Below are 72,089 nucleotides of genomic sequence, written 5' to 3' on the forward strand. Positions count from 1 at the left end.
TTATGCCCAGATATTTAATGCCTTCCTCCGCTGTTTTTAGGCTCGATAGTCCTGCCACCCTGTCTAATGTCTCTCTACTCCCAGCTAAATTTAGGATTTCTGATTTATTCTTGTTAATTTTTAGACCCGAGATGGCCCCAAATGATTCTAGCAGCATTATGGCAGAGGGCAGGGTGTGTGTAGGCTCCTCAAGTGCTAGGAGCATATCGTCAACGTATGCTATCACCTTATGTTGTCGGCCCACCATCTCAATCCCCCTAATTTGGATCGATTCCCTAATCTTGATTAGCAGCGGTTCCAGGAATAGTGCATAAAGGAGTGGAGAAAGCGGGCAGCCCTGTTTCGTTCCCCTATGGATCTCTACCCTTTCCGTGAGCTCCCCGTTTACTGCTATCCTGATCGAAGGGGAGGTATAGTTGGCCTTGACCATGTCCATATATTGTTTCCCAAATCCCATGTATTCCAAGGTTTTAAAGAGAATGGACCATTCTACCCGGTCAAAAGCCTTTTCGGCATCCAGTGATAAAAGCACTGCTGGGGTGTGGGAGAAGTTTATTTTTTCTATCAGGTGTATTAGCCTCCTTAGGTTATCATGGTTCTGCCTCCCCGGGATAAATCCTGATTGATCCGTGCTAATTAGGGAGGGAAGGAGCGGGGAGAGTCTGGCTGCCAAGATTCTTGTATATATCTCTGAATCCAAATGTATCAGGGCAATGGGTCTATATGAGCCTGGGAGGGATGGGTCTTTCCCTTGTTTATGGAATACTAATACCTTTGCCTTGTTCATGGATGGGGTTACATTCCCACTGTCTTTGAAGGAGTTTAGCAATCTGGTAATGATTGGGGTTAGGATGTCTTCATATTTTTTATAGAATGAGGCTGTGAAGCCATCCGGGCCAGGTGTTTTGTTGAGCGGGAGGTCTTTTATAGCCTTCTTTACTTCGTGCTCTGCTATCTGGGCATCTAGTGCTGTTTTGGCTTCTTTTGATATTTTTGGAATGGTGATTGAGTCCAGGAAACTTTTCTGTTCTGCCTCATCCGGATGCTCTGTTGCATAAAGTTTCTGGTAGAATGCTCTAAATGTCTAACCAATATCTTTGGTATGCGTTAACGTATCCCCTTGTGTGTTCTTAATGTTCCGGATGGTCATAGTCTTTTGCTTCGCAGAGAGTTGTCTAGCCAAATATCGATCTGCCTTGTTGGCTTTGATGTAGTATCTCTGCTTAAGATATAGAAGGGATCTCTCTGCCTTTTTATTACAAAGGAGATCTAGTTGCCATTGCGTGTGCTTCAGTGCCCTTTTTAAGTTTCTGGTAGGGGTAGTCACAAGTTCATTACGAAGTTCCGATAATTTCTTTTCCAGCTCCCGTTCCCATTGAAGCCTTTGTTTGTCCCTTGTTGCTTTCAGGGCGATGATGTGACCCATGATTACTGCCTTGAACGCTTCCCACAAAGTGCCCAAAGGGACATCCGCTGAATCATTGTGCTCAAAGAATTCTGTAATCTTATCCCTTAGGGCCTCTCCCATCACTGGGTCTGATATTAGATCCTGCGGCAGTCTCCATCGCCAAAGGCCTCCCTCCGTCCCTGGAGTCGTTAGCTCCAGCCATAGTGGTGCGTGATCTGACAGTGATATGGGACCAAGCTCCATCCCTTGTATCTTACCCAGGATCCCAGCAGACACCCAAAAGTAGTCAATCCTCGACATCGTATTGTGTACGTGCGAGTAGTATGTATATCCCTTGTTTTGTCCTTCATGCTCCCTCCATGCATCACAAGTGCCATACCTTCCATCATTTTTTGAGGCGTTCGGAAGGGGCGCCCTGATGGTGGGTTCCCCCCGCACTCCTGTCTATCAGAGGGCACCATGCCATATTAACCCCCCCCCTATTAGTAGCTCACCTTTTGCATACCCCTCCAACTTTCCCATTGTATCCCGTAGTAATCCATCTTGGCCTGTGTATTTTGATATTGGCAAATGCGTATCTTCCCCCCTTGTCCTTTTGCCTGTCAATCAGAATTGCTTCTATTCCCCCCTTTGTTGCTATCATCACCCCTGCTCGTTTCTCATTTGCGTTTGATTGCGCTAGTACATTGTACCCTCTAAGGCGGATCTTCCCCCTATCCTGCGCTCTGATATGAGTTTCCTGGAGCAGGAGCACATCAGCCTTGTCCTTCCTGAGCATATTCTCCACCTTTTTCCTTTTCACTGGGGAGTTCGGGCCCCTAACATTCAGAGCCAGGATTCGTATTTCCCCCATTTCAGCCGGTCCCTGTGGGCTGCCTAATAGTCTGGGAACTTTGGTCCCTGCACTCTTCCGGATAATCCCCCCCCTTCCCTCCGAACTCCCCAACTCTCCCCAACCATAAACCGTATAACATTACACCCGAGGAGGGCCTGGGTACCTATGGTAGCTCTGGCGTTACGCCTATCGTTCCCTTCCCTCTGTGCACTTGAGGCTAACCTTGCGGGGGGTCCTAAACCCTGCACCTTCCTCAGGCCTTGATGCGAGTCGTTCTTGGTCCTCGCCGGGTCTAATTGATCCAAATATCACGATCCCCTCACTGGGTACCGTTCCACGTTCCATGGATAAAGACCGTACCCCCTCCATACGTTACATTGTTGGGCCCCTTATTCTTTTGCGGTTGGCTTATGACTCCCTCTCCCATTCATTGTCTTTTTCTGGTGGACCATTTCCCACCCCCTTGGCCTCTTTTGTTGTTCCCTTTTTGACCTTTCGGCTCCGGTCAGTGCCTCCTCTGCCTGGAAGTCCATAATGTGTAGCCCCTCCTCCCAGGTGGTCACCCTCCTTTGCTTTCCTTCCCAGTCGAACAACAGCCCGAATGGGAAGGTCCACTTGTATTTTATTTCTTTCGCAACCAGTTCCCTTAGCAGTGGGGCCATTTCTCTCCTCTTTAGGAGTGTTACTGCTGACAGGTCTTGATAGAGCTGGATATCTACCCCGTTCATCCTAATTTGATCCAGCTGCCTAGCTCTCCGAAGGATGAGTTCTTTTTGCGAATACGAGGATATAGCTGCAAGCACATCTTTGGGTCTTTCTCCCGGTGCCACTGTGCGTTTAGGGCCCACTCTGTGAATATGGTCTATCCCTATGTCTTCCGGTTCTTGAGCTTCTATGATATCCCTGAAGACTTCCTGCACCGATCTTTTCAGATCCTTTTCCAAGACCGATTCAGGCATATTTTTAATGCAAATGTTTGATCAGCGGGACCTGTTTTCCAGGTCCTCACATTGGATTTCCAGATTGTGGGTCAAACGCACTAGGTGCTCTTGTGTTTCGCTATTTTGTAGAGCCTTGTCTTCTACATTCTGGACAATTTTTTCAAGGGTGTCTGTCCTTTCTCCGAGGTTGGCTATATCATGCTTCACTTCCTGGATTGCCTGTTTCATGTCGTTTTGATGGCAGCGAATTGATCCTGTACCGTCGACATGAGCTTGTCCTGTAGTTCTACGAACCAGGCATCCATATCATCTTTTGACGGGGGTTGGGTGCCAGAGGAGGCATGGCTCTGGTGTGTTGTATGTGCAGTAGAGTCTTCCTGCGACCTACCTCTGGTTGTCACTGCGGTGTCTGATGCCCACATCTGTAGCAAACTGGGGTCTTGTTTGGCAGACTGCTGTGGGTTCTGCTGGCTCCCCCCTTTCCCTTTCGCTTTAGACATTGGCTCCTCTATGTTGCTCTGCACCCTTTTTCATTTCCCCCGGGGTCTTACTGGTTCTTTCAGGGTGGCTGTGCTGCGCTGTGCTGCGCCCTGCAAGGGAGCGCCCCCGGGAGTCTCCTTCTGGTTGAAGCGGTGTCCCCACTTTATAATCCTCCATGTAGGATTTGCAGGGGAGGCAATGGGCCCAGGCACTCTCCCGTTGCTATCCCCCTAGGTAGGGTCCTTGGCGTAGATGCCTCTCTGCTATTAATGGGTGATGGGGGGCAAAGTCTGTTCCCTCCTTTCCGATTTTGTTGCCCCTTTCCTGGCCGTGAGTCAGTGCAGAGAACGTTGATGGGGGAGGGGACTTCCTGCAATGGGTCTGATAGTGCCCTGCGCTCTTTATTGCCCAGCTTTGCTGTTATATGGGGCTTGTAGATGTCCCCCCCAGCTTGTGATCGCTGGGTCCTTTCACAGTCCCAGTGGTGCCACGGGGGATGGGGGAGCGGGGAGGCCTCTCACCTGTCTACCCGCTGGACGGCGGTTGCCGCAGCTGTCCCGTGCCTCGTTGTCCCGGCGCTTGGTGGAGCCCCGCGGTGACGCTCTGCTTTCTTCCTGCGTCCTCCGCAGTGTCTGTAGGGTCCGGGGGCTGCGCAGACTGTCCTCTGGAGTCAGTTTCTCCCAGCAGGGTTCTGCAGCACCGGGATCCCGGCCTAGATCTCCCTCCGCCTCTGCGCTCGCCCCCCAGAGCGGGCTCTGTCAAGCTCCGCCAGGGGAGGCACGGGGGGCAGTGATGTCTGCGGTGCCGGTGCACTGTCCCGGCTCCTCTCCCATTTGTGCTGGCCCTCGCGGGCCACGAAGCGCTGCAGCCCTGGCCACTGTGCTGTGCAGGAGGCGCCAAGGCTGCGGTGGGGGAGGGGGGCTCCGCTCCCGCTGCGCCGATGGAGAGCTGGTCTCGGGAATTTGCTTCCCTAGTCGGTCCGGTGTCTCTGGGGACTGATGGGTGCTTGATGGAGGAGCGGGAACCCTCCGGTCCGTAGCTTAGTGTGGTGCTGCTAATAGGCCCGGCAGGAGCGAGACTCACATACATCTCCCTGCACCGGCGGCCATCTTGGAAGTGCTGTCATGGCATTTTTAATAGCAAAGTACTATATTAATTAATGCATTAAGGTTCCTGTGCACTGTTGGTGACTTGCACGTATTCGTATTGGACTTCTGGATTGATGTTACCCTACAAAGCAATTGCAAACTCTCTGGCATTTTAGCCAATTGTTCTCAGAAAAAGTGCTGTATAATGCTCTAAAACAGATATTTACATTGTTCTCCTACTGAAGTGTGCAGCGTAGCCCTGCAGCAGCACATTCCCACATATTGCGCAAGTGTGGTAAACTAGGCCATTCTAGAGTGTGGCATGACCCGGGATTTGCTGCTGAGTTAGGGGGGGAGCAAGCATGGCTCGCAGTGGGGCCATGACGTTTGTGTTACACCACTGGGTACTAGGTGCACCAGTGCCCACTGCGGCAGCAGTATAAAGTATGCCAGCAGTGGGGGGGAATCAAGGAGTGGTGCTGTCTGTCCCATTGTTGAAGGGCCCAGAGTGAAAAGGTGCACAGAGAGTGAGGAGACAGGACCTGCATAAGTACATAGCGAAGTTCACTGATGAGATCAAATCATTTCCAATACTTAAAAGAAATGATTTGTGCCAGAGAAAATATGTTTTTAAGTCTTTCATACATTTCAGAAAAATAAGCTTGGCACACACTACTAGCAGTACATTTTTAACGCAATTGCTTCACTGATAGCCTGCAAGTCCAATGTCTAGATGTCCTCTTTCTGCTGAGCTCCTTTTCCTGAGAGCCTTAACACTGTAAAAACAAAATAGAGAGACAGGTTGTGTTTTCCTATTTCATGGCCTCCAATTTTCCGACCTGCTGGATCTGTGCATCTTAATTAGGAAAATAGCCTATTTACACCGATACATAAATTGAAATGTCCCCATATCCCACTGTCTTTGATTGGGGAGTTAGTCTGGTAAAATGGCAAAGAGACAAGTCACTACACTCTGTTTCAAAGATACATTTGCTCACCCCGACAAACTCAAACACCTCTTCTTTTAAATAGACACCCTCTAATACCTGAATATTCAAAAAGTCAAAACTGGTATGCAAAGGATGTAAAAGAAACGTTTGCAACAGAGGCTGGCAACATCTACTCTGGTGGCCCTGGGACACACCTGTCCTGCCCTTGCAACACACCATTGATCACTAATCGCAACACTTTGGAGTCGCACACCAGGAATTCGTGCCATGCATGTGGTTTGCTCTATTTTCTCTGCCCCGAGGCTGAAGGGATTTAGATTCGAGGAAGTTGTTAGAACTATTGCAATGAGTTGTTTCCGCTGTTGCTTTATAAGGTCCATTGTTATTATGACGAGCAGTGAAACACTGCTGTTGACATTGTATCGCTTGGCCCAGAGCAACCACTCATTATCTCATAAAAGGTATGCAAGGACAACACCCATTGTTATTATTAGAAACAGAAAGTTTCCGATGACTTTGTAATACGTCTCCGACTGCAACCGCGCATTGTCTAGCAAATGGCGTGCGCCGTATGATGGCGATGCAGCAAGTGCATAATGCACGACCATATGCTGCAAGGTCGCCTTCATAATTGCGCCTTTAATAAAATGAAAACAGAAAGCAGTGTGCATGAACCCCATCCCTGTTGCCACGATTAAATGACAATGCAACATACCAATTGTATCTACTTATTTTCGCAATTAAAGAAGACATTAATGGATGTGTGTACACATAAAGCATTCAAAGCGTTTAGCCTAAAGTCGTTGCTGTATGAACTGTTCTTGTTGGTACGTGCACTCCATGGCTGTGCAACAGCGCAGTGTCTGATCGTCACAGGAAGGTCATCTGATCTTTGTCTTGTGAGCCCATTATTTATGCAGGGTGCATGCGCAAAAACAGATGTGTCATTCAGAATCAAGGTTTTCCATGTCAGCCCACAATTATAGGACCACAAACCATGTGCCTCATTCAGTAGTTTTATCCCACTTTGCAGTCATCACACTCACTGCATAGGAGATGGGCTATTTTGTTGATATGATAGGCTGCACATTGGGGATGAGCCCACCCCAAAATGATTTATTTTTCCTATTGTCAATCCCCCAGAATCCTTTGCAAACTACTAAACAGAGAGCAGAACTAGATGGAGAACTAGGAGAACACACCTCCTGGGTAAACTGCTGTTATGCTGATATGATAGGCCGTGCATTGTTATATGTGTTAGACGATCCTCTGCACACCAGAACACTGCTAACATCTCCACAACACCTTCCTCGGGTTACCACACGATTCCCTCCAGGGTTCGAGACTCATGTGATTTGGTTTACCCAAAGGACCGAAAGTTCCGTACCAGGTACAATTTACGGGCTCGGTTACAGCCCTTCCTGCATTGGCAGTTGCCATGGAGAACATACAGCAGAAGGGGCGGTGGAACACCTCCGCGTAGATCGTTCATTTGCTCACGTGATTCAAAGCGGCGTTTCCCAAGTGACCTTGGTGGACGTCACATGACCCCGAAGCGCACAGTATATAAAGCCTGATGCACGGAGCACTCATCGCTTCTCAGCTGTCTTCAGACCTGTTTGGCGCTACGTTTGATAACTCTACTGGTTTACCTTGATCTTGGAACTCTCATTTGGACTCCCTCGGATTATCCTTTTGTAACTTTGCTTGGAACTGCTTACCTATTGCTGAATCTCGACACGACCCTCACCTGCCTTCGGATCATCCCTTGGTACTTTGCTGGAACTTCTACGCATTGCCCTTTTTGGAATTCAAGTTACGCCTTCAGCTCTACAGGTGGCTCATCCTGTATCCACGCTTGTCTGCGTTCCCTCTTGTTCTGGGGACCGCCTCTCATCTGAATCTCGAACCTCCCTTCTAGGTTTCCCGGGTTTTCCAAACACCGGATAGGTAAGACTATTCAGATCCTTTGGTTCTTGTAATATATATTGTATTTGCCTGGTACTTAACCTCGTTCTTTTTGCAGCAGCATCGGTGTTCCAGAGGTTCCGTGGATCCGGGAAGTAACATCTCCCACCTGTGGCCTCAAAGGTCGCACAGCGGGTTTCTTTTGGTTCCCTTGTGCGTCACTTGGGGACGGAGGTCTCAACAGTCTACACGACACTCAAGTCAGAACAGACTGAGAAGCCATATAGTCGTGTTAGATAATAAAGGGGTCCACGGAAGAACCCATAGCTGCTTTAGTTCAGGCAATTACAGTATTAAGGGCAGATATGGCCGCCGCTAACACGGTGATTCACCAAAGGCTAGATTCCATACAGAGCATCCAGCATTCCCTTCCTGCAGACTCTGAATTCGGAGATGCTGCCACTTCAACCACACCTCCTCCGTTGGCAAGTACCCCAGCTCCAACTCCAGTGGTCCTCCCAACCCCTTCTCCTTTGGCCGCTCCTGAACGTTATCAAGGCGACCCCAAGAAGTTCAGGACCTTCATCAATCAGTGCAAGTTACACTTCCTGTGTAGATCTCTGGCCTTTCCTAATTCCACTGCTAAAGCGGCCTTTGCCCTTTCCCACCTGGCCGGAACAGCTGCCGCTTGGGCTAATCCTTTACTGGAGAACAATAGTCCGGTTCTCTATGATTTTGATTTGTTAGTTTTAGAGATGTCTCGAGTCTTCGACACCCGACACAAGGCACAGTCTAGGCATCTGGAGTTGTTAGAGCTAACCCAGGGTAGAGGGACCTTGATAGATTACATCACCCGTTTCAACCAATTCGTCGCCGAGACATCATGGCCAGAAAGCAAGCGGACGGTCATATTCTATAGGGGGTTGAATAACTCAATGAAAGATGCCTTAGCAGTGATTCCTTCCGTGCCCACTCAGTATCAGGAACTAGTGGATTTTGCCCTGCAGGTAGATGCACGTCGATCAGAGCGCAGAGCTGAGTTGGGTCTTTCTCATCCTACAGTGGTCAGTACCCCTGCTTCCAGCATTGAGGAACCTATGCAAGTGGGAGGTTTACGTAGTCCTATCACGACATCCGAGAGAGAACGTAGGAGGGTGGATAATGCATGCTTTTATTGTGGCACCACAGGACATTATGTTAAGGAATGCCCTCGAAGTCCCAAGAAGTCCCAGGTTTTTCGGACAGCTCGACCTTAGATCCGGAGACCAGGTCGAGTTTCCAATCCTCATCTCCAGGTACCACTCTTGCTTTTGCTCGTGTCCAGCCCATCTTTGTACAGGCCACTCTATGTCCCTCTACGGGTATCTCTCACGCAGTCACGATCATCATTGACTCTGGTGCCACCGGGAACTACATAGACATTGCTTTAGCCCATTCTCTCAATCTACCTTTAGTGGTAAAACCCCGACCTGAACCGGTTCAGGCCGTAGATGGCACCGCACTAGTCTCTGGTCCCGTTAGACACCAAACTGCTCCTCTGTTATTGACCATACAAGACATTCACACAGAGACGCTAAGTTTTGACTTGATCACCACACCTCAATTCGGTATCATATTAGGAATACCATGGTTGCGTGAACACAATCCTCTGATTAATTGGCAAACAGGCACGGTGCTCTTTGAATTGGATATCTGTCAGAACTATTGTCTCCCAACCCATCAAGAAACAGATACTCCTTCAGGGGCCTTGGGAGCTCTTGCTCAACTCACATTGAATGATGAGGGATCAGAGGTTGTGAATTCCCACACCGTCGGAGGGGTAGTTACCGGGATTCCTTCTTAGTACAAAGCATTCAAGTCAGTTTTCGATCGCGGTTCTTCCGAGGTGCTTCCTCCACACAGACCATATGATTGCCCGATTGAATTAATCCCGTATTGTACCATTCCTTCGGGCAGGATTTATTCTCTGTCTCCCGCGGAAGAACAAGCTTTGAAACAGTATGTACAGAATGCCCTACGACTAGGACACATCCGCCCCTCTACCTCACCTGCTGCAAGTCCCATATTCTTTGTACCTAAGAAAGAGGGGGACTTACGTCCTTGTGTGGATTACCGACATCTTAACGCCATCACGAAAAAGGATAGGTATCCAATACCTTTGATCACCCCCCTTCTGGACCACTTATCCCATGCCTCAGTTTTCACCAAGCTAGACCTTCGCGGCGCATACAATCTAGTGCGCGTGCGCGAGGGCGATGAGTGGAAAACTGCATTTTGCACCCGTTACGGCTTGTATGAATATCTAGTCATGCCCTTCGGTCTATGCAACGCCCCGGCAACATTCCAGCGTTTTATGAATGACATATTCAGGGACATTCTGGATGTATACATGGTTGTTTATTTGGACGACATCTTGATCTTTTCATGGAATATTGATGACCATGTAAAGCATGTTCGGGAGGTCTTATCCCGTCTGAGGGAACATTCCCTATTTGCCAAACCCGAGAAATGTCAATTCCATAAAACGTCTGTTGAGTTTCTGGGCTTTCACATTACCCCTGGGGCTCTATCCATGAACAAATCCAAGGTTAAGGCAGTCCTAGATTGGCCAGTTCCTCAGACACTCAAGGCCTTCGCCAATTTTTATAGGCGCTTTATCTCGTCCTTTTCCACAATTGTGGCCCCACTTACGGCTCTGACCAGCCCTCAAGTACCCTATCGGTGGCAAAAGGAACATCAGGAATCTTTTGAAGCTTTGAAAACCGCTTTCACCACCGCACCGATTCTCCAGCACCCCAATCCTGATCTTCCATTCATAGTCGAGGCGGATGCCTCTTCTTTTGCCCTCGGTGCGGTGTTGTCTCAGACATGTCCTACGACAGGCAAGTTGCACCCGGTGGCATACCACTCCCGCAAGTTTTCCAATACTGAGACCCATTATGCTGTAACGGAGAAGGAACTTCTGGCTGTCATGGACGCCTTTCGTGTCTGGCGCCATCACCTCCTGGGGGCTAAGCATCCAATCACTGTCTACTCCGATCATCGGAATCTACAGGATCTGGCCTCCTTAAAGTGCATCAATAGCAGACAGGTCCGGTGGCATCTTTTCTTTTCCGCCTTTGATTTTCACATTACTCATCATCCTGGAATCACTCATGGAAAAGCGGACGCCTTGTCACGTTCTCCGGGTGGAAATGAGTTGCCAACCTTCCCCGATACTGTTCTTGGTAAGAGTCATGTGATTTGTCTCTGCACTCCCTCTCTGTCACTGTTGGATTCTGTGCGAGCATGGACGAGCAATCATTCTGACCAACTGCGGGATTGGGATCCCGTATATTGTGAGGGTTTGCCTTTCGTGCATGATCGCCTGTTCCTTCCCACGCCTGACACCCGTAACCTGGCCCTTGAATGGTCTCATGATGCCCCCTTTAATGCCCATCCCGGCCAGGAGCGTACTATGGATCTCCTAAAGCGCTGGTGCTGGTGGCCCTCTATGAAGTGCGACGTGGAATGCTATGTCAACTCTTGCTCTGTTTGCACTCAGGCCAAACATCGAAGAGGTCGTCCAATTGGCCTGCTGCTTCCGCTTCCGGTACCCCCAGGACCTTGGCATACACTGACGATGGATTTCGTGACCGATCTCCCCAAGGTACGGGGTTTTGACACCATCTGGGTGGTGGTGGACACATTCACAAAAATGGCTCGCTTTGTTCCTTGTAAGGGGATCCCTTTGGCACCGGTCCTGGCTGAGTTGTTTTTTGAATCTGTGTTCATGTTGTTTGGGCTTCCTTCTGTCATTGTTTCCGATCGTGGGTCGCAGTTCACCTCTCGTTTTTGGAGATCCCTGACTAAACTGCTTGGCATCGATACCAGGTATTCTTCGGCCTATCACCCTGAGACTGATGGGCATACTGAAAGGACGAATCAATCTATGGAGCAGTATCTTCGGTGTCTTATCCTGCAGCAGCAGCCCTCATGGTTGAGTGCTTTACGGCTTGCCGAGTTCGCATACAATAACGCGGCTCACTCTCCTACAGGTTTTTCTCCTTTCTACGCCCTCTATGGCCAACACCCCAAGGTCTTGCCTGTCCCTGACGCCTCTGTCTCTTTGAATCCTGCGGCCACGGCCTGTTTTAGGGATCTGTCTGCTGTTCATGCTAGTACTTTGGTCCATCTTACTGAAGCAAAGGCCTCTATGAAGTCCCGTGTTGACAGCAAACGCTTGGCTGCTCCTCCCCTTGCGGTGGGTTCCAGGGTGTGGTTGTCCTCCCGTCACCTTCGCCTGGTGGGTTGTTGGAAACTTCTGCCTCGCTTCGTTGGCCCGTATGTGATCTCTCAGGTTGTGAATCCAGTGGCTTTTCGTCTGGTTCTCCCGAGTTCTTGGCGAATCCATCCTGTTTTTCATGTCTCTCTCCTCAAGCCATGTCCTGATTCTTCCCGCCTTCAGGCCCCGGCAGCCCCTGTTTCCCTGGCCTCCCCTGATTTTTTTGAAGTGTCAGCTATTTTGGGTTCCCGTTGGTTTAGGGGTAGGCTCCAGTATTTAGTGGATTGGAAGGGTTATGGACCGGAGGAGCGTTCTTGGGTTTCCGCCTTGGATCTTAACGCTCCTCGGTTGGTAGCCCGGTTCCATAGGGATCACCCGTCCTGCCCACGAGGCCGTGGGCCGTTGGGGGGGGGCTACGTTAGACGATCCTCTGCACACCAGAACACTGCTAACATCTCCACAACACCTTCCTCGGGTTCCCACACGATTCCCTCCAGGGTTCGAGACTCATGTGATTTGGTTTACCCAAAGGACCGAAAGTTCCATACCAGGTACAATTTACGGGCTCGGTGACAGCCCTTCCTGCATTGGCAGTTGCCATGGAGAACATACAGCAGAAGGGGCGGTGCAACACCTCCGCGTAGATCGTTCATTTGCTCACGTGATTCAGAGCGGCGTTTCCCACGTGACCTTAGTGGACGTCACATGACCCCGAAGCGCACAGTATATAAAGCCTGATGCACGGAGCACTCATCGCTTCTCAGCTGTCTTCAGACCCTGTTTGGCGCTACGATTGATAACTCTACTGGTTTACCTTGATCTTGGAACTCTCATTTGGACTCCCTCGGATTATCCTTTTGTACCTTTGCTTGGAACTGCTTACCTATTGCTGAATCTCGACACGACCCTCACCTGCCTTCGGATCATCCCTTGGTACTTTGCTGGAACTTCTACGCCATTGCCCTTTTTGGAATTCAAGTTACGCCTTCAGCTCTACAGGTGGCTCATCCTGTATCCACGCTTGTCTGCGTTCCCTCTTGTTCTGGGGACCGCCTCTCATCTGAGTCTCGAACCTCCCTTCTAGGTTTCCCGGGTTTTCCAAACACCGGATAGGTAAGACTATTCAGATCCTTTGCTTCTTGTGATATATATTGTATTTGCCTGGTACTTAACCTCGTTCTTTTTGCAGCAGCATCAGTGTTCCAGAGGTTCCGTGGATCCGGGAAGTAACATCTCCCACCTGTGGCCTCAAAGGTCGCACAGCGGGTTTCTTTTGGTTCCCCTGTGCGTCACTTGGGGACGGAGGTCTCAACGGTCTACACGACACTCAAGTCAGAACAATATGACCATTCCAAAATTATTGATTTCTTCTTTGTTCGATCCCTTTCAATCCTTTGCAAACTACTAAACATAGGGCAGAACTAGATGGAGACCTAGTCAGACAGGTTTCCTGGGTGTACTGCTTTGCCCATGATGTCCTTCAAAAACAAATTAAAAAGGAACAAGCAACCAAAACAGTATGCCCTGGGGTGCAGGTAGAGCCCCAGCCTGAGCTGTTACCCAAGATGAGTCTTGAGACTGGAGAACCAGCTCAGCCACAGCCCCCAAGGAGTTGTCAAAATGGTGCTTCTAGGCATGAAGTGATGAGTGGGCCCGACTCTCTGGACTTTGAACAGGCTGAGATTACAGTGATGTCGGTTTGCGATGTGGGCCCCCAATTTGCTGCTGGTGGGCTCAGCTGTTGAGTCTGACAGGCATTACAAGTGCACATGACCTGTTGCTAACTCCAGGGGCTCCGGGTGGGCAGGAGCCTGTCAGAGTCCTCCAGAACACAGGGCCCTATACTGATTCAGGGTATTTCTACACAGGTGGAGCAACCCCAAGGGGATCGGCCAAAGGGCGATGAAACAGAAGATGTAGTGTCACCCCACAAGTCAAGAGCTGGGGAAGCCTGGGACCTTATAAACCTCCCACCCCCAACTCTCCCCACACAAACACACAGAAACACCATCTTCCTTAGAGCGGTTTTGATGGCAACCCCACTGAAGGCTGTTTGGAGTTTGAGGGCAGCCCCAACCTACTAGTGAACCCCAAGTGTCCGGAGCCACTTGCTCTCCGGTCTCGCAACTTCTCATTTAGAGCGGCTTGATTTATTATATAAAGTGTTTATGTGGCAAGGCCATCTAGAATGCCCTTCCGCTCTGGCAATCCATGAATCTTGATACCTCACAAGCATCCTTAGGGTGACAGTGTGCTCTAGCACCTTGAAGCATCTTCTTTGTGCTAGATGGAATTACCAGTAATAATCACGGACCAAATATACAAACAGAACAAAGGAAGATGGCAAAATACTGCTTTAATCTCAATGAAAGAAAGCAGGGTGTTATGACAGTTATCAAAGTAGAATGTTCACACATTAGTTTGCTTGCACAGAGTTTATATACTTTCACATACATCATTTATGACATCATCCTACGTGGCATTTCATAAAAACGTAAAGTCGGGAGGGATTTAGCAGAACATGTCATTTATAGAATGATATAAGTGTTAATATCTCATTGATAGCCCCTTGTCTGTAGGACACGCCCTGAGCTGCTTCTACGTACGTCACATACTGATTATAGTAGAGAATATGGCAGCGGGCTAATAACTGCAACATTGTATCTGAAAGGGTGTGGCATGCCTTTTGATTGGTTAGCAACCCTATCCAATCTTGGACCTAGGGCTCGTTTTAGCAGCACGTGAACAGAAAAAAACCTAGGTCTTCAAACTGCATCTACTTGTTCTCTGTTTTTCCAATTAGTCCATCATATGTCACTGACCTGATCCTTAGCCAAGGTATACTATTTTCAGTTGACCTTGTAGTCTGCTCACTGTTCTGAGACATTCGAGGGAGTGTGAACACATCACTATCTTAACTCGAAGCTCTAATGAATAGTCTTTGTTTTGTGTTCTTCATCACGTGTTAGGAGACCACGATTTTGTTAATTTTAGTCTCTCGATTACTCCTATTTGATTTAATTAAACAGGGTGCCATTACCCCCTCTTGCCTTTAGAGACTTGCTCACTCCACATCACATAGGCTTTTGCCTTCGTAGTTGTCCAATACTTGGCATCAACAAATGTCCTTGCCCTCCAAATCTTAACAGAAATATATCTTATGCACATGGTCTGTTCATTCGACTCCCTTTGTGCCTTGCACCCATTCTTGAAATAGCTTCTTTGACTTCCAGGCAACATACTCCCCTTTATCTGCACATGAAAACAGCTTCTTCGGTAATTCCTCAATTTGCAATCCTAGGTTTGCATTTTGAGGTGCCTGGGTTGATTCTTTAACATGGGCCATTGTTCATTATCTTCCAATGGTCGTCCTAAATGTTATTATATATACCTCTTTTTAGCAAGCTTATATATGCTTTTTCTACCTTGCGTTATGGCGTATTTACAATTGTTGGTCAGTAAATTACTTCATCTTATTCTGATGATAACTTCAGAGTTCGTCCATGATTCCCATAGCCGCATCCTGGCACTTCGGCAACGGACATCCTTCTTGGTAACTCCATTCCATTGCCTCAACGTGAGAGTGTCTTCTGAATGGTTGTCTGAGTGCATATCATCTTTCATACAATCGATGGGGTATGGACATGTCATATAAACTTGTGCATGGGTTTCCAATTGTAGCTCTTTGTCTGCTGCTTCAATGGGATGGTGGTGAGGGGACTAGAGAAGAGGCATCCACCTGCATCTGTACATTCCCCCCTTTGGTCAAAAATGGAACCATGCTTTTCCTTTCCTCTTCTTCCGCAATCCCTGCTTCATCTTCTTCCACCATCTCATCATATTTTCTTTTCTTTGAGACCCATATTTTCATCACCCCCTCAGGTGACTAGCATTCTTTATGTGTTCATCCACACTCCAGGTCATGTGACGACAATCCCCTGCAGGTGAACAGAATATCCATCGTCTGACATATCTCTTCCAATCTTGGGGATAGCAGAACCGAGGCGCAAGAGAACTCTTCTTGATGTTTTCTCGAGTACTTTCTTCAGTCTGTGTTTTCTCTCCAGTACCACTGTTAACGTCAATCAATATCTACATCCCAATAGCGTTCTTCGCTGTTTTCTGGCATTGCCCCAAAATGACCCTTAAGAGACAGAATCAAGTAATTTGAAAGCATTCGCCAACCAAGGTGGAATCCATTAAAACAGGAATGAGAACCAATTGTCTCCTGCTGTTTCATCAGCTTTGTCTTCCATTTTTGTATGCAGGGTTGTTACCATCGTTATTGCTTCTGTCATGGTTCCATTTTCTCCATCATGAGATGGTATAAATGTACAGAAACAAGGCCCGACCTTGGCACAGACGCCTCCTTCCATTGCTGTTATCATAGCTGTTCTGGAGGGTCATCAGCCTGATGGATCTGAATTCTTCTTTGATTGCATTGAATCCTTTTATCATTGCATTGTCTGCAGCAATTCCCACCTAGTGATCTGCATCCACTTTGCATTTACTGCAGCTTGAAGTCCTGGGATAAATATAGATGTCATTATCATGGCAATCTTGCTGAATAGCTTATATTCATCTGGAATTTCTTCATAAGCCTTTATTGATTTCAATGAGAAAAAATCCTTTCTTTTTAGTAGACGAAGGTGAAATGATCTCTTCCTTCTGTTATATTCATTCAATTTTGGGAACTTCTCAATATGGAGGTCTCTTTGGGAAATCACCAATGTGGGGACGTGTACATTTACAATTGAGAACACTCTTCCCCAAACTTTAGGCAACTACATGTTAGCTCTGGATCCGCAGGTCCAGTGTCGATCCATTAGTACTGCAGTTCCTCCATTCATTCCTGGCACTTCAATTATTTCTCCACAACCTTTGTTCCTTCCAACATAGACCTTGCCATCATTCTTGAAGCAGGTTTTTGTGTTCTTCAGTAGAAGTATATGCTCTGGTCCTACTTCGTTGTAAACCCAGGTTAGTAGTCTTGCATACTTGGCCCATGATTACAGGCATTCATCATTCACCTTTTGCACTTTGTGGACTGTTTCCTTCTTCAAAATATGTGCATGGCATGATATTAGTCCATCTTCCCATCCATTACCAGTTGCTAGATGCCCATGCCCAAAGAGCTGTGCTCCCTCCCAGTATCCTGGCTCTCCTGATTTTTCAGTCATGTCTGAGCAGTTCCTTCTTTTCATTTCGACAGTTTGTATCTTCTCTGCATACTGGGATGGATAAATACATTTTTTGTTTGTGCATCCTAGGCCAGTCTCCTTTCTTTTTGTCTTTACATCTGTATCTTCGTATGGAAAAGTCTGTCTGGATCGCCATCTCAAAGTTGCCCATTTTCCTTTGAATTGTCCTCTGATGGTACATGCTGCCAGATGGCTGAAACATTTTACATTGTGTGAAGAAATTTATCTTGCAATAATTGTTCTTGCAGCATTCATAGCTTATGGTATTAATGAGCAGACATAACAACTCTCTTCCAAGGTCTTTTTCCCACCTCTTTCATGTGCTGGTACCATAGCTTATTAGCTAGATGAGCCGATGTATCTAAGTATACTTTCATTGTCTTCCTCAGCATCTCTCTTTATTCGGCAAAAAGGTCTTTTAATATCAGAAATCAGTGGGGTTTTTGGACTCTTAAAAACAATACCTTTTTCTAATATATGAAACATTTTATCATCAGTCACTCATCGCACTCACAATTTAGTAGGAGAACAACATAAACCGCTAAAATGTATAAACACAAAACATACTCATTACTTGGAGAACGTGAGCAAACTGTTGCTCTAAGTTCGTGCATCAGGACATCATCATTCTCAAGACGGATCTTGTAAGGCAGGATGCCCTGAAGTCATGCAGCTGGGGAACGCATAGCAGTGGAGGTTCTTCTTCGGCTATGTAGACCAACCAGACAGAGTATTCTCTGCAACAGCAGTTCTCTACTAAAGTTGGCAGTACATCACTTTCAAAGGCAGGTACACCAAGTGGAAACTTCCATGTGAATAGGATCAAGATCCTGTGATTGATCATCACGACTTCCAGTAGATTGCTCATCTTTTCGCCTTCTATCTCTATCAAGCATTGCCTCTTCTGTATACTCCGGCTTGTATAGGTACGGCTGAATTGTGGCCATAAATCTTGAGTATTGAAGAAGCATAAAAGCAACTGTGGGAGAAAAAGTAGAACATTGGTAATTTGGCTAAAGCAAAGCAATGAGATTTTAGTTTATAATGCAATTTTAAATAAAATTAAGAAAACAGACATTTTTCAAAAATCCATAGTGAAAAGACAAAAGGAATAAGCACAAACTTTGAAATATTGCATTGGCACATGCACAAAAGACGTCTTGTAAATATAAAATGTTTAAATGTTTTAGTAAAGACATTTGTAAATTATATTAAAATGTTTAAGTATAAAGCGCTAACACAGTTAATTCCTTTGAGGTAGTGTAAGTACCTGTTCTCAGTATGTCGTACATGGGAGATAGCTCAACAGAGAAAAAAGAAGTTGTGGAAGATCTGAATGAAATAGACTAAAAGGAAGGAAGAAGAAAGTCCAATGTTGTCGGATCAGAAAGGGTTTGTTGATACTTAGCAAGGAAAGCAGCGTCTTGACATTTCCATGGATACACGTCAATAGATTGCGCCCAGAGGACATGCATGAGCTGCACAGGCATTGTGGCAAGGGGCGTAAGCGTCTAATGATGTCAGTTTGAGGAGCGGTTGATCTGATTTACTGTCGTAAGGGCACTTGAACTTAGGGCGATGGATCAATGGATTAGAATAACACAAGATGGCGGTTTCAAACCCATGAGTTTCACATGTGTAAATGTGAGAAAACAGAAGGTAAGATGCATTGGATTTATTTTCTCGGAACAATCGATGTATGCTCAAAAATACATGCCCGGTCCATTGGGCCAATACAATTCCTGAGAGAACTTACCCTTTAAGCAGCTTGGGGGTTGTTGAACACTCCGGTCTCCTCATATAATCAGAGAGGCAGAATGCAGCTTTATAATGTAGAGTTTCCAGCAGAAAGGAATTTACCACAATCTGCCGCCATACCCTTGTGCAGCCTACTAACCTCAGCCCACTTGGAGAAGGGACAAGTGAGCTGGCCGATGGTACTAGGTACACCAGTGCCCACTCCGCCAGCAGTATAACGTATGCCAGCAGTGGAGGGGAGTCAAGAAGTGGTGCTGTCTGTCCCATTGTTGAAGGGCCCTAGTGAAAAGGTGCACAGAGAGTGAGGTGAGATAAAATAGTTTCCAATGCTTAAAAGAAATGTTTTGTGCGACAGAGGCTGGCAACATCTACTCTGGTGGCCATGGGACACACCATTGATCACTAATCGCAAGACTTTGGAGTCACACACCAGGAATTCGTCCATGCATGTGGTTTGCTCTATTTTCTCTGCCCCGAGGCTGAAGGGATTTAGATTCGAGGAAGAACTATTGCAATGAGTTGTTTCCGCTGTTGCTTTATAAGGTCCATTGTTATTATGACGAGCAGTGAAACACTGCTGTTGACATTGTATCGCTTGGCCCAGAGCAACCACTCATTATCTCATGAAAGGTATGCAAGGACAGCACCCATTGTTATTATTAGAAACAGAAAGTTTCCGATGACTTTGTACTACGTCTCCGACTGCAACCGCGCATTGTCTAGCAAATGGCGTGCACCGTATGATGGCGATGCAGCAAATGCATAATGCACGAACATATACTGCAAGGTCGCCTTCATAATTGCGCCTTTAATAAAATGAAAACAGAAAGCAGTGTGCATGAACCCCATCCCTGTTGCCACGATTAAATGACAATGCAACATACCAATTGTATCTACTTATTTTCGCAATTAAAGAAGACATTAATGGATGTGTGCACACATAAAGCATTCAAAGCGTTTAGCCTAAAGTCGTTGCTGCATGAACTGATCTTGTTGGTACGTGCACTCCATGGCTGTGCAACAGCGCAGTGTCTGATCGTCACAGGAAGGTCATCTGATCTTTGTCTTGTGAGCCCATTATTTATGCAGGGTGCATGCGCAAAAACAGATGTGTCATTCAGAATCAAGGTTTTCCATGTCAGCCCACAATTATAGGACCACAAACCATGTGCCTCATTCGGTAGTTGTATCCCACTTTGGAATCGTCACACTCACTGCATAGGAGATGGGCTATTTTGTTGATATGATAGGCTGCACATTGGGGATGAGCCCACCCCAAAATGATTTATTTTTCCTATTGTCAATCCCCCAGAATCCTTTGCAAACTACTAAACAGAGAGCAGAACTAGATGGAGAACTAGGAGAACACACCTCCTGGGTAAACTGCTTTGCCCGGAACACGTAACCAAAGCGCTGAGCCCTGGGGTGCAGGTAGGGCCCCAACCTGAGCAGTTACTCAACATGAGTCTTGAGACTGGAGAACTAACTCAGCCGCAGTCCCCAGAGAGATGTCAACATGGTACTTCTAGGCATGAAAAGATGAGTGGGGCAGGGCCCTCTGTAAACTGGATGGCCTTGAGCGGGCAGAGATTACAGTAATGTTGATTTGAGATGTGGGCCCCCAATTCGCTGCAGTGGGCCCAGCTGTTGAGTTTGACAGACAGGACCTGTTGCTAACTCCGGAGGCTCCAGGTGGGCAACACTTGTGGGAGCTGTCAGAGGCAGAGTCCCCCAGACAACAGTGCCCTATACTGAGTCTGGGTATTTCTACACAGGTGAAGCAGACCCAAGGGGATCAGACGAAGGGCGATCTGATAGAAGATGTAGTGTCACCCCACAAGTCAAGAGCTGGGGAAGCGTGGGACCTTGCAAACCTGACACTCACCACCCACACACACACATACACACACGCAAACACCATCTTCCTTAAGGCAGTTTGGAGTTTGAGGGCAGCCCCAACTACCAGCGAACACCAAGTGTCCGGAGATGCTTGCTCTCTGGTCTCACAGCTTCTCATATAGAACAACTTGATTCATTATATAAAGTGTTTATATGGATAGGCCCTCTAGAATGCCCTTCAACTCTGGCAATCCATGAACCTTGATACCGCACAAGCATCCTTAGGGTTGCAGCATCAGTGGAAGACATGCCTAAATCCACCATCCCAGAACTGGTATATTTAACCAGAGCACTGCGGTCCTGAGTGCTGGCCGAAATAGAATGTCCGGAAAAAGCATACAGGATCCCTCAACAGATTCAAACAGCTAAATCTAAATCTAGATGCTGCCCTGTGGACGTGACACACCAAGTAGCAGGGAGTGTTGACAGTGGGGTTACTAGTAGAAAGGGGAGTGAACAGAGAAAGCACTCACACATCCAAGATTTGCAGAGTCGATTATTCAAACCAAACTGGAAAACATTACCACTGACCCAGTCCAAGCTGCTGTCGACAAGAAAAGGAGATAGATACACTGTGTGCCAGAGGGAATGCATGCAAAAAAGACCTGCTGAAAATAAACACATTCTTCCCATCATTCTCAACAGACATCGTCTCTCTTCAAGGAGCAACAAAGTATCTTCATGACAGATGTGAAGATATTGGAAATACATCCAAATGAGAAAATATACACATCACATCTTTAAAAGAGGGGGCGGATGGGCAAAATATCCTGGAGTTTGTCAGGGGATTTCTTTTTTTTGCTCCTGAAAGATGACAGCAGTGCTTGATGTCTGTATTGTTGGGTCCCATTGGGGTTGGCCACCCCAAACAACTACCACCCTATAACACTTTCAGATGAGCCAGCAAAATATTTGCAGCAATCCTCTTGGGAGAAATGGATATCTGGGTAATCGCAGTAGGCAGACTTTCCAAATTCCAAGTAAGTTTTAGGAAAAAAACAGGAACCGCTCTTAACAGTTTTCTCCTGTCTGTGGTTTGAGCTATTGATCATGACGCTGGCAAACATACAATATATGTTGTCAGTATTCACCTTTCCGCTGCCTTTGATATGGTGGATAGAATACACCTATTTAATCAATTGAAAAAGTGTAACATGCCTGATCGTTTGTAAAAATCCTTAATGATTTTACATAAAAATAGCTCCATCCAGGTGAGGCTAAATCCAGAAGGTGATCTTTTGAGACCAATTCTCACATCTATGGGCTTACGTCAAGGATGTGTGTTAGCACCAACGTTATTTACGCTTTATGATTCAGACATAGCGGATCTATGGCAAAAAACTAAATATTTTTTCCGATAAGTATGGGCCACCTTAAACTAAATTGGCTGGCGTGCACAGATGATATCACATTTTTAGACGTCACCCCTATTGGGTGGCAAAGCAAGTTAACAGCGTTTTCACAATATGCAGAAATGAACAATCTTGTTCTAAACCCATTAAAATCAATGATGTTGCTATTTACCTAAAAACTGTTGGCCAAAAATTCTACGCTGGTCTATTAGTGGTACAGTGATTGAAAGTGTGGAGGAAATAACCTATTTAGGTTTTCTTATTTCTGCCTCCATTGCAAAAGGGAAAATTGAAGAGAGAACTAGATTAAATGCCAAAATGCTGTCTGCATAACTGAAAAAGATCACATTGAAATATTGTAAATTCTCCATTGTGCCTTTAGGTTTTGTAGAATGAAAATCATCCTGTCTTTAACATATATTTGGAATTGTGTGTTTGTAACAATTAGTTCCAAATGTTTGATATGGAAAAATGAGCCCTCCATGTAACGTTCTGTACCCAATTGCATGATAAGATATGAATTTCGGCCTGACTTCTTTTTCAACTCATGCTGCCGCCTAATTGACTTTTGCATGTGAATACTGCTGCCGCTCTGTAACATGGGCTTAGGCTCCATGTATCTGCTGTCTAATTAACTTTTGCATTTGTATACTGCTGCCGCTCTGTAACATGGGGTTAGGCTCCATGTATCTGCCGCCTAATTGACTTTTGCACTTGTATGCTGCTGCCGCCCTGCAACCGGGGTTTATGCACCATGTATCTGCGCATTCTGAACTCTCTTCTGTACTTTGCCTGTATTTTACCTTTGTGCGTAGGTTCCTGTGCCGTAAGCGTAGAATGGTTTACTTGGAAGTAAGACTGAATCAAGTTCCTACGAGACAAGTGCAGGAACCTAGGCATAAGACAGTCATAAGATAGCCAAAGTAAATAGAACTTGGAAACTGTGCAAGTGCAGGAACCTGGGCATATAACAGGTATAAAATAGCCAAAATAAATAGAACTTGGAGACTGTGCATGTGCAGGAACCTAGGCATAAGACAGGCATAAAATAGCCAAAGTAAATAGAACTTGGAGACTGTGTAAGTGCAGGAACCTGGGCATAAGATTGCCAAAGTAAATAGAACTTGGAGAGTGTGCAAGTGCAGAAACCTAGACATAAAACAGGCATAAGATTGCCAAAGTAAATAGAACTTGGAGGCTGTGCAAGTGCAGGAACCTGGGCATAAAACAGGCATAAGATAGCCAAAATAAATACAACTTGGAAACTGTGCAAGTGCAGGAACATGGGCATAAGACAGGCATAAGATAACCCAAGTAAATAGAACTTGGAGACTGTGCAAGTGCAGAAACTTAGGGAAAAGGCAGGCATAAGATAACCAACGTAAATAGAACTTGAAGATTGTGCAAGTGCAGGAACATAGGTATAAGACAGGCATAAGATTACCAGAGTAAATAGAACTTGGAGACTGTGCAAGTGCAGAAACCTAGGCATAAAACAGGCATAAGATTGCCAAAGTAAATAGAACTTGGAGGCTGTGCAAGTGCAGGAACCTGGGCATAAAACAGGCATAAGATAGCCAAAATAAATACAACTTGGAAACTGTGCAAGTGCAGGAACATGGGCATAAGACAGGCATAAGATAACCCAAGTAAATAGAACTTGGAGACTGTGCAAGTGCAGAAACTTAGGGAAAAGGCAGGCATAAGATAACCAACGTAAATAGAACTTGAAGATTGTGCAAGTGCAGGAACATAGGTATAAGACAGGCATAAGATTACCAGAGTAAATAGAACTTGGAGACTGTGCAAGTGCAGAAACCTAGGCATAAAACAGGCATAAGATTGCAAAAGTAAATAGAACTTGGAGACTGTGCAATGAATCCCATCAGATAGAGACAATCAAACACTTACCTATTGAACGTAAATGGATGTGGGCTACCAGAGCGGAGTGTTTTTCTAAACGGGTGCATGAATGCAGAGCGCTTTCGGTGGAAACATTATGGATTCGTTTTATGGAAGTTTCCCTGATCATAGTGCTGACAGATTTGTATCAAAATTGTATGACATTTAATCGGAAAATGTGTAATGTGAATATCATGGTTATGTGTATTCTTTTGTACACAATGGTTATTCATGGATTGTGAAATGTGTATTTTATTTTCTTAAACCAAAACACAATTAAAGAAATTACAGACATTTCTGAATTCTACTCCTTGAGACATAATGGTAAAATGTCACAATTTTGGGATGAAAGAGAAAATAATGTCTGCTACCATGGGGAAAAGCAAATAGAATTGTAAGGTTCTTTTATTAACCTTTGATGTGACAATGCAAGATGGGACCAGTGATAGATATCTTATCATCCAGGAAACCTTGGTACAGATGGACATTTATATTCGGCCTATCATTTTGACCCAATAGCCCTCTCCATGATGCAAGAAGGATTACATGTGTTAGACTACAGACTGACTAGTCAATTGGACATGCGGAACACAGATCACCATTGCCGATTCAGCAATGATGAGGAAACACACTTGGCACATTAGGAGGAAACAAGCATACTCATTAGCCAATGGATCTACCTCTAATCCATTCCGAAAAGCACAGAGACAGGTAAGGGGCTGAATCCAAAACAATGTGCGTTGCAACCTGCAGAGGCACCCATAGATGAGGGAAGGGGCTGGAGGAGCTTTACTGTGACCATTTTTTTATCTCCTAAGTTTGACACCCATAGCGTCCCTTTTGACTGTCTAAATGTTGTGTTCGGGCTGCAAACAATCCTTTGATGGCGAAGAGTCTAGTTTAAGAATTGTCATGGTTTGTCTTCACTTTAGATGGGGGAATTCATAGTTTTAACTATTGTGCACATTTGTTATAAATGCTTCCAGGTTTGAACGGGGTAAAGTTCAGGGGTGGGCGCCCAAGAAGGAGGGAGTTGATGGTTTCGACTAGACCACCAGAGCAAGAGAGCACAGGTTCTAAAGCTCAGGGCATAAGGAGACAAGGGAGCAGACAAAACCTTGAACAACTACAACTAACACACTTCAAAGGTTAAAGTGTTTGATCAGGGCAGTTTTTGAGGGGACTGAAAAATGGAGGAACCTTGCTGCAAGCGCCTGTGGATGACAGCTAAATAAATGACGGTTATTACATTCTCAGCACTGAAGCACAGAACCTCTTCCTGTAGCTCAACCGAATTTTGATAGACTGCAACCAATGGAGACAGAAACAATGGCCTGCCTAGCAGGATATCGTCCCCTATTATGGAAAGTTAACAAATACAAAAAATGAAAACACTTTAATGAGAATTATTACATTTCTTCTTTGCATGATACAATTAGGAATTTTGAGAACAGATGGGTAAAACAAGTATATTACTTGTCTCAGAGGTGACTGATCACCTGAAAGTGTAACTAAACATGTGCAAAATGGATCATGGCAGCTCAGCAGAATCATCTTTTATGGATTATGCAACTGGTTTTGTCTGATTCGAGTTTTGATCATCACCACTGTCTTTCCAGATTGTGGCTCGCCCTTTTTTGGTTGGCCAGATACAGGTTATACCATCTGGTAGTGGTAGTCATTTTGTTTTGTTCGTGTCAGTTTCAGTGTTGTAATAAGGTCGTACATTTTGATGGTGTTAGGGTAAAAAACTCTAATAAGCTGTTCTGCGCTAATTGATGGACTTGGACCTTTCACTGCCTGGTTATTCTTTAAGAGGATCTGAGGAATGGTGATGGTCAGAAATTGGACGAACTAGACAGGAACACGGTGCTTCTCAATGATGAAGATAACATTAAATGAAGGACCCCACGGCTTAGCCTTACCCCTGCCAAAGGTGTAAAATACAAATCCTGGGTACCATGGTCTCTTGTGGCCACGTTTGGGTCGCTTACACTCTGGTCCAAAGTAATATTTTGAACAATTTATTCAAAAGTATGATATAAGAACTGGCTCCACCAAAGCCAAGCCAAAAGGGTACACACTGTAACTTATGGGTCGGCTCCAAGCTAATAAGGGACAGCCTACTACTGGTAACATTTGGGTAGAACCAAAGGGCGTTTCCAGTCTTAATTGGAAACACCATGCAGAGCTTGGATAGTAATAACTAGTTTTATACAGCGCTACACACCTGCAAGTATCTGAGTGCTGCAATAACAGTTGCTATTATGATCCCACTAGTAGTACTCAATTTATCTTATCGACCTCAGAGGGATCAGAACGAGCGCTCAACTCGCTGTGCTATCTGACTGCCATACATTATAAATAGGAGACCCATTACAGGTGTTACCATTAGCTGGGGCGGAGCATTGCCATTATGTAGTCAATTCAGACGGTCCTGACCTAAGTCAAGAAGTTATTAAAACATATTCAAGGTGCTTTGTGATAGGGTCAGAAAGATAAGTGGGCTCCAACACTCTACATTCATTAAAAGGGGGTGGGGTTTGGCAGAGAGATTGTTTTTTAACACTTTCGGCTTATTTAGCCTTTCATGACAGAAAATACAAAAATACAATATCCAAACGAGGACACACCAAAATAAAATCCAACAAATTCATTAAGTGCAATTCTTCTAAAAGTAATGGTTAAAATGCATCAGGAAGACAAAGATAGCCTAGAACTACTTAAACGACTTAAAGGGCCATACGCATGGGTTGAGGAACTCATCAGATGGTTCCCAAACGTGCTATTTAGCTTTCCCGGAAAACTGTACCCGCCTACGGTTCCTTTATATGACAACTGTGCCTAGATATGATTTGCAGCGTTTTTGCTGCGCTATGCAAAACCCTCAATCAATCATTTATCTGATAAATGGTGCCAAAGTGCTGTCTACTGTTGATCTTCATTCAGAATGCCATTAAATTGGATTAGTTGACGAGTCCAGACTTTTGTCTGCTTCTGTGGAATCCTTTGCGTTAGAATTTGTGGCTATGCCGCTAGGTTTAGCCGCTGTGAATTCTGTCCTTCGCGCCTAATGGTTTGTCATTTCAGGAAATGTAAAGGGGTGATGTATTTTCATGATGATGTTCTGAATGGTGTTGTAAGCACGCAAACACATGAGACAGTTCTTAAATAGGTTATGCAGGTGTTAGCTAAACATGGCTTGACACTTAACGCTGTAAAGGGCTGTTAATTATGAGAGGAGGTTGAGTAACTCGGAAAATCTATTTCTGGACACATTTTTTTATTTGTTATTTATTTTAGCATTGGTAGCAGCGCACAAAGCCCTCGGGCATCTAGGTGCTAGTTACAGTCACAGGAACGTTACCGTTGCACAGTTGCAAGATAGTTACAGGACACATAACACAAAACAGCATGGACTGAACAGCATTCAATTTGAGACTGCTGGAAAGAGGCAGAGACATGTCCAGCCTGTTGGGACAGAGTCAGAGCAAGGTGGGCGTACAAGATCACAGCCAGCAAATGTAGTGTAGCATGTCGCAACGCGCACCCCATAAAAGCCTCACCCAGTGAGGATGGGGTCTACATCGGCAGTACGATGCAATGCTGTCAAGAGATGGTACAATATGGTGTTTCGAGTTGCACAGAAGCAAGTCAGATATAAGATGCATAGTTCAAAAGACAGTTACCATGAACCAAACGACATCAGGTTAGCGTCTACTGAAAGAGGCTAAGACATGCACTGCTTACTGGGTCCAGGTAAGAGGGTGGTGGGCGAGCAAAGACACAGCAGGCAAACATGGTATCAGTAAAGTAGTATATCACCAGAGCACACCGGAAAAGCCTCACTCAGTGGGGGTGGGGGCTACAAGACAGTGAGGTCATTGGTAGGTGTAATATGCTGTTACAAGTAGCACAGAAGCAAGACCGTTGTAAGATGCAAAGTTACGATAAAATAAGCAGAATACAGGTTAGTGCTTGGCAAGAGGAAGCTAAAAACATGCCCTGCCTGCTGGGTCAAGGTAAGAGCGTGGTTGGTATGTAGGACACATATAGGATCAGTAATGTGGTAGTTCACGGGAGCACAATGGAAAAGCCTCAACCAGTGGCGCTAGAGGCTATGTCAGCTGTGCAGGGCCATGGAGTCTACAACGGTCAGAAATGATGTTACGGACATGGTAGTAGATGCTATACCGGCGATTGGAGTACGGTGAAGGATAATCAATTATGAGTGATCCCATGGGCAAACCATAGGTAAGGAGTGGGAAAGTCAGGTGAATGCAAATAAGCCCATTAAAATGTTTGGGTCGCAGATTGTGTATCGTACGATTCGACAAAAAAACAAGAGCATGGATGAGTGTGTAGAGGAGCAGACGTACACATCTGCAGGAGATCCTACCGCACTAACTCCCCTGTATTGGAGCCATGCCCTGTTTAATATAAGCTACTGTACCAATAATACAGCGGGCATATGGAAGACAGTATCCATTAAGACGACCATATTGAATATACCCTTGAGTTGATGACAGCCTACAGGAGGAGCTCCCTGAAGGAATATGAGAAAAAGCTAAGAAAATGAACTGATGACATCAAAAGGAAGTGTGCACAACATGCCGAGATGCTGAATGAAGACAATATATGGATCCTAGAGGAGAAAGGATAAACGAATCAAGTGAACTCTCAAGTGTAAAAGAAGATTACACAGTAAGAATCTCTGCAGAAATCAGAGACATGAAGAATGTACAGACGCTGAAATGCAAGGTAGATCAAGTCATCATATAGGCTGGCAATAAGTAGTAAATAGAATGCAGGCAATGCAATAAGTAGTAAATAGAATGCAGGAATGCAGTTTCTATACAATATGCCATTGTATAGAAACTGGACATTGGTATCGTGAAATAGTAAGCCAAAGAATCATTGTGAGGGAATGAAAGCTGTGTCACAGTAGAATAGCGGGGTAGTGGAGCTATGTTGAGAGGCTGACTGGCCTGAAGGCAATAACCGAGAAGTCGTGGTCAGCTGAATCCTCTAACGTTAAAGTGCAAGAAAGAACACAAAGGATGCCAAGTCTTAATTGATGTAAAACATTTAAAAGCTTGCAGAATGAGCAGAATCGTGGTTTCTTTTCACGTGAGCCAATGATGGAAATAGGGCTTGAACTTGGAGTTCCAGATATGATAGCAAATGCCCTCACTCCCTTTGTGTTCCCAGGATGAGAATATACTGCAAGGCCAAGTACAAAGAAGATTTCATGGCAGAAGGCCTTGGTGATGAAAGATGCTGGGCTAATTGCGTGGTAGAGAAGCCTCATGTCCTATCTACTTGCACCTGGGTTTTGGCTTACGTGCTGCTAATTGAACCGAATGTTCCAGATATGGCACAAGCGTGCCAAACCAATTGTATTAGTCTGTATAACGAAGGACCTATTAGCTTAGAAGACCAATGAAACACTGTGCAACTAATTTTTCTTAAATGACACGTATGAAGAGGTAGGCATAAGTTGTCCACCTGATATCGGACAGCCAATAACAACCCTAGCTCCTATATGAATGTATATCTAGATCTGTCCCTTAACCAATCCCAACCCTTGTTAGGTTTTTCACTATTTCCATGCATTATGATGTCACTCGGACACATAAAGAAGTATATAATTGCATTTATTTTGTGGAAATCCCTGAGAGAAGGAGCATACGTCCGTCGATGTTCATTGTACACTCCCTGTTTTAGATAATTGTTAATAAAACAGCAACATGCCATCTTCTTGAATTTGTCCGGTTATTTGGTGTAATCACAACCAGCCATAAATGCACGTTGCAAGGCCCATTAGCTCAAGTGCATACCTTAGTAAATAGTTGTGTGGGTGGCCACTCTGGCCCGGACAAGCCCAGACAGGGGTCTCAGCCCTCAATAGTGGCCTTTGTGAGGGGGGCAGCATCACCTGCCGGCTCCCTCCGAGAGGCTGATGTTGGTGTTGCAGCACCCAATCGGCTTCAGGTCAAGCAGCAAAGGGGTTGAAAGAAGCCCACTTATTCTTATGACTGTGTGGGCACCATTTTAGAATGGAGCGGCTGCTCTGGATTCAGTAATGGGGAGCCAGCTTTACTCTCCAAACACAAGGCTTTCATGCTTCTAACGCTGGTGGTGTTCAGAATCCAGCACACAGCAGGTGTAAGATCGACTGCTGAAGATGCTGTAGATGCGGCAGTATTCTGGTGGAGACCCCAGACAGGGGTCTCAGGCCTTAGTAGTGGGCTTTGTGAGGCAATCAGCATGCCTGCCGGCTCCCTATCAGAGGTTTATGTTGATGTTGGTGTTGCGGCGGGCAATCGGTTGCAGGTAGAGGCGGGAAGGGGGCAGAGAGAAGCCCCTTCATTCTTTCAGAGGGTGCGGATGCCATTTTGGAGTGGAGCAGCTGCTCTGGATTAAGTAATGAGGAGCCAGCATTACTCCCCAAACACTTGGCTTTCATTCCTGGAATGCTGTTGGTGTTCAGAATCCATCACACAGCAGGTGTAAGATTGGTTGCTGGAGATGCTGTAGATGTAGCCATGTTCTGGTGGAGACCGCATACAGGGGTCTCAGGCCTTGCTAGGAGGCGTTGTTGGGGGGGCGGTGTCACCTGCCGGCTCCCTCTGAGAGGCTGATGTTGGTGTTGCGGCAGCCCATTGGTTGCAGACGGGAAGGGGCAGATAGAAGCCCATTAATTCTTCCCAAGGATTCAGGTGCCATTTTAGAGTGGAGCACCTGCTACAGATTCAGTAACGGGGAGCCACCATTACTCTCTGAACATAAGGCTTTCATTCCTCGAATGACGGTGGTGTTCAGAATCCAGCACACAGCAGGTGTAAGATCGGAAAATGTAGATGCTTGTCATAACGCAAGTGAATCTCCAACTCCTGCAACAACAACAAAAATGATATGCTTGCTAAAGTGGTATACATACTACATGGGTTTCTCTGTATATGTTTTTATTGTATCTGATTTAAATAACCTTAACAACATAGTGAATAAGCAAATATATCATACCAAAAAAAACAGAGTCGTAAGAACAGGCACAAGGGTTGAAACACTAAATATTAGCATCAAAGAAGAAGCAATTCATAACTCATGTTGACAATCATATAATACATCATAAACAATATGTGTACCACATAAATACACACAACAAAACAAAATCATAAATGAAAACTAGATATCAAGAAAAGGACAATTCATAAAACTCAAGAAAGGAGACGGATTTGTCAATAAAATAACAAAACCATCAGTCAAAAAACAGCATAATTGCCACAGACTACATAGTACCTGTCAGCGTATGCTATCTTTCACATAGTTTTAGGGATTTAAAAAAGGCAGCAACTGCTATAGTATCAGAGATACTACTGCTGCTTAAGCATCTGTGCCAAATGTGCATTTCTTGAACCTATTGATTATCACGGAGTAATTCATTCAAGTAGCGAGACCTCTTCTCATTTAGCCCATTACAAAAAGATAACAGGTGTCTGGTAGATTACACAGTCTGGTAGATTACACAGTACCCCTCAGATCATAGAATCTGCACCTTGTATCCTCAGGAGTGATAATACCACCAAGAGGATATCTTTAGTCAGCAATAAGTTGCATCTGAACTTTAAGAATATTTTTCTGTAGTAACGATCGGGAAATTTAATAAGATAGGATCCAGTTTGACTCCTCTTTTTAAGCTTGTGATGAAGATGTGACATGGAAGAATAGCCCACTAACTTATTGTGGGTCTCAATCCAATCGTGGTCAAATAGTTGATTTTTTTACCTTAATTGGATTTACCATTAAGGTGTCAGTATTCATGTTTATTTTATGTAGAATGCCATCACAGTGATTTCTGATGACTCTAGCATAGTTTATGGAACTCCCAATGGAAGTTGAATTCATAGACTCCTGAAGATTCAAGTATAAAGAATCATGGATGGGCAAAAGTAATTTCCTGAATAAACTCAGGAAACTCCATTCCACCCGTGCACAGATAGAGGTAAAACCTAGTTCGTACCTTATTGTGGCTAATAGTATACAATTTGGAACCGCCAAAATTCTTCTCCATATCTTTGCTTCCCATAGATTTAACCACTTCAGAGCTTTGTCAACGAATAGTTCTTGCCCATAGATTAATTTGGGTACCACTTTACCGGTGTAAAATTTCAAAACTGGCATAACAGAAAAGGATCCATATTTTCGGTTCAACACCAGGGCCTGTGACATCAGCATGGTCACCCTTTGGTTTAGCATATGTCTCCCATTACCGAAGTCAAGAGCGGCAGAGATCGTATATCACTTAAACAATTAAGTGGTTGTGGTGGGGTTGAGGAGTGGGTGCAGGGGTCAAGTCCTAAAAATTAAAGAGGAGTGACTCATCAACAAACGCAATGGGATGTGACGTCACCAGAAAATAACATATCAAGGTGAAATAGGCGCATTTCATTAAATTGGCTTTGCATAACCACCCAAATTGAGCAGGACGAATGGCATTTGCCTTTCATAAAATCAACACACACACACAAAACCAAGACAGGATATTTTCTTCTAATAGTGTTTTTGAATACCTTAAAAGGTGTGCATGTTTTAAACACCAATAACCAATACAAATGTTTTCCCTGGGGCTTGCAGTACCGAATTGGGATATTTCACCTTTAGTTGTTTGCCATTTTTTATCAGGTTATATAGTGCAGTGGTGAAGTGTCCGGCCTACAAACCTGAAGACTGTGGTTTGATCCCTGAGGTTGGCTTTAAATCATAAATTCAAAGAGGACATCCAATGTTTCTTTTTTAGCTGGGGCGGACTGAGTCCACCCTGTGAATAAAGTGGGTGGACTCCTTCCCCCTCGTGTACCCTCGACTTGAGCCCCGAGTGAGGGTGACAGCACAAATTTAAATAAACCAAAAATCCTATTGTTTCCAGTTTGTCAAAGTTCTGCACTGCTAGACAAGCCTTCCCATCCATTGATTCGAGTAATAGAGGTGTATGTCCTTTCTCTTCACAGTTAGGGGCACACAATCGATGAAAAGTAGCCTTTACCTCTCATACTTTTAAACTATCTGAACTTAATTACTAACTTATTGAATGACCGGTATTGGCATGTCCATATGGAAACCAATATTTTGCACAATGTCTAAAGGGAGCTCAATGCACTCTCTGTGCTGCTCTTAAACCTATAGACCCTCTTCTCACCACAAGTGGCATGTCTCTCTGTAGGTTACAAGTGTATGAGGTCCTTTTGATAACATATCTAAATTGCATGCATGGGACGGTCAACGTTAGCACCTACATGCTGTTGGGTCATCTGCACACAATTCTAAAGGCCCACAAGGCAGAGTGTACAAGAAAGGAGTAAAAGTGGAGTAAATTCACTCTTACTACATCTTGTAGAAAAGTAAATACTGCCTGTAAATACTCCATTGCAGGGGGCATGTACTTAAAGATTTCTATGGAATCTGCATGGTCTTGACCAGGTGCAAATCCCAGGAGGATTCCATAGGAATCCATTTGTTGCACGCCTTCAGGAAAATCACATACAGGCATAAAACGAGACACACTGATGAGACGGAGGAGGACTGCCGGTTGGAGATACTAGCTCTTCCCCGTGCCCCTCCTCCATATCGTCAAGCTGCTGCACATCACTAGTCCCCTAACTCTCTATACCCCACAGCCTGTTTTGTCTTGCAACTGTGCACACTGTAAGAGAAATGGGATGAAATAAACTGTACCAGTATCCAGTATCCTTGCAACTTCCTGCTTGACTGCTAGGAAACCATAAACACAAGCACTTTGTGATTCGTGTACACATGTGGGTGCCCAGAGGGCAGATTCAATCGATCCCAATGCTCCTTGCTATTAGGTAAATACAAAGTCTTTTTCAATTTCTTTCACTGATAGATTTAAAAAGTAATGCTTGTGATTTTTATCAAATATATTTTAATGTTAATGCTTCAAATGGATCATATATTCCGACAATTAAACCAATGCTGGCACGTGGTTCGAATAATTGTATGCTTTGTCAAGGCTGGAAATTCTTAGGCTAGATCATGGCAGTTGGGCAACTTATAAGGTAATGGTACTTTCACTGATACAGTTTCCAAAATATAGATATGCAATGTGATACCTTGCACATGTAGGCCTTCGTTGTGGTTACACCAGCAGGATCTGTGTGATCACTGCGACCACACACAATTGCGACGGCCGAAAATGCTAATCGTTTTTTTTTTCATTAAACCCCTTTACACCATATAGATATGCGGGGTGAGACCCCCACAGCCCCCCATATTAATATAATATTGCATACCCGTCCACATATATATGTGGTGTAAAGGGGCCGTCGCAATTGTGAGGTCGACATTTTGGGCCATTTCCCACCAGGCACTACCCAAAAAGTAGAAGCATTAACATTAAAATATCTTTGATTCAAAACAAAAGTTTGGCTTTGACTCATCGGGAGTGATTGAATGGACGCTCTGTTTTTCTGTGAACATTTGTCCCAACACTTCGTGGAGGCATTGGTTGTGGGCTGAATTAAATCGTGCCATTGATCCAACACAACAAATGAAATGCGAAGCCGCTTAGTATAGGGACGTGTCCCAGCACCACACTCTCTTTTGTTCTATTAAGATTCGTTTTCAAGTTTATACACTAGAGCCTCTTCACCCTTTCTAAACTAAACGTATACGCTTGTAATGCCTGCACTTTCAGGATATACCTCCCAGTAACGTTTCACAGCATCACATATGCATGCCAAATTGTTTGCTATCTTTTCTTCAAAAAGAGGAAATGTCTGTTAGCATGAGTTTGCCGCAAAACGGAAGGGTCTTCTGATGTGGCCTCTAGTTCTCAGAGAAAAGTAGAAAGGTAGTTCATAATCGCATTATCCTTCCCTTCTAACTACATAGCCCATAACCATGTCAGTCATGCGTCATACATGCCTGGCAGCTGTGCGTGCTGCCATCTTGCCTTGGGACAGCCGACCTCTGTCCAGGAGTGGGTAAGGAAAATACACTTGTTCATTTTTCATTCAAAATCATCTTCCAATGGTAGTAACCCATACACAGACTAACCAAATAACAACCCTCATCTAACTTCTCCCAAGGGGATGTCACACTCGAAGGTCTTAGGAACCTAGGTCTAAGAGCTACTTGATGAATGTATGCAGCCCAGATGGTGGCATGGCAATTTGCTGACCATTTCAGCCACTAAATGTGCAGAGCGAGAATATTTTTGATGGCCTGTTGTACATCAAGAGATTAATCGCGCTGTTTCATGTTATGAATCATGTAAAATCTCTAAAACTATACACTGACCCTCTTACTGCAGCTGCTGATGCCAATGGACCCCGGAAGACCTGGCTTTGGACATTTTGGGACATCCCAGCTCACTTGCTTGCAATTCTAGATTTGCCACAGTGTTGATAGATTACATTTTGCAGTGGCCGTATGTGACGCTCACTGACCAGACTGCAACCTAAGAAGGATTTCTATTTCTTAAAGATATCTTCCAGAGAGACAGACAAGAGGTCTTAAGTACAGACACTGGTGTTGAACTGCAATTTGGAAATTAAGCATCACACCAAACACTTTCATCATCGATGTCCACATGTTAACATTCCTGTTGAGGATTTCAACATACTTCTAAAGAACAGCACACAGCGAGAAAGGAAAACATTCCCCATAAACTGTAGGCTTTTAGGACCACTGAAAATTCCATTAGTGAGGAATCTTTGTTTACCTTTGCGAAAAGAGTGAATGTTGCATCTTTAAACAGACCGCAATAGCTGTTCAAGTAAGTGAACAACAGAAACACCTTCAGGGATGAACAATTGGGGATAGAATAGCCACTAAACAAAAGTACACCAAGTACTCATATAAGACAAAGCAAAGTATTGACTCACCAACATTCCAAATAGGTCAATTGGTCAAAGTATGGTTACCAGGCTAAACGGCAAAGGGATTTTCCAATGTTACTGAACCTTTGTAATTGAAATGTTACAGTTTTCTATTTGGATTAATGATTGGAAATTTGGGACGCACAAAGTTTACGTAAATATCATGGCAAAATGTTTTGGCAATTCTATTGGTGGATGAAATTAGCCAGTCCTGGAATGGATCTTAATGATAATAAATTGCACTTCCTAGGAGAGATTACATCCTGTGAAGAACAGAAGAACAGATAATATGCTGATGTCACGGTCATAGGTTCAGAAACGACATTCATTCAGGACCCACATTTTCCTTGCTTAAGAAAAGTGTAACTGACCGACTCATACCCTTTAGACAACCTTTCAGCTTCATGGCTCATTTCCAAGACAGAAGTGTAAAGGCTCTCATTCAGTTCATTTTTTATTGTAGAGTATCATTTATTGAAGCCTGGAGGACTTACGTTTAATTAGAAGCATGTTGTGACTTCTATTTTGGAAAAGATGGCTGCTCATTACTATTGTGTATCTAGTTAACTGTATTGCTGGGCCTTTCATGTTGCATTCAGCATATACATTGCTTATGTTAGTATTCTTCTTGTTTTATGGATGCCATATTAATATTCTTCATGTATAAATGCATGTGTTGACTAATGTTTGCGTTCTTCATGTTGAGTGCACATTTGCTTCGGGACTAATGCATGCACCTGTATTGTCACAACATTGGTTTCGTTTTACCCGTGCCATCTTCATCTTTACATTGTGCATCTGCTGCTTTAACAGCCTGAGATAAGGGCAGTGAGTGCAGGTGTCTTCATGAGTAACGTTCCTCACCTGTGCATTATTGAAGTGGAGGTGGGGCAGACGTTATGGATGACGTATTCATCTGCCCCTCAATAATATATTACAAAATCCTGGTATCTACTGTTGTACAATGTGGATCCGATGCGAGTGGACTTGAAGATGACAGGCCCTTGTTTCTTTGGTGAATAAACGTGTAAACCATATTCTATCTCTGCTGCAAAATCTTGCTTTGCTTATACCATGGAAGGTCCACAGGAGTCAGTCATGCTTTTACTGTCATCCATTATTACACACCCACACAGTAGCCTTGGGAGATGCAAGTCCCTGAAGTTGAGATTTCTTCACTACATTGTCGCTGAATATCATCACCAATCATGTCAGAAGCTCTAGTTAAAAAAGAAAAAAACTATCTTCAGCTCTTATTGTTGTTGTTCCTGCATCCGTTTTGATGGAACATTCTTACTGTGTACTTTTGTGTTTTCTGCGGATACCACTCAAACAAGTCCTATAAGCATTCTACTCTGAAAGGTGCAGGCGTTGGTCCTAGGTGCAGCACTCAGGGGACACATCCCAAGATGGCATTCCACACACATTCTGACATCACACTCAGGTGCACATCCACAGACACAGGGTCAAACGGGGAATCCAGATGCCACAAACTGTTTTAAATATTTCTACTTAACAATCTTAATTTATTTTGCTGAATGGAATATTATTTGATTAATGTGTCCTTTGTTTTTAAATACCTTATTATGGAGTGGTGTTCTGGCCCCTGGTGCACCTTCCGTTTTGGTTTTACTAGCTTTTCTCCCAACATGTCACAGCTTTTTCATAACTTTGTGCCATAATACATTTCCCTACATCCCTCTTCTATCACCAGGTCAACCGAGGACATTTTCTCATATGCCCACAACCACCAGACACAAAAGGCCCACATTAGTGCTTCCTTTTTCGAGACCTATCTGGCGAGCTGAGCTGCTGCCGGTTCTGAAGTTACCTTTTTTTGTAACTGGAGGGACAACCTCAGAACGGGCAGGACAGAGAGGCTAACGTATAGTTATATACAAAAGGGTGGTCCTGCTTTCAGACATTTGGGATTGCAATGATTTACATGCAATGAACATTATAAAACCTCCAGGTTTGAACAATAGAACAATACAACTTATGATTCGATTGAAGAGAAGGGAAATTATCCAAACACTGGACTTATAATATAGTGACCTGTTTTAATTAGGCTACATGTGTAGTTTTGCAAACATAAGAAATACACAAATGCAGAACCTTAGGGCTGGTCCGCTGTAAAGTGGACGGTTATCCTAAAAAAGGTAGGGTCTGTTGGAGCCTGGCTTAGAAGGGGATACCCAGATGACTGGTCCGACGTCAAAAACTAGAAGTGTTGACAGTTTTAGTGGTCACTATTCATAGTTAGTATTTCCAAAAGCTGTGTGACCTTGGACGTTTCGGCAGGGTGATTGTCAAGCCTTCTTCTGGGGCCAAGGTAAAACAGGTCTCCCTATGAATTAAAAGAGAAAACACAACATAAAGGTGTGTTTACATAAAGTCCAGAGAGTAGGTGATCCCTCTAGAACAAAGGGGTGGAGGTCGAAATCAGGGCTCTCTATAATGTTATATGCGGCCCTCATGAAAGGGTATTGCAAAACAAGGAATCCTGCAGCCCAATACACTAACCTTCTGCAAAGTGGATGTTACTTCAAGAGAGTAGAGGCTTATGTTCGTGGACAACCGTGGGATTTATGTATTATGATGTAAGCGGTTGCCTATGGAGAGGGGAAAGACAAAAAGTATATCCCCCATCAGTAAAATACCGAGCTCTGGCATTTGGAAGCAGTATTCTGAAGTTACCGACAGAAACTTCGAGAATTGTTCGATATTTGCTCACATGAAGGTTATTTATTTTTAGGATTTAGTATTTCTCCTTGTCTTTTCGTCTCCCTTCGAGCCTGGGCATGTACTTTTCTTAAGACTCTCTCCTGGCAGTTGGTACTGTAAAAGCAAATCTTCTGGTGGAGGTGGTTACAGGAATGAAGCACTTCTCCCTCACATGCATCTCCCCCTGACCCTGCTCTGAAGAATTTTGAGGTTCGCTGTGTGACCCCTGGTGATCAGCTTTTCCTATGGGCTCTTAGTAATGTCAGATCTGAGGTTTCTGGTGAGATTTCCATTGCTGACTTAGTCTTAGAGAAACACCTTGATATGTTGTTCATCACTGAAACATGGTTGATGGGGGAATCACAATTTTTTTTCTGCTTCTTAGTTCCGACCAATGGCTAAACAGAACTGAGCACCCTGGCAGGGCTCTTGCAATCATTCATAAGTGACACTCCAATCTTATTTGTCTAGTCTGCGATATTGTATCCCAAATCTGCATTGTACATTTTACCATGACACATAGTTTATCCTTAGGTTTAGTAGTATGCTATCACCCATTGGACCCTGCCATTTAATTCCTGACATGTTAGCATAATTCTGTAGCTTACTCTGCACTCAAGTTTACACATCTCTTGATTCTAGACAATTTTAATATACAAACTGAATTTTGTATCCACTCTGACACAAATAGGTTTGTTTGTTTGTTTGTTTGTTTGTTTGTTTGTTTATTTATTTATATAGCGCAACCTAGCCCTTAGGCACCTGGGCGCATTACTTAGGCATTGTATTACAGTTACATACAAACTTATAATTACAATCAACATACAAAATTACGTAATCTACTTGAGGTACATAGTCCTCCCTTTCAAATACATTCTTTTACTCCGAAAGCTAATTCTGGGACCTTATTCTGGTTAGAACAGCACTGATGGATACTTATCCCTTCCAATGGATGGACCACTTCATCCCAAATTTTGATATTTTGTTCTCTTCTCAGGGAATCTCCAGCACATCGCAAAAAGTATCATCTGTATTAGCTCGAGTAAGAATCAACATTTGGCTAATTAAGACAACAAACTGCCCACTAACCTCGCAACCTTTTCTCCGCAGAGTTCAGGTTTAGAGTTATAGTTTTATCTATATGTGATTGTCTGGCTATTCTGTGGCCTCTTCATCCCCAAAAGCCATGGCTCCCCACATCTCTTACACTCCTAAACATGGACTATCAGAGGAGATTGCACAACCCGGAGTCCTTGACAAGCTGAGAAAACAAGTCTTCCAACCTAAATGTTTGTTTCTATTGGAGTAAATAACTCAACTCACAACAAATCAAATGAACATTTTGCGATTCTGATTCCTTCCTTAATCTACGTTGTGCCCAAAATCTTCTGTTACTTAGCTTGGCAAAAGCAACTGATATTAACTCCCTTATTCTTTCTAAGATCTGTGATATACAATTAGAGAATAATGCTAAGATTTTTTTGTTTCAGCTGTCACTATATTCAGTCCCACCTTGACTATTTGTTGCTTTGATTTTAAGCCTACTGTTGTGGACGAGGGGGCCTGCCTACTGTCCAATTTTAAGCGTACATGTCAACTGGAGGATACTCTTCCAGTTTTAGTTTCATGTTGCTGTTGTAGCACTTTTTACTGCTGAGTTTGTTAATTTGTCCTTTAACAAGGGGTGATCCAGCAGTTGTAAAGGCACCAACTGGAAGATAGCTTAGGGGGCACTGTGCTTGCCTTGGAAGCAAGACGACGGAACAACACAGGTTTGAATCCCAGGTCTGTGCTTAGAAACCAAAGGGTATTAAGTGCGTTATAAATAACCTATCATATCATATCAAATCTGGACCCTTCCATGTTGAAGAATTATCGCCCTGTAACTGGTCTGCTTTGTCCCGCAAAAATTCTCATAAAAACGGTTGTATTGCAGTTGCAGTCACATGGCAAATTAAAATGTACTTGATGGACTACAATCTGTTTTTTGCCCCATGCATGGAACTGAGTCGACCCTTGTTACAGTTTGGGAAAACATTCTGTCAAATGCTGACGAGGGAAGACTTTAACTACTGGTGATCTTCGATCTTTAAGCAGTACACAATACAGTGGATCATCATACTGTGATCTCTTACCTTCCTGAAGGCACTGGAGTCTCTGAGGCCGCCATTGGTTGTTTCTGATCTTTCCTGTCTGACAGATGCAGATGCATATCCGTGAAGCTGTACAAGAGGGCGGAGCAACCTCTGACGGGCCCATGGGATCAGAGCTCACCCTCGAGTACTTTAAGACGAGATAGCTGCACCTTGAGGTGGATGGGGTGCAGGATTCTCTTACTCCAACACCAATCAATAAGGACAACTCAAATGGTTTGGCTGGAAAAGGTAACTTAAGTATAGGTACTATAACTGTATATGGTAACGGGGTGTGAGGATTGGATAACTCTTATCGGGTGGGCGTCTACGCCCATCCCTCTACATCACTCATGCTAGACGTCACTACAAGTACGACGTCTCATTGGTGCTACTTGCTATAGGACCCTAGTTTATGTGGTCGATTGTGATTGGGTCGGTTACACCCCTACGCATAAATCTCCACTTTAATTAGCAGCATGCATAATGTTCACCCAGATGCGGCATGCCCCAAGATTCACCCTGCCTCCCTTCCATCAATCAGTACTTTAGGGCTATGTGTCAATTAGATGGCTGAGGACGGCCTCGAAACTGTAGCTTCTTATCAGGCAAAGTTATGGCATCCTCTGGTTTTGGGTGACATCAGACTTTGGTACCTCTTCGCGCTTGGCTGGTCACATGTCAGTACACTGTGAAGTTGCTTCATTTTCCATCTATTTGTGTATTTGATTCTCTCTTCGGCCTCGCCATCTGCCTGGGCCTCCTTATCTCAACCTTCACGGGCAGGCTGCTATGCTCTTAAGTTTCGATTCTTCGGAGTTGGCGCTCTCCTCTCTTCTTTGGGTTGACCTCGAATTCCTAGGCATGAGCTGCTTCTTGCTAAGTTTCGATTACGCTCTTTCATCTGGCTTTGTGCTGGTATATGAATTCTGACCTGTTTGAACCCTACCATCCTGGGCTTAATTCTGCTTTCATACAGAGTGAACTGCACTTATATAATGTGCTTCATTGAGGTAGATATATATATATATATATATATAGTTGGCACTTGCTGCTCTATTCTTCTACTAAGCATAGCAAGCCGTACTGTTTTCTTACCTTCTTGCGTGACAAGCCTATGTACAGGCCTTAGCTGGTTGCATATTTTCATCCTGCTTTATGGTTACGTTTCTTTATATTTCGACATCGTCTCTTCCTCTATGTCTGTGATATCTTTATTCATAGTGTTTCGTCTTAGTGTGTCATCTTTTGGTTGTTGTTTCGTTTATCTGTGCATCTGTGCGGGCCCTAGTGACATCACTATTTGCCTTCAATTAAGGCCCTTTGGATCTCTTCTGGGACAGGTTGAAAGTAGTCTTCATGTCGTGTCAGCTGTTGGTACGGTTGTCTCAATGGGTACCGTACTGCCCATGGTTGTCTGGTTATTGGCACTTCAACAGGTATTGCTCTTCCGATGGGCACTGGACAAAGCCGTAGCGTGGCTCTCTGCTGGTTTATTTGCTCATCATACGTCACGTATCTCTGTGAGTATGTTCCTGGTGCTTCAAAATGGGTGGCTGGGGTGTAGGCCATATCTGGGATCTCCTCTACACTCCCCCTCTGGTCGGTTCATCGACCACTTCTGCTTCCTCCTTTGTATTCACCTTACTTGGTTCTTCTGTATTAATTTCTTCTTCATCTTCTGAGTTTGTACATGATGGTGCGAAGGAGTGTCTCTTTGGAGTCCAGATTTGTATCACTCCTTCAAATTTCCTGCTGTTTTTACATGTTTGTCTTTGTTCCAGGTCATTAGCTGGCATTGTCCATTTGGGCTACAATAAACCCATTTTCCTTCGTACTTTCTTCGTTTCCTGGGATACACAAATTTTGTTCCTTCAGGCGCATATTCGCTGGTCTTCACAAATTCTCTTATTTCTTTATCAGTCAGGTCTCTGGGCTTCCATCCTGGTTTGACATTGATCATGAGCTTCATCCCTATGGCTTTCTTCGCAGTTTTCTGGCACTGTGAGATAAGTATCTTGATAACACAAAATCCTAATAGTATCATCAGTAGCAGGGCTCCCAAGAACTTGAATATGTCTGCCATCCATTGTGCGACCCATGAGAAAAGTGTTCCAAACCAGCTGTCACCATCAACTTCGTCAGTTTCATCGATCATCTGGTTCTGTAGCTTCGTTACCATCTCTATGGCTTCTGTCAAGGTTCCATTTTCTTCGTCATGGGAAGGTATAAATGTGCAACATGATTCTCCGATTTTTGCACAAACTCCTCCATCAATCGCTGTGATCATGTCAAGCACATATCTGTTCTGTAGAGTCATTAGTCGGATTGCTCTTAACTCTTCCTTGATTGTGTTGAATCCCTTTATTGTCAAGTTGATGGTTTGCAGTAATTCCCATCTGGTGATTTGCAACCACTTAGTATTTGCTCCAACCTGGAATCTTGGCATGATGATCGTTGTGAACACAGATGAGGTGAGGCTGAAGAGCCTGTGCTCATACGGGATTGCATGGAATACTTCTTCTGATTTGGCAGAAAAGTAATTTTCTCTCTTCCTTCGGGATACCAGTTCCATAGATCTACTTTTCCTCAGGTGAGCATCTGCTTTCGGGAAACTTTTCGGGATCACTAGTGCAGGAACGTGGACGTTCACTATTGTGCATATGCCACCCAAGTTTTTTGGCAGTCTTATGTATGCTTTGGATCCATAATTACTGTGGTTCCGTGAGTCATTCCTGGAGCTTCAAAGATTTGTCCGCAGTTCTGATTCTCTCCCATCTTCCTCGTGCCATTGTTCCTGAAGCACAAATTCGGGTTTTCCAGTGGCGCTATCTGCAGGGGTCCTCCTCTGTCTTCGACCCATGTTTTTCATTTTGTGAGTTTCGGCCATAAAGGTTTGCACAACCTCTGAGAGTTCTCTATTGCTTCCTTATAGGCTCCAAAGACCATCATGCTCGGCAGATCACCACACCTTCTTCCCATCCGTTTTGTGAAAGCACTGTCGCCCAAATCTGCATTTGGCCTCTGGTCTTCCAATTTTCTGCCTGTTCTGGAGCTTTTCCTTGGACATTTAGCTTTGGGTTCACTTCCCACCTGATTGCTGCTCCTTTAACTCCAGGCTTCTCGTGCCTGATCACATGATTCCTTGTATGGGCTCTGTTTCTCATCTTAATGTCCTGTATATAATCATCTTCATCGGGGTAATTTGTCTCGGTTGCCCATATCAATGAGGTATTCCTCCCCATAAACTGCCCTCTGGTGTTGCACATTGCTGCAATTGAAAGACAGTGTGCTGTCGGGACATCAATTTCTACAGCCACGAAGATCTTGGATTTCCCCATGCTGTACGGTAGGAGTGCACAAACGAAGAATTCTCCTTCTGATTTCCTTCTTCCAACTTCTTTCATGTGCTGATACCAAATGTTGTTTCCTAGATGTGCTGTGCTGTCCAGGTAGTCATTCAGTTCAATGTTATCTTCATGCAGGCTCCTCTTGATCCTTAGTGTCTTCCTGTAGTTTGTTATAACTACATCTTGAAAGGCGTCTGTGTGGCTTTTCCTTGCTGGGGACTCTCGGGCATTCTGGTCGATGGGGCAGGTTCCTTTATCTGCATCTATGTGGTAGGTGGAGGTTTTGCAATTCTCTACTTCTCTTCTTGCATTCTTTTCCTGCCCTCTATAAGTGCCTTTATTAGCCACCAGCCTGGCACCGGCCTCGTGTATGGCTGTATTGTGGGCCTGATACTTGTTCCTTGTGTTGGAACTTGTGTGATTGTCAGTTCAGTCTCTGCGGTTTTATTTTTCAGTTCGTCATGCCGTTTCTTCGCTCTAGCTATAAACGGGAATACATTATCTATTAACATTTGTGTCTTTGCAGTGAATTCTCCTACAGCCGCTTCTGTCTTTTTAAGGGCTTTTGTTAAGTCTTCTTTCGTTGGATTTTCTCTTGATTCTTCTCGGTTTCTCTCATTATTTGATTGTTCGGTAGGCAGTCTTGTGCTCTCAATTGCCTTCTCTTGAGGTCCTGTGGCCATTGACACATGCCCTGGTTCGTGTGCATTCAGTGTGTGGGTGTGTGTAGTTGTCAGTGCTATGTTTACATTCATTCAGCCTGTCTCCAGCTCTTCTTTTGTTTGGTGGTTTGTTTGTTTGTTTGTTTGTTTGTTTATTTATAGCGTGCCAGAAAACCCTTGGGTAGCTGGGCACGCAGAATAACAAGAATACTTAGAACTTGGTTACAGGTTACAGATTACAGGTTGTTGGTATCATGTGTTATATACAGTAATTACATTATACACAATCTTTACATGTGAGGATAGAGGGTAACATATTATAAACAGTAAATACATTATGTACATTTTACATGTGAGAGTGGAGGGGTACGTATGGCATCAGAACACAATGCACATGGTCTCAGGTTTACAAGGTCATCGCGATGGAGCCAGGTGCGGGTATGGTGCCTGAAACTGTTGTAAGGCTGGTCCCTTCTTAATTCAACTGGTAGGGCGTTCCAGTACTGAGCTGCTTGCACAGGGAAGCTATTGCCTCCTGTTTTTTTTGTCAGAATCTTGGGGTTTGGAGGCAGAAAGAGTTGGCTTTTCTGGTTGGTCGTGCAGAGGTTTTTCTTAGTATTCTGTCCCTGAGGTATGGAAGGCTGCAGTGCTCAGGCATTTGAATGTTAGTGTGACAATTTTTAAGGTGATCCTATCGCTAATTTTTAGCCAGTTGTAATCTCTACGCACATTCGAAATGTGCTCTCTGACTGGGAGGTTCAGGGCTGTTCTGAGCGCGTTATTTTGCAAGGTTTGAAGTTTATTGATGATGTATTTGTTAGCGCCTGCATACAGTACATTGCAGTAATCCAATTTTGAGAGGATCAGTGCATTGGCTAGGATAATGCAGCTAGCTGGTGAGAGGAAGGGTTTGTCATGCTTTAATGAGTTTACCAGTATAGGCAGTGGGTGAGGCCAGGGAGTTCACTTGTTTCCTTAGGGACAAAGTGGAGTCCAAGTAGAAACCAAGGGTTTTCACCTCTTTGTCGACGGGGATTATATTGCCGTCGATATTGAAGGGTTGCCATCCTTGCCTGAATGAGGGTGTACATTTTGTTTACTAAAGCTGTATCCGTAGTGAAATTGCCCGAAAGGGGGATGAGGATCTGGGTGTCGTCTGCATAATTTGTGTAGGTGACACCCGGTCTGTCCAATTTGTCAAATAGAGGTTTAGTAAAGTTATTGTACATCGTTGGCGAGACACAGGAGCCCTGTGGGACTCCACATGTTGTCTGGATAGGGTCTGCAGAGTCTAAGGTGGAGAAGACTTGCATACTTCTATTGTCGAGAAAGGATTGAACCCAGGCTATAGCTTCACTTGAGAAGTGGGCGGCTGACGCTAGGTGTTTGCAGAGTACTGCGTGGTCCACTAGGTCAAAAGCCGCCGACAGATCAAGGAGGAGTAGGATAGCTGTGTTTCCTTTGTCGTTGAGCTTGTCAGTTTGGGCTTTGAGATCTATAAGTGCGGTCTCAGTGCCGTGCTGAGGTCTGAAGCCCGGTTGACGAGTGCCAAGGAGTTGGTTGGTCTCCAGGTATTTTTGGATTTGGAGATAGGCCACTCTGTCAATTATCTTCAGGAGGAAAGGGACAGTGGTGATGGGCCTATAGTTGGTGGGGATGGAGGGGTCTAGGGTTTGTTTTTTTAGCAGGTTGAGAACCCAGGACTCTTTTAAGCCACTTGGGACTGTGCTAGATGAGAAGTAGGAGTTGATGAGTTTGGTGACGAAGGGGGCTAGGTCTCTGGCAGCATTCTTAATTATCTGGGCCAGGCAGTAATCGCCTTTGCAATTGGAAGGTTTTAGTGAGGCAATGATTTTTTCAGTTTCATGAGTGGAAACTTTAGCGAATTTGAAAGGTGTTAAGCTAGGTTTGGGCGTGGGCGTACTGGGAGTTTCGCTGAGAGGGAGCGAGGCTTTTTTATAGTAATTTTAAATTGTAATGTTTTCACTTTATTTGTGAGGGCATTTTGGATATTGGTACACCATTGCTTGTCTTTGGGTATGTTATCAGGTGGTGGTATGGGAGATTCAAGTTCTCGCAGGATTGCAAATAATTCCTTTGTATTGGAGCATGCGTTGGAGATCCTATTGTTATAGATGTCTTTTTTAGCTTGGATGATTGCTTTCTTGTAGTTAGTAGCGCATAGTTTGAGTTTAAGTTTGTTTTCAGCTGTAGGGGAGTGTCGCCATACCGTTTCAAGCTTCTTTTTTTCCAATTTCAGTTCTTTTAGGTTGGGGTGAACCAAGTATTGAGGTGGGATTTTTGTTTACTTTTGCAGTTCTTCAGTGGGGCAACGGTGTCCATGGCTATGGCCATGGTGTCATTGTATGTGTGTGTATGTGTCACTGTTAATCACATTCATTTTCAGTTCATTTACTTTACCATCGGATTTTCTCAGGACTGGAATAACTATATAGGGTCTGGGTGTTTTTGTGGGACTCATGCGTACATCATCAGGTGGGTGCACTGAAATTGGAATGCTTCGTGCACCAAGAAAAAATGCAGTTCGTTAATGACAGCAAAATAATGATAACTTCAAAGCATAGATACATGATAGTGCAGTGGGTAAAACGGCAGCATTTCCTTCCAGAGAAGCGGGGGCGCCCCTCTGTTTGTGGGAGGACCAGGTTACTGTTCTGGGCCCCCATCTTGATCATAACAAAATGTCAATGTTTTATTCTTTTCCCCCAATTCATTGTTGTTCTCGAACAGTTTGTATCATAAAGTGTCTGGTGCTTCACAAGTGTCCCCCCTCTTGCGGGTGACGATTGTCTCTTGATACAGGATGCAGTGTCCTTGCTAGACTATGGAAAAATAGATTAGACTAACACTTCGATAAGTCACATTTACTGTGTATATTAAAAGTAGGTGAGTTCCCAGTCCACCCCTGAATCTGCTTCAGTCCTGAGGACATGCTGGACACTGTTCAATGTGAAGAAATGGGAAAAATGGCAATTAAAACAAATAAAGGTGAAGTTCTTGTCTCTGTTCCCTCGATGGAAAGATGAAGTGATTGCCTCGCCTTCCTCGATCTGTCCCTCGGCGGAAGGTTTCACTGGAATCTCCTCATGTAATCTCTCTGAAAGTTGGACAGCTCCACTTGCAGCATGATGCCGTGGAGGAGCGTTCCCATCTGTGCGGCGTTAGCTGGATCTCTGATGAAGGTGAGGACGTCAACCTCGACAGGTCTCCCTACCATTTCTGGAAAGTCAGTTAGTAGGTGAAAGAGGATGTTGTGCACCAGTCGGCTGTCCTCGGGTGACAGGAACATTTGTCCTGCCTTGCTGGGTTCAGGATTATAGGCTCTTCCCTTGACATGAACAATGCTTGCACTTTCCTGACACGTAGATTGCGACCAAATAACTTAGCTTGGTCCACAGCTGGCTCAAAAGTTCAGAGTTTGCTGGATCTCGAATAAACGTGAGAGTGTCTGTGGTTCTCCCGACAATAGCTGGGCACTCCTCTATGGTGCGAAAGAAAAGCGTATTGATATAATTGTCTGTGGTGGAAGTATTTGTGTCCTTATCACTGTATTCAGGCTGTCCAAAGAAGGCTTCCGCGATGATGATAAGTAGTTGCCAGATTATCTTCTTGTTTTCAGGATCTTGGATAAAGTCTGTGACACTGGTAACCCTCCCTACCAGCGACGGATATGATACCAATACAAACTGGAAGTAGGTGAGTACGTCCTCTGTGATGTTTCTGCTGGGGGACACCATAAATAATGCCAAACAAAGTCTTGATATTTGATGATTCAGAATACTGTGTTTATCTCTTAAGGTAAAAGTCCTTGATCAATGTCTGTTAAAGTCTTGTTTCTCAACAATGAGTGTGGGTTGATTCACAAGTTTGTGTCACCAAAACGTGTTGTGGCTTAAATGTGCAATTTTCTTCTTCACCCTCCAACTAGGATGCACAGAGTGTCCGTTTATGTCCTTACCCCCTTCGCTTTGAGGAAATGTCTGGTTTAAGCCACAACTTGCACAAGGGGTTATTTGTCTTTGCTTTGCTGCTCATGCGTCCTTCTTCCTCGTCATAGATCTCGTCTGCATGTGCTGAGGTTCTTCCCCGTTGTCTGTGGGTTCTTCGCGGTGGGGTGCAGCTAGAGGGCTTTCTCCGATATAGGGTTTAATGTCATTGAGAAAAATCCATGCTCTCCTGCCCTTTAGTTTTACAGCTGAAGGAGTGCAGTCCTCTATGATGAAAGGGCCATTGAATCTTGGCTCGTCCCACCTCTTCATCGTGTGGTTTTTTACTAACACCACATCTCCAGGAAAGATGAGTGGAACACGTAGACCTTGAGCTGGGTCTGTTGTAGCATCTCCTGCTGCGTGTTGTGCTGTGCTGCACCCTCTTCGTCATCGCAGCAGTTGGTCTGAAATTACAGTAAGACTGGATGTCATGCAGTTCAGATATTTTTGCAATTCGGATCCCAGGACCTCTCGGGTTGGCTGGGCATCACATCTAGCTCTGTCTTGAATGTTTGGGGGAGTATTCATTCTCCTTCCTGTAACTATCTCGTGCGGCGTAAGATAATGGTCGGAGCCTGGTTGGTTTCCAAAGAGCATATAATGCCAGTGGAAGGTAGTGCAACCATCCCTTCTTTAGAGTAAGCTTCAACTTGGCTATCCTTTCTTTTAACAACCTGTTGAGCCTCTCACAGATACCATTACCTTCCGAATGATACGCCGACGAGAACTTGTGCTTTATACCAAGCAACAAGCTAATCTGCTCAAAGACTGAATTTACAAAATGAGCCCCGTTATCTGACCTCATCACTTCACACACCCCCCCACCTACGGAACACTTCCCTCACTAGGAATTCGGCCACACAGGTAGAGTCTGGGTGTGTACATGGACCTGCTTCTATCCATCTAGAGAATGAAAACACCACTACAATTAAGTATCTGTACCCGTTGCACACTTTAATCATGTCGACATAGTCGATATGTAGGTGCTGAAAAGGCCCATTTAGCAGTGAATTGCTGGCAGATTATGCAGTTCACCATAAAGAATGCAACATGCTCAGCTAAATTCGGTATAAACCAGTCTTCTGCGAGCGTTGCTGCTAGATTCTCTTTTGACATGTGTAGTGGGTAATGCAATTGCTCCAATGCTATTTTTAGTAGGACTACAGGCATTACTGGTTTACCAGTACTGTCTTGTCACCACAATCCATCAGTGGGGTTTAAAGAACACCCTCGACGTTTCCATAGGTTCTTCTCGTCCTGTGGGGCCTCCACTTGAAGCTCCATTAGTTGCGTCCGCCCCAGATTACTATAGGCTTCAGGTGTGGTACGTGCCACCATCATTCTCTCATGGGTGCACGCCACTTCCACTTCCATAACTGTCAAATTTTTGGAGGCCGTGCGCTTGGCTTCCGTGTCTGCTGTGTGGTTCCCGTGTGACACGAAATCCGTCCCTTTGGTGTGGGTGGTGCATTTCACGACCGCTATGCCCATTGGGAGCTGTAGTGCCTTAATCAGCCTGTCCAATAAGGCTGCATGCTGCACTGGCGTGCCGTCTGCTCGGAGGTAGCCCCTCCTTTTCCAGGGTGCTAGTCCTGCGTGCACTGTGGACGTCACATAAGTGGAGTCACTGTACACCATTACTTCCTGGTCTGCGTGATTCTCTATGGCGAGTATCAATGCCAATAGTGCTGCAGCCTGAGCTGAATAATGAGATGGTATTCATGCACTGACGAGTACTTGAAATTCTCCATTTGCTATGTGTTTCATTACAGCAACGCCTGTATATCTTTGTCCGTCTTCTTGGTCGATTCTCGAAGATCCGTCAATAAAAACGATCTCTCCTCCCGCCAGGGCATTCTCTTTCACCCTGCGGATTTCATCATAGAATTATTCATAGTTTGCACAGTCATGTATCGGCTCTCCTTCAGTGACTGGCTCTGCTATGAATGTAGCTGGGTTCACTGTTTTACATCGAACTACTTTGATCGATGGATTAGATATGATCACTTAATATGCACAAGCTCTCTGAAACGTCAACGTGCCTTTAGGTTTCTCTAAAAAAGCAAAGAGTGAATGTTCGACATATAACATCATGGAACATCCAATCACAATAGTTAGTGGTTACCTTTCCTATGGTGAACGCTGCAGCAGCTAAACTTTGTTCGCATGGGAAGTGGCCTCTCATTACTGGGTCCAGGATCCCGCTGTAATATGCCAGGGGCTTGTATCCCAATGAAGTTTTTTGAGCGAGCACTGCCGTCATAGCGCTGCCATCTGTGTGCGAAAACAGGTAGAATTACTCTGCATAATTAGGAATCCCGAGAACTGGAGCCATACTAATCGCTCTTTTGAGTTCAGCAAACCCTTTTTCCATTGCCTCAGACCATTCAATCTTTTCCTTTGTCACCTGGGCTTTCTTTAGAGCCTGAAGCAAAGGCCTGGTGTATGAGCTGTAATTGAAGACCCATGCTCTAACATAGTTACATAGGCCTAGAAAGCTCTGCATTTGCTTTATCGTGTGTGGCTTAGCCGTGTTCAATATGGCTTCAGCCCATTCTGGGGTCACCTTCTTGCCTTCATGTGAGATCAGCTGGCCTATGTATAGCACTTCCTGTTGACAATATTGTAACTTTTCCTTGTCAACCTCATAACCTTTCTCAGCCAGTATAGTCAGTAGCTGAATAGAATCGCATCTGCATTGTTCTTCCATGGAGCTGCAGACCAAGATGTCGTCCACATATTGCAAGACGACACTTTCTGATGCAATATTGCTTAGGTCCATCCGTAGGACTCTATTGAAAATGGGCGGGGACTCACAGTACACCTGTGGCAACCTTGTGCTTTTCCGACGCATTTGTCGGAATGTGATTGACATCAGATCTTGAGAGTCACGGTGCAACGGGATTGAGAAAAAGGCATTTTTCAAGAAAATCACCGTAAAATATTTTGTCTTGTGGGTATATTACATAGGATTGTGGATGGATTAGGGGCTAGAGGGAATTCGGCTTCAACAATATCGTTAAATGCTCTTAAATCTTGAATTAAACGCCAAGACCCTCCCTTTGATTTCTTGACAGGATAAATCACCGTATTACATGGTAACTCTGACGTCACCAAGATGCCCTGGTCCAGCATGGCGGAAATTGTCTTCACGATCCCCTCATCTGCCTCTCTGGACATGGGGTACTGTCATGCTCTCGGTAAAATTGCTCCTGGTTTCAGTTTCATTTTCACTTCTCCCACTCCCTTCAGGGGCCTACTTCATATGGTCCTGTAGTTCATACTGAGACAGGCACCTGGGCTGTGTCGTCATCAAAGTATTCTGGACGTATCAGTGCCAAGATCATTCTCTGGGGCACTTCTCTTTTGATCATTTTTACCCAAAATATGAGACTCACTTCCACTCTTGTCTCTTCTGGTTGTTCTTCAAACAGATCGTCATCGGTGACGTCAGTCACTCGACACCCTTCTTCAATGGCGATAATTGCGCACCATTGTCTGCCTTCATCATCGTAGCCTTCAACCAATGCCATTTTCCCTCGCACAGCTGCGGTATATACCATCAAGGGAAATACTTGTCCCTCCTCTTCATGCATCAGTATTTTTGGTCTGAATAAAAATTCATCAGGGGTTCTCATAGTTCTATCTGCAAGGCCTGGCAATCCTGCCATGAGCACACGCATGCCATATGTGAAAACGTCTGGCTTTACTGGTATAGCTCTCATGGCTATGTGCCCTGAATATGCCCTGATCATTTCGCACACATTTGAATAATGCATTCCTGGAGTGGAGCATACTATGCCCTCCTCCGTAAATGAGATTGTCATGTTCAACTTCGTCATTAAGTCTCGACCCAAAATGTTAACTGGGGTCTGACGTGAATATAGTAAAGGTACATTCATCTCGCACTCTCCTACGGAGACTGGGAGTGCGTCTGTAAAGGCAACTCGACTGTGAGCTCCTGTAAAACTCTGAGTATCTATGGCCTCACCGGACAAGGAAAACTTGCCTTCACGTATGCACAAGCGTGTTGCACCTGTGTCAACTAAGAAGGAATATTCTTTACCCCCTATGACAAAATTCACCCTAGGTTCCCTATTAGTGTCTGGTGTCACTGATAGGATAGAGCACATCAGGGTACCCAGTGAGCTGTCCTACTTCATATATAAGTTCGGCCCACTGTACACTTGTGGATTCCCTCCACTCCCTGGGCTGCCTCCCCTTCTGGAGTTTGTGCCCTGAGACGATTGCGTGGTGCCTGTTGAAATTGCCCCTGAGGCAAATTCCCCATGTTTGGGGGTTGAACCCCTTGCTGAGCACCCTGCTGCACTCCTGGTGCTTGTTGCTGCACTGTGTGGTTTTGTGCATTGCCCTGTTGTGAGATTGCAGGTGGATTCGCCGTGCCTGCTCCCATTCCTTGGCTATTCTGCCACACGTCTTGACTTCTGCACGTGCGCGCCAAATGCCCAGTCATTCCACACAGCCAATATACTGGCGGTGGTCGGATTATTTGTCCGTTTGACATATCTGGGTTGCCCGTTTGCACGTTTTGAAAACCTCCTTGATTACTCTGGAAACCTCCTTGATTACTTTGCCATCCTCTTCCTCTAAATCCTCTTCCCTTTGGGTACTGTCCTACATTACCCTGGTTATTCTGCAGTAGGTTAGCAAGCTGTTGTACGTTCTGTTCAGCTGGGTTAGTTAGCATGGCTCCTTCAAGAGCATACTTTGATAATTTCTTTTGCACCAGCTTTGCTTTCTCACCCTTTTGAGTTGCCTCCTTTTTCTGATTCTTTTCTTGTAACAATCTACAGTAATGTTCGATAGTTAACTGTATTTCAGCCCAAGGTTTAGCCTCAACCCCTACCAATTTCTCGAGCTGTTTCTGCACTGGTTCTGGCAACCCTTGGCACAATACGTGGTAAAACACTGGTATAGATTTCGTCCAAGATTCATGCATTTCGAGCACCCACGCGTCTTGGAAATTCTGGATATAAATCAACAGATCTTCTGACTCCTTCATTTTGCGAGTCATTATAGCTCCCATATCGGAAGTGTCTGGGTACAGCACCCGTAGCGTTTCCATACTGCTGCTCTGCAATTATTAAATGGTGTTCCGTCGTGAGCAGTGTTAATTATGGTTACACCAGGGTACCCTGCCTGTGTCCACACATCGTCTGCTCTCTCACCAAGTATGGCCATCAGGAGACCTTTAATGTCCCCTATTGCGAGCGTGACACCACCTGTCATTTTTTCTAACTCATGTATCCACTTCCCGGCTCCCGATGTCAGCACTGGAAGCTTGTTTTTCAGGTTGGTTTTTTCGATCCATGTGTGGCCATGGAATATATTGCAGGCTTGCTCCCCCCTTTTCTAATAGTGGAAATTGGAATGTGCAGCCTTCCTTCTCTTCTCTCATAGCTCTCCTGTCTACCACTGGGGTAATATTCCCACATAGCCATCTGCCTGGCAATGTCCTCAACCTGTCTACATAGCCGGGTGTCGACACCCCCCTCGGACCATGGGGTGTTCCTTCATGCTGGTCAGACTGTGCGGCAGACTCTGATGTCCTTGGTGCAGACTCGCTAGCGTCTGACCATCGTACCCCTTTGTCCCTTGGGAGTCGCTTTTCACGCCGTCTCCTTTCTTCATTTGTTTTCCGCTCCATTTCCGCTCCGGAGTCGGACATTGATTGTTCCCAATTCACGCAACTCCTTGTGTCATCATCGTTTTTACAGATTTCTAGTCTGTCCAGGGACAGTCTCCTGCTCCCACTACTTCAGGTGACATCCTCAGTGTCATAGAGTTGAGTGCTTTTCAAGCGCTCGCCTTCCCTTTCGCGTTGGGATAGTTGTTCTAGTCCCATTTCATCATATATTTTATCGATCGTTTCCCTGATGCTTCTGGTATCGAAGTCATCTTCAACATTTGCCCTAGTCGTGCCTGGTACTGAGTCGTATGCAGGGAAGAATTCTTCAATGTCTTCCCATTCTACAACAGGATCAGGTTTTTAAACTTCCCGCTCCAGATATTCGAGATCGCGTGCCCTCTGTCTACGCTTAAGTTCTATGACATCATCACATTCTTTGTGCTTCCTCGCCTCTTCTCGGACCTTCTCTTCTTCTCTTCTCCTTTCACTTCTATGTTCATTTTCCCTTCGAACTTCCTCATACCTTCGTCTCCTTATCTTGCCACATACTCTTTGCTCTTCTTCTAAACCTTGCTGTTTCTGTCTGTCCAAGGCATACACTTCTCTCTGTTTGCGATCAAGCTGTTTCTCTTCCTCTTTGCGATATCGCTGTTCACGCCTCAGTCTATCCTTCCGTCTTATCCTTTCATCCCTTGACTCCTTGTCTTTCTCTTCTCTCTGCGCCTTGTCTAACCTCTCTTTAGGTCACACATCATCACTTCCTTTTCCATCGAGTTTTAACAATATCTGTCCTCCCATCCATTCGTCTTTTGCAAATGCTATCTCATCAGTTCTGCTTTCACCTTCTTTCCATTTCTTTCCCTCTCTCTCCTTATGGAGAGATGCACTAATCTGTGCCTGTTCCTTCCTCTCATCATCTCGTCTCTCCTTGTCCCTTGGGACTGCGGAGCTAAGAATCTTGTCCTGATCCTTCCCTCTGTTTTCATCACTACTGTAAGCAGGTGACTCATATGCAGGGTTGTTGTATCCTGTGGCTGCTTCAAGCTCTCCTAATGGGTAGAGTCCCTCAGGCTTACTTCCCTCAGTTTCTGTTTCAGGCGGGGCAGGTGGCGTGGTAGGTGTCTCACCCCCCTGCGTGCATACGTTTAATATCCAGTCAGCAGGTGGCTCTTCTTCCTTCGACTGTTCGAACAATTTCCAAAGTTCTAGAACAGCCAGGCGTTTCTCTAGTTTTTTTCCTGTATATGTGGCATGCAAGTAAGTCGTCATGTGCTGTAAAACAGCTTTAGACAAAGACCGATTTTGTGGCCATGGCATAAACATCTTGTGGGCGGTGCCCTTAACTCACTCGGTGCTATATTTCTTAAGCTTGGGTGAATGTTTCGGCAGTTGCTTACATAAGTGTTCTAATGGTGTAATTTCTTCCATGCTTAAATCTGTTCTACTTTCCTCTTAAACACCACTTTTCAATGCTTCCATGCAATTTTAACACTGTCAATAATATGAGCGAGCACCAAACACTGCAAGCCCCAATCCAATCCTTTCCTGTAAAAACTTTTTATCACCAATTTACTCAAGAACATCAATCCATGTGCGATTCCCTCTCAACTATAGAATCGCGTAAAAACCTTATTTGATTTTAACCAATACAAGACAAAATTTCTTACATGTGACATACAACAGAACAGGTACAACAGACATTTGACGGACTAGACAGACACCAGCTGGACACAAATATCTCTGCTTCTAATTTGTACCCCGACATGGAGTTTAAACAAACTCCTTTTACGACATCTTTAAACGTGGTAGTGGCCTAGTCGTCCCCTATTATGTGGGCTCTGAGTTCACGTTTCTTCTGATCGCTATATTAAAGCGCAGGAACAAGGCGAATCCTCTCTCTCCTCAGGTGTCCGCCCTGGTATTCTCTAACTTCTCAGGTGTCCGCCCTGGAATCCTCTCTCTCCTCAGGTGTCCACCCTGGTATTCTCTAACTTCTCAGAGGTCCACCCTGGTATTTTTTAATATCTCAATTATTCTTGAGTTATTATCCCCATATATATATATATATATATATATATATATATATATATATATATATATATATATATATATATATATATATATATATATAGTCTTCTCTACTTCTGACTATTTTGTTTTTTCTACCTCCCTCCGTTACCTTTTCCCTTACTTGTTCTAATGCCGATGACATTTGCCAAAGCATTCAATTTTTTGTTTCACTCACCGCTCGCATGGTTCCTCTCTGGATCCTCGGGATCACCGCCTCAGTTACCACCTCCTTTAGTCTTTCGTCTGTTCCGCTCCCCGTAGGAATGGAAAGGTTTATGTTTGTAAAACGGGTCCCTTCAGACCCACTGCAATTTTTGGATAGATTTAAACTATCATTGTCCACGGGAAGCTTCACCGTCTACTCGGCCAAATGGCGAAGGACTTGTGATATTGCCTAAGACCTAGAGTTACTTCATGTCGACAGTCAATAGGTGTCTTATTTTAACCAATAATCAATAATCGATGGTCAAAACCATCCTCTGCTAAAATGTGTACAAGAGGGTGGCGCGACCTCTGACGGGCCCATGGGATCAGAGCTCACCCTCGAGTACTTTAAGATGAGATAGCTGCACCTTGAGGTGGATGGGGTGCAGGATTCTCTTACTCCAACACCAATCAATAAGGACAACTCAAATGGTTTGGCAAAGGGAAGTCTGTTTAATGACAAGTACAAAAAACGGGGAAACATTAGGAAATCATCAGTGATGCGATCGCCCGTCTCGCTTCAACTTCCACAATCTTCATTCAAACAGCAATTCTTATAGGCAGTATTCGTCATCATTGACGTGTAACACTTGAAAGTTTGTCATGCAAGTCTATTGGTTGGAAAAGGTAACTTAAGTATAGGTACTATAACTGTATATCGTAACGGGGTGTGAGGATTGGATAACTCTTATCGGGTGGGCGTCTCAACGATCCCTCTACATCTCTCGTGCTAGACGTCACTACAAGTACGACGTCTCATTGGTTCTACTAGCTATATGACCACTAGATTATTTGGTCCATTGTGATTGGGTCGGTTACACCCCTACGCATAAATCTCCACTTTAATTAGCAGCATGCAGAATGTTCAACCAGATGCGGCATGCCCCAAGATTCACACTGCCTCCCTTCCATCAATCAGTACTTTAGGGCTATGTGTCAATTAGTTGGCTGAGGATGGCCTCGAAACTGTAGCTTCTTATCAGGGAAAGTTATGCATCCTCTGGTTTTGGGTGACATCAAACGTTGGTACCTCTTCGCGCTTGGCTGGTCACGTGTCAGTACACCGTGAAGCTGCTTCATTTTCCATCTATTTGAGTATTTGATTCTCTCTTCGTCGTCGCCATCTGCCTGGGCCTCCTTATCTCGACCTTCACGGGCAGGCTTATATGCTCTTAAGTTTCGATTCTTCGGAGTTGCCGCTCTCCTCTCTTCCTTGGGTTGACCTCGAAATTCGTAGGCATGAGCTGCTTCTTGCTAAATTTCAATTCCGCTCTTTCGTCTGGCTTTGTGCTGGTATTTGAATTCTGGCCTGTTTGAACCCACCATCCTGGGATTAATTCTGCTTTCATATAGAGTGGACTGCACTTATATAATGAGCTTCATTGAGGTAGATATATATATATAGTTGGCACTTGCTGCTCTATCCTTCTACTAAGCCCAGCAAGCCGTACTGTTTTCTTAGCTTCTTGCGTTACAAGCCTATGTACAGGTGTTAGCTGGTTGCATATTTTCATCCTGCTTTATGGTTACTTTTTTTATATTTCAACATCGTCTCTTCTTCTATGTCTGTGATATCTTTATCCATGGTATTTCCTTTTAGTGTGTCATCTTTTGGTTGTTGTTTCGTTTATCTGTACGTCTGTCCGGGCCCTAGTGACATCACCATTCGCCTTCGATTAAGGCCCTTTGGGTCTCTTCTGTGACAGGTTGAGAGTATTCTTCATGTCGTGTCCGCTGTTGGTACGGTTGTCTCAATGGGTACCCTGCTGCCCATTGTTGTCTGGTTATTGGAACTTCATCAGGTATTGCTCTTCCGATGGGCACTGGACAAAGCCCTAGCGTGGCTCTCTGCTGGATTATTTGCTCATCATACGTCACATATCTCGGCAAGTATGTTCCTGGTGCTACAAAATGGGTGGCTGGAGTGCAGGCCATATCTGGGACCTCCACTACAAGGCTAGGCCTGTTTATGTCTGATTCTATTCCAGTTTCTTGTGGGGTACTACGATGGTTGACCTCCCACCCCCTGTGCTTTTGTTCAACATTTACACTCCCCTCCTATCACTTTTGGACAAGTCTGGGCCGTGTACTACACATATGCCAATGATACTCACATCCACATCTTCAGATGATTTTTTAGTACCCAGAGATTTCACTGCAGAATATTTAGGACACACATTTTTTAGTGCCGAAATTTCATTGCGAAGAATATCACCTACAATATATAATTTAAGAAAAAATGTAAGTTAATACGTTTGGGAAAGAGGATATTTTTTAAGGGTGCAGGTGCGGTTGTGGATTAATGGGGGCTGCAGTGGGGATTCCCCTTTGTTTTGCTTCTGCATTGACTTAAAAGAAATTGTGAAAAATAGTTCAAAATATTGCTAGGAGTGTGGAGTATACATTACCTGCTCCTGACAAAGAATAGAAATGGGTAGACCTTGATTTAACCGTCTAGCATTGAGGACCAAAGGGAAAGCATTCACTTGCCTCCTGATAGCTGAAGACAGTGATGAGAACAACAATACTGCAAAAAGTATTAAAGTAGCAATACAAGAGAGGTGCCTGATTAAGAGGATGCTTGCATGTTGAGTCAAACCAGACGTGGGTCATTTTAATGAATGCATGGTGAATTTATTTAGATATGTTAAGTTATTATGATATGCTTTTATACTACACCAAATCACCTCCATTGTAGTTTCAGAATGACCTGGCTTGTCTTTGGAATGGCATACTCTGCCCCATCAGTGGTGTATGGCCCCTAGTCCCCTGTAGGAAAGATAATTAGCCAGGGTAAGGTAAGTGGATGGGAAAGTGGGAGATAGATGCCACAGTTACAGAAGGAGGAATGAAGCGGAGGAAGCATGTTTTGTGATACCATGGGTGTGCGTCCGTCCTGTTAGGTGGACCATAGTTCAGCAAAAGGGAGGAGGCTGACATTTCCTAAAGTATTGTGATAATTGGGTTGTGATTCCAAAGCAGATTTGAAGAATTGTAAATTGTAATGCATTAGGGGCTCAAGTGTTCTTCGCCAATCATGGAAGTCAGGTGGCATATGAGCCCGTGCATCTCTATATAGTGTACCCCTGGTCAAACTCCAGAATGTTAATGTTAATTAGGTGACTGCTAAACCCCTGCCAAGAGTGGCATAGTATAGAGTGTGTAGAGAGTGTATAAAGCATAGAGTGTATCCAACGGTGAATGTTACTGGCAGCAGAAGGTAAGGGATTGGAGCAGACAAACTAGTTCACTAAAATTGAAAAGTCCCTTGATACCAAAAGACCTTGATACCAAAAAGAGTATTATTAAGAGTTTCCTCTGTCCCATTTCCTGCTAGTCTTATTTTAGCTCCCGGCGAGACAGGGTGGTGCATTATGTATGAGAAGACGATTAGATTATAGTAATACATAGCCGACTATAGTGAGAAAATATAGCCTGACCTCCCTATGCAGGCTGTGTTCATGAGATTGTATGAAAGGCCAAGGTGGATGTGTGACAAACATAGTAGGGGGGAAGGGCCCCATGCCTGGCTTTCTGTATGCAGCAACAGTCTGGCACCCCTTTGTTATGTTATGTTATGTTATTATGCTTTGACTGGTACCATAAGGCCATAACACGCTTTGTTGCTTGTACAGCACTTTATGCCATGGTGAGACCACCTAAAAGGAATGAGGAGCAGGGAGAGAATCTTTCAGGTTGCAAAGCAGCAGCATGAACACCAGTGCACCCACCGATCAGCACTGAGTAGCCCCTATGACAGCAAGCCAGCCAGTGACCCAGCCAAAGAGCTGCCCGTGGGCATGAAATAGAATTGAATGTGCTACAAAACGGATGCACAGGCAAGAGCCATGCTGATTTTCGTCGCCTTCATTCTATGCTACCGAGTTTTTATACTGCACCAAATTGCCACTCCAGTGGGCCCCAGAGCACCTAAGCTTGTCCATGCAAAATGTTTAACGGCATGAGCCCTGCCTTTGGCTTTAATGCTGCTTACAATTGTATTATTTTTGATGGTGCAATCTGAAACAAAGTTGTACACACTTTTTGATTGTGTTATATTTTGTCATGCTTTAAAAGAGCGGAACTATGTATAGCCTACAAAGTGACTTCTTAGCATACGAAAAATGTTACAAAGTGACTTCTTAGCATACGGAACAATGTGTGTGTTGTGTACAGTGACCAATAAGAGTCTCATCACGAGGAAGCCAAAGAATCTGCCAGAAAGGCCTCTACCACATGCGCCTATGCAGTCCCTTAGTTAACCACCAGGGGAGGGGCTATGGATTCCGCGCATGCTCCATCTGGATGACTCATGGGCATCTCTGCCGCCAGCGCATGTGTGCACGATGGAGATTAGCAATGGGGGCTGCCATTACAGTTGATCACTATGGATCGTATCTGCTCCTCAGCAGGTACAAAAAATGCCGGCGCAGTCTGTAATCATCAGGATATCCATGGAGTGGAAACTCCAGGTCACAGTTTCGCTCCCACTTAGGAAATCTTCGGAGTATGTCGTGGATGTGAAGTATCCCGCGAAAACACCATTTCCTGCCATTTCCCCGCATCCACCCCTCTCAAAATAAGACTAGTAAAAGTATGTTTTTTGAGTACATTTGCTGTTTACTCTGAAAAAGAAATGTGAGGAAGTGGGTGTTCAATGGAGAGCGTCTTCAGAAACTGAGGGCAGGTGAGTGAGTTCTAAAAGCAGTCTTTTTGCAAGTCTGGTAGGTGTGCGCGCCATCTGAAAGTTAGTAATATGCATCTACTAAGGCCAAGACTGTCTTTTCAAAGGTGACTTTTTTCTGGGTGTACTTTTTCACTAAGCTAATTCAACCTAGATCACTTTAGAGCAACCAAAACAAAATAATGACCGGCCAGGGAGAAGAAAAATTGAGGTTTGCAGGAGTTGCCACATTTTTAAAAACGAATTAAATTAAATAAAAACAAAAAGAAATAAAGGTTGCATCTGCACATTTCAAAAGTCTGTTGGCAAAGCATAGCACGGGTGAAAAGACCTTGATCCAGTGGCAGGGCTTGCAATAGGGCCTGTGCAAATGTTCACCATAACAAGCTGCGTTTTAACTGGAGGAGTGATCTGATTCCTGACTATGAAAGTGTAGCAGCCACATTAAATGGCATGGCCTTGCAATGATGCCCAAGAGCACGGTGTGCCCGCGCCCCCGGTATCCACACAGCAGAATGCATATGCGATTCCTACAACAGTAGCCCTTATGCAGCCATTCTCACAACACTTCAGCCTCATTATGATACACATTACCCTTTGCAAGAAGGCAGTGGAGATCCAGCATTGCAACAAATGAGGCTCGGCTGTGTCATGGGGTTCGAATGAAGGCCTCCTTTCAGTGCCTGTGAAATCCTCTGTTTTTTCATGCTATGTTTTAATCTCTTCCTGTTTCCTTACACAGCATGTTGGTGCTTTTGCATCACAAGCTTACATTATTACATTAGATGAAAGATGGGGCAAAAGGCCAAACCAACCAGCCTCAGGTTAGCACAAGGGTTGAGTGGCAGGCAGACCTCGAAGAGGAAAGCAGATGAGGAGGGCGAACGAGTCTGGTACAATGTGAAAAAACCAAGCATTGGCAAAGCCAATGGTTTTGGATAATGTTTAGACATGTGTTGCCCGCCACCAATGGGTTAACTTGCTTAGCCCCCGCCGTTGGAGAGGCAGAGTTTATAACGGGGAGTTGGGGAACGAAGGGAGTTCTGGGTAAGGCGCGAGAAGCACCAGTTATCGTTTGTGAAAGAGAAATAAAGACGTGTTGAGAAATCCCTCTGTGTGCGCGTCCTCCTTTCAGGCCTTGTCAGGGGCAACACTGGCGACGGAGGCTGGGCGTGCGCACTACGGAGTCCTCCTTTCGCAATCCGCCTTATCCTCTCTCAGATGTCCGCCGAGTCTCCTCCTACTTCTTCTCCCCCAGTACGAATAACGGCAATCCGCTGCGTTTGCGCGTGGGCGTTTCGCCGAACTCCTCTCCTCCTCCATCGTCACGCCTGGGACGGTGTTCCAGACAGCTGCACAAACACTGGGAAGTGTGAATCTGGTCCTGGCAGTCCGCCCGGTCCGCTCCAGCGACGCGTGCCGGTGATCCTACCCACGCCCTCCGGCTGCACCTCCGGCCTCTTTCTCCTAAGGGCCCATCCTTGTCGCCGGACTCTCCAGTGAGTGCAAGTCCACGCTCACCTGCATGTTAGGCCGACACCGGTGTACGCCATCGTCTGCGGCGCGGTCGCCACTCGGGCCGGAGAATTGAGGCAGCATTTGGACTGACTGTACGCCCGCGGGCTCCCACCTTCCAGCAACATGAGCGACCCTGTGTCCAATCCTGGATCCCCCCAACTGGCCTGCGAGACGAAACCAATACAGCTGCGGTTCCCCCCGCCATTCACCATGGCGCCCCAAGCCACCAAGGGGCCGAGATGGACTGACTGGATGGAAGACTTTCAGCACTACGTGCGGGGGTCTGGTGATGGCGACTCCCCCAATATCAGGGACATCTTCCTCAATATGGTGGGGGGAGAGATAAAGACAGTTGTGAAAACGATCCCCGCAGCCCAACAAACCACATTCACAAACTTGATTGGGGCTCTAGACAAACTCCTCATCATCGAAGTCAACCGCGACTACGAGCAGTATCTATTCAACAAATGCACTCAATTGCCACAAGAGACGGTCGATGAATTCATAACCCGCTTGAGGGTGAAGGGAGCAAACTGCCAGTTCGACGCATTTTCCCTAGAAGAAGCGATAAGGCTGAGGGTCATAGAAGGGTGCCTGTCCACCGCACTCAAGAAACAGCTACTGAAAAAAACCCTCACCATCCCAGAAGTCAGCGAGCTTGCTCGCATACATGAGAGGGTTCATGTCCAAGCCTCATCCATGAGCAACACAGGCAACCCCAAACAAGACACCAATGAACTTGTCGCAGCCATACAGTCAAGGTGACAGAGGGTTGCAACCATACAGAGCGCCAGCTACGCAGGCTCCGCGCCAACAGAGACAATGGCCCTCATTCCGAGTTAGGACTACACCATGGAGTAAATAGCTCCATGGTTGGCAACCATGGAGCTATTTACTCCATGGAATACCAGCATGGTGAATGGAGTAATTTCCGGTCCATTCCAAGGTTGGATGGACCGGTAATTCCCCATTCACCGTAGCCCTTCCCCATCCCCATTTCTGCCCCCATAGGGCTCAATGGGAATGGGGAAGGAGGTAATTACGGCACCGTAAGTTACGGTGCCGTAATTTACGCCAAGGTCACTTTGCGTGTCCCGTAATTTACTCCTGCTAAAAGCAGGAGGTAAAGAGGGACCCGCAAAGGGAACTCGGAATACGGAGGTAAGGGATTACCGCCATCGGTAATCCCTTACCTCCAACCTCGGAATGACCCCCAATGTTACCGCTTTGGGATGTCCTTCCCACACTCCGGGTCATGCCCAGCTCTATCCCAACGATGCACAAACTGCGGAAGAGAGGGACATTTTCACTCTGTATGTAGAGAAGGCATACCATTTCGTCCAATGCGCCCCCAAGCGCCCGCCAGGACGCCTCTCCGCTCGCCGTCCCCACAATACAATCAACCCAGATACTACCAGCAAGGGCAAGGACAGAGGCGATACGTCAGAGCCATCGACGAGTACCAAGCACAGGGGTACCCACCACAGCTAGACCAGGCAGACCAAACCAGATATTTCACGGATGAGTATGACTACCCACCAGCAGATTATAGGCCTGAAACATTCTACCACGACGAGCCGGAAACAGAATACAACACGCCATATGATCAATTCGACCAGGACGAATACGTCAATCTTATACTTAACAATGAAGTGGCCAGGGAAGCCCCCAAAATCCTGATCATAATGGGGAACTGCCAATTCCAATTCATGGTCGACTCAGGCGCTACTGTCAATATCATGGGCGAACAGGACTACGCTAAAATACCAAACCCGCCGACGCTCGAACCATCACATTCGAGAATCTTTCAATGGGGAGCTGCCACCCCCCTGCAGACAGTGGGGCGTTTCACACAACGGCTCCTTTTGAATGGTCGGCAAGTGGACACAACCATTCACATCATCCGCTCACTTGCCAGAATCCGATGCCTACTCAGCTATCATACGGCATCCCGCCTGGGACTGATTGAGATACACGTAAAGGCGAGAGACACCATTACTGCAACCTCGAACAGACTGAATCCGAGAGACTCTGTCGGCACTATAGCATGCTACCAATCCCAGAACCTCATCACACAAGGCGACATCACAAGAACATTCCCCAACCTATGCACAGGGCTGGGTAAACTCAAGGCCCCTCCCATCAGACTCCACATCGACCCCTCTGTGAGACCGGTGCCACAACACCCCAGAAGAGTCGGGTTCCATATGCAAGCGGCAGTGTCAGCAGCCCTCCAACAACTGCTTTCCGATGGTATCATCGAAGCGGCAACGGGGCCAACGCCATGGGTATCCCCTCTTGTGGTCGTGCCCAAGGAAGGAGGCAAGATCCGGTTGTGCGTGGACATGAGGGTAGCGAACACCACCATTCAACGGGAGAGGCATCCGGGCCCGTGCATTGAGGACATGATTGTGCAACTAAACAATGCCCAGATGTTCTCCAAGTTTGACTTAATCCAAGGCTACCACCAGCTGGAGCTGCATCCTGACTCCAGGCCCATCACAACGTTCGCGACGCACGACGGTCTCTTCAGATACCAGAGACTGAATTTTGGCATCTCGTCCGCCGCAGAGATTTTCCAGGAAGCCATACGCCAGATCATCAGGCCCATAAGAGGCACGCTGAACTACAGTGACGAAATCCTCATTTTTGGGTCGTCAAAAGAGTCCCACGACAAAGCACTACACGCCACGTGTGCAGCGCTTCAGGAGGCGGGCCTCATACTCAACATCGCCAAATGCCGATTCAGCAAGACAAAACTAAAATTCTTCGGACACATCTTCTCCAGTGAAGGGATGATGCCGGATCCCGACAAGGTCGACACAATCACCAACCTCGACGAACCACAGCAGGTTGCGGATGTTCGCTCCTTCCTCGGCATGGTGGGATACTGTGCGAGGTACATACCCCATTACGCCTCTCTCACTGACCCGTTGAGGAAGCTACTGCAAAAAGACTCAACCTTTGAGTGGACCCCTGCATGCCGCCAGGCTTTTACCAGCATCAAACACGCCCTAACAGAAGCCCACCGCCTTGCCTACTTCAATCCCTCATGGCACACAGAAGTGGTGGTTGACGCGAGCCCGGTTGGCCTCGGCGCCATTTTAGCCCAAACCAGCGGCGAAGACATCAACCCCAGGCACGTGGTTGCTTATGCAAGCAGGGCATTGTCAACCCAAGAACTGGCCTATTCCCAGGCGGAGAAGGAGAGTTTGGCAGCGGTCTGGGCATGCGAGCATTTTCACAATTTCCTCATTGGGAAACGGTTCTCGTTGATCACTGACCACCAGGCGTTGTTGTCGTTGTTCGGGAACCCGCACACCAAGATGCCCCCGAGGATTGACCGGTGGGACATCCGTCTACAGGAATACGACAATGACTTTATACATCATCCTGGGGGTGACCTCAACCCCGCTGACTACCTGTCGCGACATCCAGTCGGGTCTCCATTAACCCGGAAAGGTGATGTCGCCTATGTGCAGTACGTAGCATCCAACTCGCTACCTCCGGCCCTATCCCTTGAGATGGTCGCCAACGCATCAGCTGCTGACCCTACGACAGCCCTCGCTATCAGCCTCACGTTGACCAACAAGTGGAAAGACCATCACAGAGCAATGCTGGCACACCCGGGAGTGAGCAGGCAGGAGATTGAAAGACTGACTAGGGTGCACAGGGAACTGGCTGTCAAGGACAACAACATTCTTCTCAGAGGGTGCAGGATTGTCATCCCTGCCACACTAAGGAGCGAGGTTGTCCGAACGGCCCATGAGGGGCACAGAGGGGCCGAAAACACCAAAAAACAGCTGAGGTGCCACGTCTGGTTCCCCTTCTTAGATGCAGCAGTAGAGGAATGGGTGAGGAACTGCCATGCCTGCCAGTGCACAGCCCTGGCTGAAAACCCACCACCACTACAGCACACGCAGATACCCGATCGCCCGTGGGAGCGAGTAGCCATGGACTTTTATGGGCCCACGGAAGCGGGTGACTATCTCCTGCTGCTAATAGACGAACATTCCAGATTCCTGATCGTCAAACTGGTTACCACCACAGCGTTTCCCCAAGTAGCAGCGGCGCTGGAGGAAGTATTCAGCAAGTGGGGAATCCCTAAAACAGTCAAGTCCGACAATGGACCACCGTTCTGTGGCCACGACTTCAGGGCACTGGCGAAGCATCTGGGCTTCACACACATGAAGATAACCCCCCGTCACCTGCAAGCGAACGGAATGGCAGAACGCTTCATGGCGTCAATTAAAAAGATGATACAGAGGGCCAGGGTCGAAGCAGTCAATCCCCACCAGGCACTGTGTCGACTCCTACGAGACTATAGAAACACACCCCATGAAGCCACGAACAAGACACCTGTCGAGCTAATGCTCCGCTACGAAGTGCGAACCCGCATACCACGCAACCCGTCAAGCGATGAACCGCCGGACATGGACGTACCCCAAAGGGATGCAGAAGCCAAAGACAGAGCAAGACAAGATACCGACACTCGCCGCCACGCAGTGACAAAAGATTTCCACATAGGAGATGAAGTTCTCGTCCAACAGCCAACGCCCAGAAAGACAGACCCGCGCTTTGCCCCAAGTCCCATGAGGGTAACCGCAGTGAAAGGTACAATGGTGACAGCCGAAGATCAAAACAGAGCCGTCACCAGGAACTGTCAGCAATTTAGACACTGTGACAGACGAGAGGGAACGGAGCTACCTCAGAGACCGTGTTCCCCAGAACCGCGAGAGCCGCGAGACGACCTGTGGACCCCTCCGGTAGGAGATCCTGGAGGGACCAGCCATGAAGCAGGAACTCAGGGAACGTCAGGGCCCGTTGCCCAAGATGAGAGACCACGGCGAACCATCAAGAGACCTATGAGGCTTGTAGTAGAATGTTGAGTTGATGTTCGGACATATTGTTCGGGGGTGGTGTTGCCCGCCACTAATGGGTTAACTTGCTTAGCCCCCGCCGTTGGAGAGGCGGAGTTTATAACGGGGAGTTGGTGAACGAAGGGAGTTCTGGGTAAGGCGCGAGAAGCGCCAGTTATCGTTTGTGAAAGAGAAATAAAGACGTGTTGAGAAATCCCTCCGTGTGCGCGTCCTCCTTTCAGGCCTTCTCAGGGGCAACAACATGTGTAAGCTGTTGCCATCATTAGCCCAGGGAGTGCGTTCAGCTGCTCTGCTTCCGAGGTCCTGCAGCACATATGGCTATTACATAGCAGTTATTGCTGTGAAAGACACAAATACTCGCACAATGACCAGGGGTTGTGGTCAAAACGATATCTACTCACACCATTGCACTCCAAGGGCCTTTTATTTTGCACCATTGCCAATTTCCAATCCGTTATACCCAGTTTGTATAGTAATAGCAGGTCCCACTATGCCCACAGGGCACAGCAATGGCTGCTTCCAATGGGCCCAGTTAGCACTGAGAATCCAGACACTATGATGTCCACTTAGCACGGCAAGGTTATATTACATCATACCCAAGAAACACAGGAGTTTCAGGCAGCATTATGCCCACTTATAACACCGAGGCCAGGATCCATCATGCCAAGTGAGCACAACCAGATCAAACTCCACAGGCCCTTTCAGAAAATAAATTCAACCATGGAACACGTTTTAATGGTTTGGCAGTTGAATACATGACCATATGAGTGTCAGTAAATGGAAGAACGACCAAGTCATCGGTGATCTAAACATGTATGTTTATTTTATAACGGTATCTAAATACTTAGTTAGAAATGTTCCTTTTTCGACCTTGCCTTTGACATGCTAGTTTATGTTATGCTATGCTATGCTATGTTATGCTATGCTACTAGGATTTAATTTGTGCACCGCTGCCATTTCCATGGCTTCCAGGCACATTGGCAGCTCTGAAAGCGAGAGAGAGGGGTGGTTATTCAAGATTAGAGGAGAAATGGAAGCTTGCTGTGCTCTAGCGTGAATGCATGCAGACCGAAAGTACCCTGAACTCTGAGTGCATATGTGCATTCTCTGTGTTCTATGTTGGAAGTACCAAGGCATTTTGTGTCCAGGAGGAAATCACGTGTGGCCATTGTGAAAGGCTGTATTAGCCTGCGGCTGTGTTATGTAAGTTGGTTGTAGAGGCGTAGTATTCTGTTGTATGGCGTTTTGTGAGAGCGGTATTGAAAATCATGCATGAGCAGTTTCGTTTTTTTATATGTGTCGAATTTTAGTGTGGCAATTTTAGTAGTTAGTGGGTAGGGCCAGTGGATGTGTGGGTTAGACATAGGAAGGTGTTTGCAGTTTTGTTTCAAGCATCCCAGAAGTCCCAAGCGTCACTTAAGTCTTGGAGTTTTGTGAAGTGTGTAACTTGGCAAGTATTGCAATTGAGGTACGGTAGAGTTGGTTGACACCTGCAGTGATGTGATTGAAAATCTGGTATCCACTGGACAGCCAGGTGTAAGAGTTCCAGGGTTGCATGGGTTTCCTAGTAACCATGGGGGAACAAGTATGACGTTTCCTTCGAGTGGTGCTGTGTGGGGTGGCCATTATGACCTTCACTTTAGGATAAAGGATTGAGAGTTAAACCTAGCTAACTCATTTGTACTTGAACTGCGTTGTTTGTTGCTTTGAAAGCCATTGAGGTATGCTTCCTGTTGCTGGGTGATTTCTTAGATGCTTAGGAGCTGAAAAGCCAGGTCTTTAGCATTTTCCGGAAATTAAGGTGATCCTTAATAGGGATTGCCTCTGGAAGAACGTTTCAGAGTTTGGCCACCATGTTGGATAAGGCAGCTCTGACGTGTTTCTCTCTGGTGCAGCTCATGGTCTTGAGAGTCAGTTGAGTCTTGGAAGAGTGTGATGTGTGACACTTGGCACTTGACGAGTCCCACTACCAGGGGCGTTGCTAGGGGGGGGCTAAGGGGGCTATAGCCCCTGATCTTTTGGTTGTAGCCCCCGATAGAATCTCAGGAGCTACAGCCAAAAGACTAGCTAGCCCCCAGTCCCAACAGTTCCGACATCAGCTGAGCCCCTGGTCTTTTCCAGACCTAGCAACTCCCCTGCCCACTACTGAGGCAGGGTAAAGGTGGTTGACCCCTGTCCTGTCGTGGTTGAAAATCTGCTATCGACAGGGCAGCCAGGAGTGAGTGTTCTAGAGGGGTGTACATTTCCTAGTAAACATGGAGGAAATGGTATGGCAGTGCCCTAAAGTGGTGGTGTGCAGGGGTGGCCGATATGATGTTCACTTGAGGGTCAAAGAAAGTTTGCTATTTTGTTGATTTGCGATTTCACAGATGCACGTGTATTCAAAAGCCTGGTCTTTAGAATTTTCCTAAATGTAAGGTGGTCCTTGATTGTGCATATTTCCTTTGGCAGCCTGCTCCAGAATGTGGCCACCATGTTCCTCATGGGTACAGCGCATGGTCTCATGTTGTACATCATTTAAAAATATTAGCCTCCTTCTAAGTTGGAATTGGATGGCCTTTACTCAGAAGAATTCCACTACCTAGTCTTGAAGACCACTGTGAGTGATGCAGAGTGCTTAGAATGTAGTTATTCTTTTAACTGGTAGTCATCTGAGACTTCTTAATGCTGAGGTTCTGTGGTCTCTTCTGTTGCTGCTGTGCTCTGTATTTGTTGAGAAATCTTTGTCAGGTAGTCTGACATGTCGAGATATACTCTTTTGGCATAGACAATTCTTGATAGAAGCAGTGTTATGACTAGAAGCATCCGGTGCAGAAAGGTGATTAATGTCATGATCCATCAGCTTGAGTGAAGATGGCGTAAAGGTTTCTTTACTAGAGCATTGATTTGTAATTCCAGGGTTCATTGTTCATAAGGATCCCAGGTCCTTGATTATATTTGAGGTTTTAGGGCAGATGCCCATGACCGTAGGCCAAAATAGTGGTGGCTCTGGAGCTGCATTCGGTGAGACGATCGTGATTTCCGTTTTGTCCGGGTTGAGGTAAAAGTTTCCAGTGAAGAGTTCCTCATTCTGTAGAAACAGAGCAGTGGTCTTTCTTTGGCAAGGATTTCTTTGTAGATGTCTGGGAGGGCAGAGGTCAGATGGGGAGCCTTGTTGCTATAGTACAGCATTTATTTTACGTTTATTACAATGATTCTTTTTAATTTATTGAGTGTTGGGTTTGTGATTGGTATGTAGTTGGGATGCATTACCCTGATTCATGTAATCTGTGCTGCGTGTGTGGCATGCTAGATGTTCTTCCCATTTTTGAGAATGCCTCCGCACAATTTTTCAGGAGGGTGTGGGTGATTTTGCAAGCTATGGGGCTCCTCATTTCACTGACGGGTTTATAAATGTCTTTCTCCAGGTGAATTGATGTCTCTCCTGATGTGTTATGTGTGCTGATATTTTTTGGCCTTTAATATTGCTTCCTTGTAATACTGACTCTGTCTCTGATAAGCTGCCCTGTCTCGCTTCTTGTATTGTTTTCTGCACGCTATTTCTATTCTCCTGTTTATTTTCTTGAGTGTGCCTAGGTGAGGGGTACCCAACTGTCTACTGTCTTTTATCTGAAAGTGTGATACGTTTCAGTGGTGTAAGGATGTCCAGTACAAAGAATATGTTTACGCATACAGTATCATGCATAAAGTAACACCAACAGTACAGGACAGTATGCCATCTGTATATTGCAAGTCAACCAATGGTCCTGGACTATATAGACAATGTCACAGGGTTCTCAGATGTCTTGCCATACCTTGTCCCTTCACTCAATAAATGCATACCTTCATGTTATACCATGGTGGGTCTGAGCTGAATTCAGGTTTCAAAACGGTTGTGTTAAAAGTTTCTGATCAGAGACTCCATTCAGATGTTGTACTGTAGAACAATATAGCACTATAGCACACCTATGATAGAACTGGAGTTCTGACATCACTGTCTTACTGCAGTATACTTGGAAGGCCACTTCATAGTTTTTAAACCACCTATCTTTTTTCAAAAGTGTAATTTCTCATATTTGTGGTTATATATTGAGCTGTTTTCAAATGTTTTAAGAGTGTCATGGTCATGAAGTCAGGGGCACAGGCATGCAGGGTGTCACATGCACAGGAGACCTGGGTGGACACTGTCTTGGCACCTTTGGCACCAGGCTCATGAACAAAAGTAAACAAGAACATCCATTTAACACCAAAAAGCTTTTATTATGGACATAGCACTTCAGATGCATTAACCTTGAACATTCCATCCATTAAGCAGGATACATTGACCTTGAACATTCCAT

Source organism: Ambystoma mexicanum, chromosome 4p (genome assembly GCF_040938575.1).
Source record: "Ambystoma mexicanum isolate Mex_15411 chromosome 4p, UKY_AmexF1_1, whole genome shotgun sequence".
Classification (NCBI taxonomy): Eukaryota; Metazoa; Chordata; class Amphibia; order Caudata; family Ambystomatidae; genus Ambystoma; species Ambystoma mexicanum.